The sequence below is a fragment of the Desmodus rotundus genome, chromosome 1 (assembly GCF_022682495.2).
Source record: "Desmodus rotundus isolate HL8 chromosome 1, HLdesRot8A.1, whole genome shotgun sequence".
Taxonomy (NCBI): Eukaryota; Metazoa; Chordata; class Mammalia; order Chiroptera; family Phyllostomidae; genus Desmodus; species Desmodus rotundus.
This window is the reverse complement of record NC_071387.1, coordinates 29,326,542-29,379,347: the sequence shown is the minus strand read 5'-3', so window position 1 is coordinate 29,379,347 and position 52,806 is coordinate 29,326,542. Positions and strand designations below refer to the sequence as shown.

The 52,806-nt window shown below is 51.9% G+C and overlaps 1 protein-coding gene across 4 annotated transcripts; it reads left to right on the top strand.

Annotated features, from left to right (window-relative positions):
• The first annotated feature begins 1,583 nt into the window (after positions 1–1,583).
• On the top strand, positions 1,584–52,146 carry CCDC180 (coiled-coil domain containing 180). 4 transcript variants are annotated; one of them, XM_045195131.2, is made up of 38 exons: positions 1,584–1,659; positions 2,313–2,403; positions 3,665–3,855; positions 6,667–6,755; positions 8,090–8,193; positions 9,258–9,383; positions 9,480–9,590; positions 9,709–9,804; positions 11,642–11,805; positions 13,110–13,229; positions 15,728–15,807; positions 16,181–16,269; positions 17,960–18,082; positions 19,255–19,428; positions 20,184–20,299; positions 21,421–21,547; positions 23,198–23,237; positions 23,367–23,863; positions 25,116–25,351; positions 28,904–29,079; positions 30,636–30,816; positions 31,651–31,797; positions 32,428–32,572; positions 32,748–32,864; positions 33,814–33,912; positions 36,244–36,363; positions 37,990–38,162; positions 38,458–38,513; positions 38,632–38,707; positions 40,415–40,492; positions 43,152–43,218; positions 44,007–44,148; positions 46,668–46,828; positions 47,409–47,546; positions 48,042–48,153; positions 49,764–49,869; positions 50,592–50,727; positions 51,666–52,146. In XM_045195131.2, exons 2-38 carry the CDS (start codon positions 2,335–2,337, stop codon positions 51,795–51,797), a joined length of 4,914 nt encoding a protein of 1,637 aa, XP_045051066.2. In that variant the 5' UTR covers positions 1,584–1,659; positions 2,313–2,334; the 3' UTR covers positions 51,798–52,146. The 4 variants fall into 4 exon arrangements, with proteins under 4 accessions (XP_045051066.2, XP_045051065.2, XP_045051067.2 ...); XM_045195130.2 differs by having other exon boundaries at positions 40,382–40,492; XM_045195132.2 differs by lacking the exons at positions 38,458–38,513; positions 38,632–38,707.
• Positions 52,147–52,806: the final 660 nt, after the last annotated feature.

Genomic DNA, 52,806 nt, shown 5'->3' with positions numbered 1-52,806 from the left:
CGGCCCGCCTCTGACCTCTGGGCTCTCAGTGTGTGTCCAGGCCCCCAGCGGGGCTGAGCCAGGAATGGAAAGGGGTGGGTGTCTCAGGAGCCTGGTTGAGCCCCATCGGGGCCTCTGACCCCCAGGCTGGGCCCGAGGCCATGCCAAAGGCTTCACCTCCTCAGGATGTCCCCCTGCCCAGCAGTCTTTCTTGTCCATCAGGAAGGGGACTGCAGAGGTGCCATCTCTGACCGACAGGGTAGGGAATGACCAGGGCCCAGGGTGGTAACACTTTATTTCCTCTTTTCCATGCAGCTTCTGACTTCTACTCGGAAAGAGTCCACTGAGAATCCCATCAGCTCCCCAGACTCCGCAAGGCCGTCTGGAGATCACGTCATTGCCAGCTAGACGCCCAGGCAAAAATCCTGTGATTGATCCGCAGTGACTGCTACAGGGGCCGAGGGGGCAGTCAGAGAATGCACACACAGCTGTCCCTGGTCCAGCCGCTGAGACCCAAGGCTAGGCAGCCCATTTGCCCACCTGGCCAGTGGGCCGCCCCTGCAGTTCCCACCACTGGTGCAGGCAGGTGCCCTTCCGCATGGAGACGCCCTGAAGACAGAAGGAGTAGCAGAGGCTTCACTTCCTGAGGACAGGCTCCTGCTGAGGGTGATCCCAGCTGAATGTGAGTTAGTAAGGCACACCTGCCCTTCCGGGCACACCTTCAACAGGTGCTCCGAACTCCTGCATTCAGCAGCAGCCAGTGTGCAAGCACACCCAGAGACAGGAGAAGTGATGGGGTGAGGAGGGTGACACGGGGGGGTCAGGCTGAGTGGATGGAGCACTTGTCACCGGGAGTGGACTGGAAGTGTGGGCGGGTTTGAGTGTGCAGAGGCAGGCAGAGGAGCAGAATGAGGAAGGGCGGGGGCAGGGGCACACAGGGAGAGCGAGGATTGGGCTGAAGCAGGGACAGTCAAGGTGGGAGCCAGAGGGGGGGCCCTGCAGTCACCTAGGGGCTGGGGTTGGATTCCGTAGGAGCTGCAGAGCTGGGGAGGGCCTGTGAGCAGGACAGTGGGTAGGTCGGAGCTGTATTCAGGGGGTTATGTGGCAGTGGTGAGCTGGGTGAATGGAACTCAAAGAACCATCGCAGTTAGCCTTTTTCTTATCAATCCATTCAAGGCCTGAGGCCTAAATGTTGAGCCCTTCAGCCTCTTCTGAAGAGAAGAAGGAGGTGATGTCTTTTAGAGATGCTTTCCTCCTCTCACAGCCAAGCACTGCTTCGTGCGACTTTGCGACTTCCCAGCGGAGGTGGGCTTTCACCAAGCTGAAGAAGACAGGACGTATTTTCTTGACTATAGTTAAGGGCTTAGAGCTACATCTCCGGTCTCCCACTAATTTTCAGAACATTTGGTGTGCTGCCCTGGGCCTTCCAGTCAGCTATGGGGTACCCCCTGTGGAGAGGAGAAACTAGCTTGGAGCAAAGGGGTTGGCTAAGAGTTTTGCTACTCCACTCGGGGTGCTGCGGTTGCTAAGGGCAACCTCCCGCTCTGAAGAGAGGAAGTGAAGAGGGCAGGGCCGGCGGGGCCGTCCCTCCGCGTTGCCTTGGAGACCGAGTGTGTCCAGTAGCTGCAGGCTGGGCAGGCCCTAGCTGACTTGAGTGGTGCTTTCTGAAGTTGAGGTGAGGTGAGGCTGCTCCCCTGGGCTCTGGGTCCCCCTCCACTTGGCCGGGCTCAGAAGGGGTGGTGTCCAGGGCCTGCTCCTGCTCCTCGGAGGGCTGGGGGAGGGGTGGGTGGGATGGGGCATGAGAGGAGCCCGCTGGGTCTTCTCAGCACACAGTAAGCACCTAATTAGCATGGCTAGAGTCCGGCTGCTCCCTCCCTTAACCCCCTCCTTGTGTCCACTGGGGTGGGGTGACCGTGTTCAACGCCGGGTAGGGGGTTCAAGGTCGGGTTGAAATCCCAGCTGACACCTTGAGGGCGCTGACTTTTCCCAAAAGAGCTTGGGAGAATGGAGAAGGAAACAACAATCATTTCTTATTCTTAACCCCAGAGTCCCTCTGGGATTTTCGTCCAGCACGCCTGGGAGAGCCAGCTGTCCCTGCCAGTTCAGTTCTTGCCTGAAGTTTATCTTCCTGCGTCCTCGCCCCCTCCTGTTTGTTTAAAAAAGCTGAGGATGGAGAAGGGCCCACGCTTTCTCCCAGAGCAGAGGAGTGGAGGCTCAGTCCTGCCCCACCTGTGGGGTCAGGTCCCCTGGAGGGAACTTGCCCTATCTCTCAACATCCGGTCTTAACCAGAGCAAATCCCTGAAATGATTCTCCAACTCCTGCTTCCTGGCAGGGACGTCCAGCCAGCTGCCAAGATGTCCACAGTGGGGAAGGTGACCCGGGTTCCCAGCGGGAAAGTCTACCAGCAGATCTTCGATGCTGAGGTAGACCTGTCCTTATGTGCCCCCCGCCTCCTGCTCCCCAAACTTCCCTCTGTTCCCTCTTCTCCTCCCCTCCAAACTTCCCTCCATCTGAATGAAGTCTTCCTTGCCTGGGAATTTAATGAAATAAGGACTTGGAAAATAGCTTTCATTTTAAAAATAACTCTTACTTGTTCTTAAAATGTAGGAATATAAAATTAGAATGTCTATTGTTGAAAATTAGAAAATTTAAATTAAAAGCTTTAAATTACTCAGAAATAGCCAGAATTAACCATTGGATGTCCTGGGCCTTTTTCCTATGCATGAAAGCATTCCTGATTTTTCTGTTCAAAACCTGGGTTTGATTCTATCCTCATGTTTTGAAACCTGCTTTTCCCTATTAACAGTACCTCAGAGACCTTTCCCATGTCAGGGGCCATTGGTGTCCTTCATGACATTCGGTGACTGCCTGGTTGATCTAGGACTTCCTGTAATGCATTCAAAAGGGGACACCCTTTTGACAACCATCTAGGTGTTGGAATTGTCTTGTCATCTATTAAAAACTACACAAAGTGGTATCTTAAAAGAAATACACAGACCGGGGCATGTCCTTTGAGGTTCCGTACTGCTTATCTGCTTATTTGAAAGGCATTTGAAGTCCTGCTTTGCACCCGAGAGGGGGCTCGCTGCAGAAGCCTGGGAGATGATGAAAGGGTAGAGAGACCCTGTTCCCGGGAGTGGCGCCGCCTTCTTGAAGTCGGGCCTGGTTTCTGTGCATCTCGGAGAGCTCTCCTGACTCCTGCCGCACCAGAATGTTGGGTCGCTTTTCTCTGCATTTAAAATTTTGAGGTCACAGTTTAAAAATAATTTTTAATGTATGTTTTTCATCGATATGTTTTATGGTATATCCTAAGCATTTTCCCATGTCACAAACACTTCTTTCAAGTCTCATTTTTAACAAATGCCTGACGTTCCATTGAAGGGACCTGTGATGTCCCCTCAACCAATCCCCTGCTATGGGACAGTTCCATTTTTCCAGGTCCTCGTGATTATGCGGAAGGCTGGGGTGGACATCTTGGCCTTCATTACAATCTCTGGAGAGATGTCTTCCTGGATGTGGTTGAACGGCTGTAAGGGGCAGTGGAGAGCCCTTCTGGACGAGGTGTGCCCTGCAAAGCACCTTCCTGCTGGCAGGTTTCCACTTGACCTTCTGAGACTGCACAGTCAGCCTGAGGGTGCTGGGGGGGGGGGTCTGTGCTCTGACCCCTCCCCTCAACTGGATCAGGTGCAGCTGGTCCGCTCCCTGACGGCCTCCAGGAAGCAGAATGCGGAGCTTTCCATGATCCCGAAGGATGGCGGCAAGCCCTTGATGAAGAAGGGGGATATTCCTGAAGGGGAGATGTTGTCTCCTCGTCAGCAGAAGTGGGTGCACAGCCTGCCCAATGACTGGGTCACAGAAAACCCTGTCCTCTACAGGTAGGTCCTGCTATCCAGGCCACACCGCCACACATGGGCAGGAGTTGGGGAGGCGGGGGAGCGGCGCATCAGAGCCTTTAAAACTCAAAAAGAGCTCACATAAGATGAGTGCGAAGTAGGAATAAAGTCCCAGGGAGTTAACAACACCTACTTTGGAGGATAGTTTGCTTCTCCTTCCCTTCTTCCAAGGGCCAGGCACCAGGGACTGGGATCCCACCCTCCTGGAATTTCAGGCCTCTACAGTAAATAAATAAGCTGTTCTCCCCAAGGATGGGAAGGCTGTGGCACAGAGGATGGGGTGGTGGGACAGGTGTCCAGAAAGCTCTCTGAGAAGGGGCCTCGGCTGAGACCAGAGGATAAGGGAAAGGAAGCATGGGGCAAGGCTCTGAGGCAGGATGGGCTGGGTCCACTCCAGAAGGCTGAAGAAGCCAGTGGGCCTGGGGAGAAGAAGATGAGGCTAGGAGAGGCGTTCAGGCCACAGTCGGTGTTTTGGACATCACTAAAGTGAACCGCTGATTCGCATTTCTAAGGTTTTCAGGGCGCTGTATGCAGAATCTGAGGAGCTGCACGGAGAGGCAGGGAGGAGGCCACAGCAGTCTGTGTTAGCTTGGTGGGACTGTGAGGGGAGAGTGGGGCAATTTCAGGTATACTTTGGAGGCAGAGCCCATGGGCCAGGTGATGGACTGCACTGGAGGAGAGATGCCCTGTGGGTCCTAGGTCTCTGGCCTGAGTGCTTGGATGGATGGCAGAGGTGCCATTTCCTGAGATGGGGACAGATGCAGGCGGAGCAGGGAGATCAGGAGTTCCTTCTGAACTTCCAAGTTTAGAAGCTGAACTTGAGATTCCTGAGCATGCCATTTTAGCTCCCTGAGCTCCGACTCCTCAAGTCGGAAAAAAGGAAAGGAAAGGAAAGCCAAGATTTCATCTTCCTCACGGGGCATTTGGAGAATGTAGCAGAAGCTGGGCTTCCCTTTGCCCTTCAAGCTCTGTGCAAACCCTCTCTGGCCTGGGACTCTGGGACAGGAACTCAGTCCTTCAGTACTGAGCCATTGTTTTCCCTTTCACCCCCTTTGGAGCAGGGGTTGACCCAATTCTGGGTAAAGATCTCTGCCCTGATCTGACCTTCAACTTTTCCCAGGGAAGGCTCCCGACCCTCAGCACCCTTAACTACCTACAGATGGGCAAACCCACTGGGGACTTAAGCCCAGATTGGAGGTTGGCATTCTCCAGCCCATGTGCTGATGCCCGATGCAGAGATCCAGAGGCACAGGTGGCTGGGGCCTGTCCATGCTCCCTTCACCCCTGCTGCACGTGCCCCCCCCCCCACTAGAAGTTGGCCTCGCAGCCTGGCTGTGACTCTGGCTCCTGCAAGGATCCCAGGCCCCTCTCCGCTGACCTGTTCTCATCCAGGTCCGGGGTCTACCAATATCTCTCTGTGCCTCTTGAGGGTCCTCCCTCCCCCAGGGTTTAGCTTAGGAACACCCGTCATTCTGATAACCAGATACAGCATCAGCCAGGAGGTCTTGGCGCCCACAGGACAGCATTTTGGAAGGCACACCTCACGGAGGTCTCTGGTGTTGTGCTGTGCTCTGCTGGCCTCTGCGACAAATAGACAAAGCCACCTCTGCCCTAAACAGGGACCCAGGGCACAGCCCCCTGTGGCCCATGGCAGGAACAGAGCTACAGTTGTAACCTGTTAGACCTTGCCACCCTCAAAATAACTGGGGCCACTGACTCAGCACTGGCATCTCTCTGGGGTGCCTTGTCCCCTTTTTGAAAGTGTAGCCAGTCAAACCCAGTTGCCTTACGTGTTCATTCTGGCAGGGTGGGGCCTCTGGGTGGGTAGAGAGCAGCTCAAGGGAAAGAGAAATCACCACCAGTGTAAACAAAGTCCCCACGTCCCCTGGCAAGTGGCAGTGAAGCCACAGCCATCAGCAGCTGCCAGAGTCAGGGCCCTCGGACTCCTGTGAGGCCACCATAGTCCAGAGGCCTTTGGTTGACAAGACCGAAAGACCTGCCTCTGGAGGGCCAGCCTGGGCCCTGTGCCCTGCAGCCTGGGCCCTGCAGCCTCCCTCACTGGGAGGCCGGTAGTGAGGGCTACGCGGGAAAGGCACAGGAAGTGCTGCACTCGTGGGCGCCCTGAGGAACGGCAGGCATCTCTAAGAACTGCTGCACTTCTGCGGTACTTGCACGGTGACAGGCATATGTATTCCTGAGCGAAGGTCATGCTCTCCTACCCCGGTCCTCCCTGCTGAGATAGCTGTCCTAGGATCCCGACTCTCTCCTCCTTCACCCAAACCCCAAGCACCACGGACTTAGGTGTTGGCGTGCATGGGTCTGGGGGGTCTCAGCTCTGCTTCACACAGGGACTTCCCTAAGACCCTTCCCCCACCCTGGACACCGTGGTTGCCCCCACCGCCTCATAGCACGGGCTGCTAGAGGAGCCAATGAGGGATATGCCGAACGCTTAGCGTGGGTCTGGCTTTCCCCTGGTGGGTTGTGCCCCTTCTGGTCTTCAATCTCCACGCGTAGACAGTGGTTCCTGCCCGCCACCCACGTGTGGTTGGCAGGCATATCAGAAGCGGACTCTGGCGGGCAGGCCCCACACCCTCGTCCCAGGATGCATGGCGCGCCCTGGCAGCAGGTGCCCAGGCAGGTTGTAGGGAGACTGGCCCAGCCTCGGGACACTCTGGAGTCGGTGGGCCCAGGCTACTGACAAAGTCCAGGGACTACCTGGAGACTCCCCAGTGTCCAGCTTCCCTGAGGGTGAGGGGGTTGGGGTTTTATTGTTCTTATCTGCTGCTGCCTCAGGGAACAGAAAATTATCAAGAAGGAAAAAACCCAAGCGAGTGAGAGCACCATCGCTGCCCTGGAAGTCCGGAGCCTCATGGACACCATCGGTGACCTCCCCTAGGCCTGTCTCTGGGCGCTCTCCCCTGGGCCCTCTCTCCTGAGCCCCCTCCCCTGACTCCTATTCCCTGGGCTCTCTCTCCTGGGCCTGAGCTTACCTAGGCCTTCTTCTGTGGTCCTTCTTGCCTGGGCCTTCTCCCCTGCTCTTTCTTTATGGGATCTCTCCCCTGTGCTTCTCCTCTGAGCCCTCTCCCCAAAGCCTTCTGCCCTGGGCCTTCTCCCCTGCTCACTCCCTCTCCCCTGGATCCTCTCCCCCGGGTTCTCTTTCCAGGGTCCTCTCTCCTGGGTCCTCTTCCCTGGGCCTTCTCCCAGTGCAGGAAGCTGGCAGAGGAGGGAGTGACTGCCCACACTCTAAGTATTTTCTGATAAAAACAGTTCATAAAGGATATTGCTGGCTTTACTGTGATTCCTCAATGGAATTTCTGAATCCACCTTTTCTTCCTTCATACCACAATGTCTTAGCCCATTATGGAGGCTTGTTTTCTTTATGATTGAACAAATAATACATGCTCACTATAGAAAAACAAAGGAAGGAGGTAGTCATGAAGTAAAAACTCCCCCTCTACAACAGCACCCATTCTCCTCCCTAGAGTGTCTGCCCCCCATGAAATCACACATGTGGTGTCCAGCTTCCCACCTGGGTTCCGGGGACAGAAGAGTGGATGGAGATGTCTGACACTAAAGCAGGGGCTGCACATCCAAGTCCCTGCTCAGCCGCCGACGGCCTTTGTTCTTTAACTTCCACGCCAGAGTGCTGCCACTTGCAAAATAAGACCAATGAGTCACTGCGTTAGAACAATACCCGGGACTCGTGAAGTGCCCTGCAAATGTTGCTTGTTCTTGTTTGTGCATTTCCTTCTATAAACCCTTTTATAAAACATAAATGGTCCCATTAAATACATGCCATTTTGGAACTTCGTTATTTTAAAGCTCTATTCACTTTTAGAGAGAGGGGAGGGAGGGAGGGCAACATCCACGTGTGCGAGAGAAACATCCATCGGTTGCCTCTTGCACGCCCCCAACCCGGCCCTGACCCCAGGAATGGAACCGGTGACCTTTCGGTCTGTGGGATGACACCCAACCCGCTGAGGGCCCATTTTGGAACTTTTTGCCAGCATTTAACGGGATAGGTGAGACATCATTTCCTACTTACGGGTCACCTTCATCTCGTCTCTCTTCTTCCATGAGACCGACACTGCTGGCCGGGCTTCGGGACCCGTCTCCTGAACCAGGGCCCTTTCTGCCCTGCTGCCTTTTCTTGGGTGCTGTGCCCCGGCCTTGGGGCTCTGAGTGCAGCCTCATCACCTCTTTTATTCTCCTCCAGTTCCTGAGAGGGTCAGCACCATCAGCCTTCAAGGAGACTACAAGAGGAAGGCCTTCGAGAGCGCTCTGGGGAGTTTTAAGGAGGAGATTGCTGAGATCGGGATGGTGAGAGCCCTTGCTTTTGCTCCCCTTCTGTCCCTGGAATACCAGAGGCAGGTTTGTCACTGCCCCACCCGTGCTTCCCCCAGCTCAGAGGTTCTCCATGGAGCCGCTGACAGAACCCCTGTGTTTGGGTGGCTCGTTACAAGAGCTCATTATAACACAGTGCTGTAAGTCAGGTTCTGCTGCTACTTCCCTTTCACAGGGGAGCGAGGAAGTCTTATCTGACTTGGCCGTAAGGGGCCAAGTAGGAACTGCGCCCCAGGTCTGACGTCAAAGCCCAGCCTCTGGTGTCTCTGCCCAGTCCCACTCACGAGGGGCCAAACGGCCTGACCCTCCACATCCTGATGCTGCCTGGCCCTTAGGTGCTGCCCTCGCTCGGCTCCCTGTTCCTCTCCAGAGACCTCACCCCTAGCCACACGGGTCCCAGAAGACTCCCTAAACAACGCCCTTCTTGGCCCTTCTGGGTCCTCTCTGAGCCACAGATCTCGGTCACCACTTTCTTCCCGAGTCTCCTCTGAGTCATGTCATTCCCCCAGAGCCGTGGAGCTGGCTCTGCACCCGAAGTATCGATAAGGTGCTCCCCCAGCCCGCTCATCACTCTCCTAATATGTCCCACCTGGACAAGAGCTCTGCTTCACCCAGGAGCTTGTGGCTTTGGTCAGCTTCGGCCGCACAACATAACTGAGCCTTAGTCTCCTCATCTGCACTTGACTCGGAATTCCTTGTCAGCCACTTCTTTAATGAGTATTTGTTGAGTCCCAACCATGGGCCTCGCCAAATGCCAGCACCTACCTCCCAGGCTGTGATGAGGACCCAGTGTGTCCGAGGACAAGGGCTCAGCTCAGCACAGAGCAGAGTGTCTGGCAGGTGGCACAAGGCCCGCATAGCGGCTACCCCTGAGCTCTAGCTGTGAGCTGATTGGTAAATCTTGACTCCTCAGGTCTAGGGAATGATTATGACTTTTGAGACAGGACCACAGCTGACACTTCTGCATTATGCGGGGGAGGGGCTCCCTGGGGCCCCAAGGCTGTGGATACCATCACCATCGCCCTCCTGGCCTGCTCTAGGAAATAGAACCTCTTGTCTTGGAGCCAGGAGCGCTTCTTTTAAAAAAGCTGGCTGAGTTCAAGGAAGATATCAACTATCTCTTCAAAAAGATGGAAAATGACAACCTCGAAGAATGCGATATCCAAGTAGGGGTCCCCTTGTGGGTTGGCCCACCCCACCCTGGTCCTCCTCCTTCCCACCCTGCCCTCTGTTCTCCCAGCCTGACCCAAACTTCTCGGCAGACTCTGTTGGACCTGTGGGACCAGGTGGCCGAGAAGTTCCTGCTCCAGAAGCAGGGGATTAAGGAGCTGGATGAGACGCTCTACTCGGTCGAGTTCTCCCGGGCAGATAGAGTGAGTTGGCATCCCGATGGGCTCGTGGTGGTTTCCACTTGGGTGAGGCGCCTTCTGTTTCCTTTTAGTTCTCCAGGAGAAAAGAGAGTCACTAACTATAGTGTCTGGTCATTTCTAGCTGAAAAATGTGTTGAAGAAGTATGTGGAAATCATACAGAAAACGTCCTACCTCATGCAGCCCGACGTGTACAGGCTGATGAACAAAGAAGCCATGGTGAGTGGTTTTCATGTGCAGGGGACCAGCCCACGGAGCAGGGAGCCAGGAACCAGGGGCCCCAGAGCCTGGAGTCTCAGGAATGAAGGGCTTCTCACAGGTGGCATTTCCAAGTGACTCAGGTTGGCCAGTTAGGTTCAGAACCAGAGCCTTAGTTAAGTGTTTTCAATAGCAGTCTGTCCAAAGTACATTGCATACTTCCCTGCCATCTTAACCCTGGCGCACCTAATGCGGTGTCATTGTTGTGAGCACTGACAATTTTGCCAGCACCTGCTGGGCCCTGTCTCAGCCACCAGGTGCGGTGGTACAACAGGTGCAGCACCGGGAGGCATCGCCTGGAAGCGTCACTGTCTCAGAGTGGTTTGTTCCCTCATGGGTGACCCCAGCCTACTTTGTTGGTCTAATTTTTCTGCTGGTTCTTGCCTTTTCTCCTGCTGGCCATCAGTGCCCGCGGCTGAACCCTGCCTGCCCCGAGCTCTGTCCCCAGTGCTTTCCTGTCCACGTCCCAGCCTTCCCAGCTGCTGCTGTTCTTGATGCCTCCCAAGTCAGTTAAGTCTGACGCCTCCGCTGCATGACAGGGCGCTTCTCTTGGCTACTCAGAGGCACATTTTGCTTGCACGAGTTTCCGGCTCCTGAGCAGAGAGCTGGGCAGCCAGATGATGAGGAAGGGGGCACAGCGTTCAGAATCACACAGGGGCTCCAGCCCAAGTCTGTGCCTCGGGGTCCCGCACGAAGCACAGACAGGGAGCAAGCACAGCCACCCCTCTCCCCTGCCCAGACATGGAAGCTCCTGAAACAACTCAGCCCCTCTCCCTGGAACTCCCTGTCCACAAAATGGGGGTAATAGCACTAACCCCCCGGAGCTTGTTAGAAAGATGATAAAACAGGGCTCAGCCACGGGGGTCTCATTTTGAGACAAGCAAGAGTTCCTAACTTGTATCCATTTGATCCATTAGGGGAGTCAGAGTTAGCAGGGTCCCGGTTTGTTCCACTGACTGACTTTCCAGTGTTTATTTCACGCATGGCAACAACTGGCAAATTCTGCTTGCTGTCCGCACATTTATCTCATTAGTTTCACAAATTCCCTATGCTGTAAATATCTTCGTATTACGGCCGCAGAATGGGAGGTTCAGGAGGTACTTACCAGTGTCGGGAAGGACAGCTGCTTCAAACCTCAGGTTCCAATGACAAGTGTCCCAGGACGTTCTGCCCACTGTGCTTGGCAGGTTCTCACCCCTGCCCCAGGGAAGTGCCTCAAGGGTTTTGGGACATGTAGAGACCTGGGCGGGTAGGAGAGGCCACTCTCATTGAAGGGAGCTGGATGCTAAGTGGCACAACAGTGACGCACAATGAAGAATTCCCCCCGCCTCTGCCGCTGCCCTGCTGAGGGTGCCCAGGAGTTTCCTGGCTCCGGCCTGCTCTGGGTCTCGTCTCTACTGTGTGCAGCTTGTCCCTGATGGCGTGAGCACTCTGCTTTTGGACAAGTTTATTTAAAACAAAACAACATAAAAACCAGTTAAAACACTGAGATCCCACTGGAGTGCTTAACTCCCCTGAACCAAAATCGGTGTCTGTACCAAAGAATCTGAGGTGCCTTTGGAGCTGGGTTGAAGCTCACATGGTCACCATCCATGGCCATGGAGCCCCAGCCACCTTCTCTGAGTGCCCAGTGGCCCTCAATACTCCTCAGACCCTGCACCACCTGTGTGGCCACGGCCACCCCCGGCCCCATGACCTCCTCCCTCTCCAGTCTCCCACCACCCCTGCCCAACTGGGCCTTGCTCTGACCTTTGAGAGCCTGCCCGCCTGTCTAGAGCCTGCCTGCCTGTGACCACAGGATATAAACCACGCCCTGCTGGGCAACCGGAGGGCCATCGCGCAGCTGTCCGTCAACCTGATGGAGGCCACGCTAAAGCAGGAGCTTGACAGCCGCCACCGCTGGCAGGGCCTGATCAATGCCTGGAAGGCTCTCAAGAAGAACATCCTGGTGCAGAGCTTCAGGTCCGTGGCCGCCCGCACCATCCACAGCCCTTCCCCCAGCTCACCTGGCTGGCCAGTGGGCAGCAGGGTGGCATTCCCCTCCCTCCGTGTCGTCACTTTAAAGTGCTGTTGTTTTTCTGGTGGTAAAAGTAATATGTGCCCATTTTTTAAAAAAGTACGAATAGAGCAAAAAAATACAGAAGCAATTTAAAATCACCACAGTGAGAAGCACAGCTGATATTTTGGTGTATTTTCTCCCAGGCTTTTTTAGACCCACACGGCATGTGTAGATTTCTGAGAACAGTGCAAGCAGTTTGGACACGCTGGTCTGGTTGTCTGCCCCATTACCTCTCTTACCATTACCCATAGCCCCGCGTCACTGGGCCCAAAACAAAGGCTGTTCCTCGGCTTCGATACCTCCCACCCTGCGGCCGGAAATTTCCCCCGCGGGAGGGCAGGTGAAGAGAGGGCCATTTCTGCGCTTCTCTGCCAGGTGGCGCCTTGTTAACACGGACACGAGGGACCTGGAGCTTTTGGCCAACAAGCAAGGCTTTCTTTTGCAAAGAACGGGACACCTTGGGCCACGATGCCTGAGGACACCAAAGAGTGTCTGCCCGTCTGCCCGTCTGTGCTGTGGGTCTGGGGGTAGGAGGCCCGTCTCCGACACGGAGGGTGAAGGAAAGTGTACTGAGATCTGGCTCTGCCTGTACTTTCCTTGTGACCTTGATCTAACACTTGAACATATGGAGCCTTTCTCTCCTTGTGCAAAGCGGGCACCATGGTGGACCAGTGGTAGGGTTTCAGCGACAGTCAGTATGATTGATGCTGCATGACAAGTGTCAGGTCTAGGCCTGGGAGGTTGTTACAAATGCCGATCACCACCAACAGTGATGGCAGGAGCTGACGTTTCCTGGGCATTTCCCATGAGTCAGGCACAGTGCTAGGGGTGCTTGGCTTGCAATACCTTGCTGGGTCTCTGTCATCATTTGCTCCACTGCAGAAGAGGAAACTGAGATTCAGGGTGGGCGGAGTAACTCGCCCAAGGCCCCAGAGCTGGCAGGTGGCAGTCAGGACCCTCACCTGGATCTGCACCTGCTGACCCCACGCTCTCAGTGCCAGAGCCTCGCTGTCGGTCCCTCGGTTCTTCTCCCCCACACCTTCCCTTCTTTTCTCCATGTCCCAGAGTCCCAAGGTGGGAGGAAGGGGCTGGGCGTGTGTAAGCATGCTGGGGTTCTAGATGTTCTTACCACCGGCCTCATCTCCTCTCTCCCGCCCACCTTGCTCCCCCTCTTTTCTTCATGGTACCAACACGTCTGGACACCCAGTGAGTTCATGGCCAGTGAGAGGATCCAGGCTCCTGCAACCGTGAAGAACGAGCTGGAGATCCTGCTGAAGAACCAGAAAGCCCTGCAGAAAAAGCGGCTGAAACATGTCTGCACCATCTGGTACAGCGGGACGGGTCCCCGGGGAGGGGTACCTCTGGAGGTCTGCAGGAGAGTCAGGCTGTCCCCATCCCCAGCACTGACGTTTTTCCTGTGGCATCCTCCAGACCAGGCCATCGTCTCCTGGTTCTCTGGCCCTGGGCTGGCTGCCTGGTCCTACGTGCTGGGCTGTTCCAGCCCCCGTAGCAATAAGAAAGAAGTTTAGTGTGCCTGTGCCAGAGAGCATGGAAGGAGTCCATGGCAAGGGGTGAGGTGAGAGGACAGTGGCAGGAGATGGGGGCAGGTTAAATGGTCCTAAGGGCAGTGGGGAGCAGTGTGGCTCCATCATCTTGGTGGTCTGGAGGGTCAACTGGAGGGTCTGAGGCTGCAGGCCTCGAGGTCCGTGAGGAGACGCTGCCATCAGACAGGGAGCCTGTGAGAGGCTGTGCAACTGCCCCCCGACCTGGGTCTGGCCGGCCCTGACCCCACAAGGAGCTGTGTGGTGGGAGGAGCCCTGAGTGTTCTAGACCCTGGGAGCCCACTGCCCGGCGAGCCTGTAGCGTCCACGCTCAGCAGCAGGATGGAGCCTATGTGATCCCGCAGCCTGGAGACACTTAATGTCTTCCCCAGTCCCTCCCACCCTGGTGATCCTGGGACTCCCCAGCACAGAGCCTAAGTTATGCTAGGATGTAAATGATGATTAGAGCCCCACATGGCCACGCCCTTGGCTGGTGCCTCCTGCTCCACATGCAGCCACATTTTCGTGCAGGTGTAACATTAACAAGGTGGATAAAAATCTCAGTGCAAGGAAAAGTGCTTTTGTTGTTTTCCATAACTCCACTTATTTCTGACCCCAGGCCCCTGTTTGTCATACTAAGCCAATGCCAGGCACCCATGCCCCTGCTCTGTCTGCACCTTCCCCATCCCTGTGCCTACTCGCAGGCCCTCTGCAGGCTTGTGGGCAGTGAGGTGGGGGGTGAGGTGGGGAGTGTTGCTAAGGCCCCCACGGCCCCAAGAGGGAGCTACCCTAAGTCCAGGAGGAACCCCCATGGATTTTCTCAGAACCAATACACATATGTGCATACAATTTAAAAATAATTTTTCAATTACATTTGCACTTTAGAGTAATGTGAGGTTTACAGAAAAGTTCCAAAGACAGCCCACGAAATTCCTGTGTGCCCCTCTCCAGCCCCCCTGTTGTGTTACCCCTGGACGGGCATGTGTCCCAGCTAAGGAATCACTTTGATGCCTCCCCGTTAGCTAAACCCCAGACTTCTTCAGATTTACCAGTTTTTCCACTGATGCCCGTTTTCTGCTCCAGGACCCAGCCCGGGGCACCTCATGGCACGCGGTGTGATGCGGAGGCTTGAGGTTATGCAGAGTACACACTCATACCTTCCTTTTGCTCTTTACTGCCACGACTGTCCTGGGTTTACACGTCCTGCCCTGGGATCATCATTAATAGCATCCCCCCTTCACTGTCAAAAATGTCCTGGTTTGGACAATAATAAGTTATATGGTCCCTTTAGCCATATGCATCTTTTTATATTATTAAAATTTAGTGGCTGAAAACTACAGCCATTTCTTGTTTCTCATGACACAGTGGGTCTGTTAGGCGGTTCCTCTGGTCTGGGCTGGCTGGGCTGGGGACGGATTGTCTAGGATGGCCTTACTCCCACATCCAGAGCCTCAGCTGGGACAGCTGAGACCTCCCTGTACTTGCTCTCTTAGCCTCCAGGAGGCTTAGCTGGCCTCATAGGCATGGTGAGGGTGGCACAGGAGCTCCCTGCAACTAGAGAGGGCAGGGAAGTGCTTTCACAGCCTCTCTCTGCTGTGTCTGCTTTGCTAATGTCCCATTGCCTGAGCCCAGCAGAGAAGCAGACTCCGCCTCCTCATGGGAGGAGCTAGTGATGTTTGGCCCCTTCTCCATCTGCCACACTTTTTAAATGACTTCACAAGAGGATTCACTGTCCTTTATTTATGTTTTTAAAATATATCTTATTGATTATGCTATTACAGTTGTCCCGTTGCCCCCCTTCCCTCCCCACCTCCCTGCACACCCCCTCCCACCCACATTCCTCCCCCCTTTAGTTCATTTCATGTCCATGGGTCATACAGGATTCACTGAACTTTATTTAGACAATTCTCTGTTGTTGGATAAGGTAGTTTGCACTTTTTTTTGTTTATAAACAGTAATGTTAAGCAAACATCTAACGCATAACGTTGTATACGTTTTATATTGTTATCTGAGATTAGGTTCCTAGAAGTGGCTTCTTCGGTCAAGCGATGTAAACTTGACCAAGTGATGTTTTTTCCCATTAGGAAAATTCGGTTTTACTAAGTCACAGACCCGTTACTGTGAACAGACCTTCCCATGGGGTGTGTGCTCGGCGCTTTGCTTCTTCAGTATTTACACAGACAGCAGCTCCGCCTCTGGAGCTTGCGCCTGGAGGATGGAGCTGATTGTGACAAGGGCACCTTTTATTCCAGCATGGCTTACTTGTCACACCTTCCTTCCCCAGCGACCTTCTGCCGCCCAACTACAGCCAAGATCAGCTGGCTGAATGGTATTCTGCTTTCAACTCCCTGAATAAGCAGCTTGGTGAGTGAGGTTTGGGGGATTTCACTTGGGTCTCCCCAGAACTCTGTTCCGGTAGCAGCTTTGTAGCAGCTTCAGCTGGTGGGTCGATCATCTGTCTGAGAGTTAGAAACTCAGGAGTGGGTGGCAAGTCCCTCCTGGGGGAGACGGGATGGGGGGTGGAGGGAAGCGTAAGTTCTGAGGGCTCATATCAGCCCGCTGAGACCTGGCCTGCAGAGCCAGGATAGCAAGGAAGATTTTGGTGAGCTCAGCCGCCCTGATTCAGGCATTTGATTGGGCAGAAGACACTTCCCTTTGTGAATGGGAAACTCGTCTTTCTAATCTCCCCTCTTCCTTCTGGAAGAGCAGCTGACATGTTTTGTTTCCACCCTTGGAGACACCTACCACACCGACTGCATGACGCAGCTCCGCGTACAGTACGAGAAGATCTGGCAGGAGTGCCTGGCCTACGTGCAGGAGTGCAAGGTGTGTGTCCCGCCCGCAAGCCTGAGGAGGGGAGCACAGGGCTCGGCCTGATGTCCCCTCCCTGCCCGCCCCTTCTCACACGTGCCCCAGGCCTTCACTGGCTGTGGGTATTCTGCAGCTCTTCCCTCTGCCTGTACCCCACCCCCACCTCCAGGAAGCCTTCCTGGTCTCACAGAGTTATATACTCTCTGACTGCCTCAGACCTCACCCTGGACACTTCGCATCACGCGCAACACTTGACATTGTTCATTCAGCGAGGTTGCTCGTATCCGGGGGTTCTTTCCGGTGCTTCGCTTACATGACTCATGCTGCCACAGCCGCCACCCCCTTTTCTCTTCACCCCGCGCACCTCCGTTAGAGGGGGAGCCAAGGGGCTCGCCCATAAAACCCCTCAATGAATGCCTGGCTTTCTGGGGTACAGGAAATATTCCGTCAAAATGCCCTCTCCCTGCCTCCATAGTAAAACTGTTCAGATGAAAAAAACAAACAAACAAAAAAGCCCAATCATTTTGAAGATGGTCTCACCTGCCGGCTGTGGCAGTAGGAGCCCCTGAGTGCCCCATCGGCTACCCCGAGAAGCTCCTGCTCTGCCACCCCTCGTGTGTCTTTCTAGCCTTTGCTCAGCCGCCGAGACCCTGAGGTGAGCAGAGTGCTTCTCAGTGCGATGCACGGTCCAGGTGCTGTCGCTTCCGCAGGCTGTGCCACCCCCTGCAGACACCGTCCTTGAGTCCCACAAGGTTCTGTAGAGGGTGTCGCCAGCCCCATCTGGAGATGAGAAGACCCAAGTCTGCAAAAGGCCCCGGGCACTACCCAAGGCCACAGGGCCCTGCCCATTTGCTCTGTGGCCATAGGGACAGCCACATGCCTCTCAGCCGGCTCATCAGGGACATCAGACTTCAGAAGTAAAGTAAAGCCTAGGGAGGGTTAGGAGAGAGGTAAACCTGTGTCCTCTGAGAGTTGCCCCACCCCACACCAGCACTCACCTCCCCTACCCTGCTGCTGCCCGGGACTCCCCCCACCCTGGAGCCCCAGGGCTCTTCAGCCCTGAGGGCTGAGGCCTGGAGCCATTCTCACTGCCCTTTGTCTGCCCGCAGGGGCTGCGTGCTTGCTGAAGTCCTCACGCACCCCTAGAGTGCATTAAGCCTGACAGAGGACACTTTGTATTCCCCTTCAGCAGCATTGGAAATACACAACTACAGACCAATTTTTAATTTGGGGGAAGCTTATTTTAGATTTTATGTATAAACCAAGGCTTTATTAACATAGAGAGCCCACTTGCCCCTGGCACAGCTCAGTTAATGGGAAGCGGGAGCCTGTCTGACTTGCAGCAACTCTGAGGCCACGTGGGGTGGTGGGCTGTGCCTGGGGGTCTGCAGTAGGGCAGGCCTCGGTTCAGACTCTGGCCCCACCCTGTGCCACGGGTGTGTTGCCAGCAAGTCCCTTCACTTCACTGGGCCTCTGTTTCCTCATCTGTCAAAATGGGGCTAATGAGAACAGCTGCAGGGGAGGTGGGGCATTCAGTGAGACAGGGAGGGGACAGCACACAGCACCGGGCCACAGTGACAACCATCTCCACTGCCGTGAAGGTTTCCCCTGAGGTTCTTGGGAGGGTGGAGCAGATCTCAGGGGCAGGACCAGGCAAGTGAGGCCCCCACCAGCCCTCAGCCAGGCTCTGCCTTGACCCCTCCAGATGCAGCTGCTGGACTGGAAAGCCTTCACTGAGGAGGAAGCAGAGAGCGTGGTGAGCCCGGCCTTCTTCCAGATGGTGGGAGCGCTCCAGAGCAAGGTGGAGGAGGAGCTGGAGTCCCTGAACGTGCGTAGATGGGGACTGTGCAGCTGGGGAGCAGGGTGGGGCCACCTGGGGTGCAGGGCTGTAAGAAGAACCGGATTCCAGGGTCCTCCAACTTTCCCGTCATGAGGGAGTCCTTTTCCCTCACCACGGCCAGCCCCTCAGAGCTGTCCCGATGTGCCAGGCACTCCAGGGTCTGCCTCTGCCTCCCAGCCACCCCCCTACCCTGGCACCAACACCCGACTCCACGGGACCAGTCTCCAGCAGCGAGTGTGCCCCAGCCCCTGTTCAATTTGGGTGCAGAAGGGTCACAGGAGCAATAAGCCCCTGCCCCAAGATGCTTCGGATCTGGAGTGGGGTCCACTAACGTTTCTGCAAGGGACCGGATAGTAAGTATTTCAGGCCCTGTGGGCTGTCAGGTGTCTGTGACAAATTCTCACCCTGCTCGTCACACACAGGCAGCCCGAGGCAACGCAGAAACAAATGGGTGTGGCTGTGTCTCAATACAACTTCCTTTGTAAACACTGACTTTGGATTGTATATAGTTTTCACATCATTAAATATCTCCTTTTTATTTTTTTATTATTATTATTATTTTTGCCCCAGCCATTTAACAACATAAACTCTGTGCTTAGCTCCCAGGGCCAAACCGAAAGAGATGGAGGGCCACTTTAGCCCACAGGCCAAGGTTGCTGACCCCTAATGCTGATGAGAGCATAAGACACATATTATTTAAAGGGGGAGAGGTGAGGATTAGCAGAGTGTGGCTTTGGCCCAGATGCTGAGAGTCAGGGAGCTTCACAGAAGGAAAGATGCCCCAGGGCCGAGAGGGGTGCAGCCACCTGAAGGCCCAGGCGGTTTCGAGGGTGGTTCCTCTTTCTTCTAAACCCAAACTCCATCTTCTTCCTGTCAGGGACTTCAGTGGACATGAGACAGGTCTAGACATGAGACTTCAGGGAAAGCCAGACCAAGGGTATGACCTTGGGCTGACTGGAAATACTGTCCCAGAGAAAGGAGGGCCTTGAGCCAAGGTGAGGCCCAGATGACCTTGAAGGATGGTGTCCAGGCAGTAATGGCCAGTCCTCAGAGACATGAGTGCTCCACTGTTCAGTGAGGGAGCCCAGTAAGTGGGGCCTTGCCCCTCGCCCTGGGGCACTTGGCACTCAGGGCTCCTTCTCTGGGCTCTGCCACTGCAGAAATCCTTTGAGGCCCTAGCGAAGCGGGCAGAGTGGCAGAGCTTGGACCTCTTAAGCTACTTCCAGGAGGCCGTGCAGCTGTGGAAGGCACACCAGGGCGTGCTGTCCGTGCAGGAGACGGAGCTTGAGAAGCGGATGGAGGAGCAACGCCAGAAGCACAGCCTGGAGAACCAGGTGTGGCTCCCAGCCCCAAGGGCAGCCCCCACAGCAGGGGAGGGAAGAGCCACGCCCCAATTGTTAGCTGCCCAAAGGCTCTGCTTGGTGACCTATGAACTCAGCCAGCATTCAGGTGCAAAAACAAACAAACAAACAACTTGACCCGTGCTTCACACCATCAACAAAAATTAATCTTAAATGTAAAACCTCAAGCTAGCTATAAAACTTGAGCCGATGGGGAAATTGAGGTTCACCTTGGTTGTGGGACTCAATGGGAATAGAAGAAATTCACCTGAGTCAGGTCTGGGCTGTGCAATGGGTCCCTGGATCCAAATGTGTCTGCAAGGGAGTGTGTATGAGAGACAGGCAGACCGAGGACATAGAGCCTCTACCTTTGGCAGTGAGCTGGCTCCCACCCCGCCTGCCTTCACACCCTCTAGGAAGTGTGCTCAGCATCCAATGTCAGTACGACTGGTGAGAGCGAGGGGCAGGTGGCCTGGCAGGGTGTGACGGGCCACGCCACGTGGGTGTGAGAGATGTGTCCCTGAGGAGTCCTATCTGAGCGGGGTCTCCAGGGATGTAAGGTAGACAGGGAAGAACATTCCAGGCAGAGACGAGAGCCCAGAGGCCTGGAGCAGTGCCCTTGTTGCAGAAAAAAGAGTCCTGGGCCTGCCCTGGGCGCCTGGCCCCCAATTCCAGCGGCAGGGTCTCTGCGTGTCACTGGAGACCTGGTAGCTCCCAACTGCTTTCTCCTGTTTGGGGTTGGCTGCCAGGCCCAGGAGGCCCTCCTTGATGAGCTGTTGGACCAATTGAGGCAGCAAAGCAGTGAGGCAACCCTGAAGTGTCACCTGGAAAAGGCCAAAGATTTTCTGAAGAATATAAAATGCAGGTAGGCAGACCAGAGCCCAGAAGACAGTGGGGGATGAGCTGGGATTCATCATATTCAAGGTCAGAGGCTGCCTGCTTGGGAGCCCAGGGGTGCACCCAACAAACTCCAGATTAAATGTTGCCTCCAGCTTGAGAATGTCACAGTCCTTTACAGTGCTGCTGTCAGTCAACACGGAAGCTTCCAGGGAGAACTTTCATCTGAAAAGTTTATGGAAGGAGGTTTCAAGGCCCTGTAGTTTAAAGGTCAAGAGGATGGGCCCTCCTCTACCCTTAAAATATATGCTCTTTGTTAAAGAAGAAAAAGTTAACCAATACAAACATGTAGAAAATTTCCCCTCATTCCTGCCCGACTCCTTCTTTGTATGGGCATGTACCATATATAGGGATATATACACATATATAGCGTTTTTTAAACAAAGGTTGGATCATACTCTGCAAATATGTTTTATAACTACAAATATGTTTCCACTTTAAATTACCATGTGGAATATATTAATATGGTTGCTTCATAATGATTTAACCATCCCCCCCAGTTGATTAGCTTTTTAAGATTGGTTCTGGTTTTTCAATATTAGAAACAGTTCTCTGTGAACCAGCTTGTATCTCTGCTCCTTCGTACACCCAAGTCTGTGAGGACCACTCACGGGACAGAAATTGCACTGCCGGTTGTTCGCAGTACTTAGGTTCAGAATTCTGTCTCGAGGCAGAGAGTAACCCTCTGAGCCTTGGTCTCCTGACCTGGCCAACAGATAGACATCTGGGTCTTGAGGCATTAGAGGGTTTGATGGGATAATATCGGGGAAGTTCAAGAACAGGGTCAGGACTGTGGGCAGGAAGTGGGAACCCATGTTACAACAAGCAGAGAACACTCTCTTGTGTGCTTTCTAAATAATGTCCTACAAAGTACCATTCCTTGTATGGTCAGAAAAGCAAACCAAGGGCTGTTGTTGTAAAAAGAAACCTACACAGCAGCTCTGCGCAGAAGTAAATGCCAAATTGCAGTCCACCTGTGGGGGCAGGGGCTGGGCTTTTGGCTGGGGTCCCCCACGCTCAGCCAAGCCCTTCTTAGATGATGGTCTCCCCTACCTACCTTCTGCTCTCACCTGCTTACCTACCTTCCAGTTACGAATATTTTCATGTCCTCTTGACACAAGAAGTGACGGAGTACTCGGCGATCATACTGAAAGAGCTCAACTCCTACAGCTCCAGCCTCAGCCGGCACTTCTACGTTCGTGAAGTCTTTGAACAGGTATGGAGAGGGAGGGGCACGAGAAGCCCAGGCCCTCACCAGGAAGCGAAGGATGACTTCTAGTTTCTGTTTGCTTTGACTTTGAACTACTTCCCTGACCCATGTGGAGTTAGGGTCTATGTCAGGACATCAAGGAATAAGAAGCTGAAAGCGTTTCTGAAAGAGACCACCTCTTTCTCAGATTAAAAGAGGTTGAAGCGCTCAGAACTTAGGCCTCCCATTAGAAAGGAGTTCTAATAAAAAGATTAATTTAGATGATTCTTTGGGTTCTATTCACCCAGCCCACCACTGCCACATAACCCCCTGAATACAGCTCTGACCTACCCACTGTCCTGCTCACAGGCCCTCCCCAGCTCTGCAGCCCCTACGGAATCCAACCCCAGCCCCTAGGTGACCACAGGGCCCCCCACCTGGCTCCCACCTTGACTGTCCCTGCCTCAGCCCACTCCTTGCTCTCCCTGTGTGCCCCTGCCCCCGCCCTTCCTCATTCTGCTCCTCTGCCTGCCTCCGCACATTCAAACCCACCCACACTTCCAGTCCACTCCCGGTGACAAGTGCCCCATCCACTCAGCCTGACCCCCCGTGTCACCCGCCTCACCCCATCGCTTCTCCTGTCTCTGGGTGTGCTTGCACACTGGCTGCTGCTGAACGCAGGAGTTCGGAGCACCTGTTGAAGGTGTGCCCTGAAGAGCAGGTGTGCCTTACTAACTTGTATTCAGCTTGGATCGCCCTCAGCACAGTGTCTTGCACAAAATTCAGACGCAGCGAATGGCCCTGGGTAAAGCACGAGTACCCGGCCTGTCCTGGTCCGACTCTGCCAGAGGCGGGCGCTTTCCCACATACCCAGCCAGAGTCCTGCGTGGCCAGAGCTGAAAATACATGTGGTTGACACTGAACCTGGCCAAGGCTTTCCCGAATACACGGGCTCCCTGCCTCCTCAGAGAATCCCTCCTCTAGGCAGGGGTCACTGTTCCGATTGCTCAGGAGCGCTCCCTGTGGCACCCGCGGTGAGGTGAAGCTCAAGCTGCAGGAGGGTGAGCTCATCATCCGTCCTGTGAGGCTGGTCTGGCTGCCTGGCTGAAAGGACAGGCACTGTCATAGTCCTCGTGGTACAAGGGAGGATGCTGAGCCCCACAGGGTTTCAGGAGCTTGCCCAAGGTGGCCCAACTTATAAGGAGCTGGGATTCGAGTCCAGACCCGCAAACTACGCAGTGCTCACCGTTGTCTGTGGCACACTGTGTTGATAGCTTCATCCAGGGAATGGGTAGCGTCGACCAGAGGGCTCCCAGATCTCATAGGTCATGTTCACTCTGTGTGCTTGTGAACCCAGGTGAGCTGGGCACAGCAGATTCCTGCCCCTTGGTTTGAATCCTTCAATTTATGCTTTCTAGCTCTTTGCCCCGGATCATGACTGAAAATGTGTCAGAGTGAGATGTGAAGGCCCACTGTGCACTGATGCCCACTGTGTGCTGAAAGGGCTTGCTTGTATGCCTGGGCTTAGGGAAAACAGTCCCCTGGATTGAGGACACCCTGCATTGGGTATTGGGGGGAAGTAGGTCTTTTTACGTAAAAGAAAAGAGGTACCCTTGGAAGTGGCGCCCAGAGGATGGCAGCACTGCTCGCTCAGGGTCCTGTGTTTTTTCTTTGCAGAACTTGGATGGGGACGTCATCCTCAAACTCCGGGAGCCAGGTAAACCTGTCACACGTCAAGTGTGATCCTCCCCGACTCCACTCTTGGGTATTCTGGGACTGGGGACACCCACTTCAGGCTCCATTGGTAACCTGTCTTTCCTCTTGCTTTGGGGTCGGTCCTCAACAGAAGCACGTGAAAAGCATTTCCAGGACAAAATGAGAAAATTGAGGAGGGAACAAAGGGCTGATGTGGAAATGAGCAAAAGTGAGGAAAGCATGAGTGGAAGCCCAGGGAACCCCAGGCCAGCAGAAGAGATGCAGGAAGGAGAATCTCAAGACATTGAGTCATTCCCAACGGAAGAGGTGGGAGTGAGCCAGCAGGAGAAGTCCGTACTCAGTGAAGAGATGGATGAATCTGGAAAAGATTCTATTCAGGAATTAGAAGAAATGCAGGTTGAAAGAGACAGCTCCTTAAAACCATCCCTGAACCAGGAAGGTGTCAAGGTTCAAGAAGAGGAGGGGGAGAGGAAGGAGAAGGAAGAAGAGGAGGAAAAGAAAGAAGAGAAGGAGAAGGAAGAAGAGGAGGAGAAGGAAGAAGAGAAGGAGAAGGAAGAAGAGAAGGAAGAGGAAGAAGACAAGGGGGAGGAAGAGGAGGAGGAACGTGAGAGTTTATCTATGGTTGAGGTAGGTCAGCAATGGATTTATCCTTTGGCAAAGGGAAAGTGTGTTATATTCACTATGTGCCTCATTAATACAAGTTTGAGTCCTCAATGGCTCAGTCTCCCTTGGGGTACATATGAAGAATGACAACGGTATGCACCCCTTTTATTTGTGTCAACAGGGACCCAATTGTTACCACACAGCAATGCTTTTTAAAACTCACCTTCCTCTCCTCACATCCCACCCTACAACCTTCTCTGAAGTCCTGTGGCTTTCCTCGTTCTTTCCCTGTCTTCTCTCTTTCCTGCTCCTCTTTATTGTACAGATCAACTTAGCCTCTCTAGCCCTTCTCTCTTCCCGTCCCCTGGTTGTGTAAAACAAATGCTCTGCCTCCTGGTTGGCAGACAGGGCTGTCCTGAGAGGGCAGGGAAGTAACTCTCACGTTACTAAACCTGTCCGACACATTCAAACTCACAGAATAGTAACTTGAATTTCCTAGTCATGAAACTGCAGAAGACTCTTCTCCTGAGCTGCTGTGGAAGAACTGTCCCATGAGACTTCTTTCTGAGCAGAGAGCTCACACTCAAATGCCCACAGGCGGGTAACAGGAGAGAGAGCTGGAGACCAAGTGTAAAATGATGACAAGTGGTAATGAGTATTGTCTTGGTCCATTTGGGCTGCTGTAAGAGAACAGTGTAGACTGGGTAGCTTATGAATGACGGAAATTTTTTTCTCATGGTCTGGAGACTGGTAAGTCCAAGATCAAGGCACCAGCAGATTCGGTGTCTGGTGAGGGCCCACTCCCTGGTTTATAGACGGCCTTCTTCTCACTGTGTCCTCACATGGAGGAAGGGACAGGGGGAGCTCTCTGGGGACTATTTTGTAAGGACACTAGTCCCATTCGCGAGGGCTCTGCCTTTGTAACCTAATCACCTTCTGAAGGCCCACCTCCAAATACCAATACTGCAACGATACAAATTTTGGAAAGATACTCAGCATTCAGCCTGTGGCAGCTGTGCAGTTGTTACTCAGCTGTAGCCAACAATGCCACGAAGGAATGTAGGCCCAGAATTGCCAGACTTTCTGATTTTTAAGAGAAATCCAAAATCCAGACTCTATGTGGAATTTCCTGATTTTAAAAGCACTATGTGGGCAAAAACACAACTGCAGGCAAGATTCAGCTCACAGCTTTACAGCCTCAGGTGTCCAGGAGCCTGTGGTTGGGTCCCCAAGTCTGTTTGATGCTACCACGTCTAAGGTCTTGTTTTCTGCTCAGTCTGAAGCCCAGGAAGAGAGTCTGGACGCTGGGTCCCTTGAGGACATGGACATGGAGTCCTTCACAGTCTCCAGTGGGAACACGTACTTTGTCTTCCTGCCCCTGGACCAAGAAGAAGAGGATGGCGAGAGGCCCTGTTCCAGCCTTTCTGCCACTCTCATCGATGACACTGTCAACGCCAAGTTCCTAGAACAAGTAATAATTCCATCCGCACTGGTTTCAGAAATTAAGAAACAGTGAGTAGGAAACCCTTTTAGTCTCGTTCTCTTCTCCTGAATTTTATTAACAATGTGAAATATTTTAACACAAAGTGGACTAATTTCAACTGGTAAAAGGAAATGTACAGCCCAGGCTGGCGTGGCTCCGTTGGTTAGAGCATCGTCCAGTAACCGAAGGGTTGTGGGTTTGATTCCTGGTCATGGAACATACCCGGGCTGTGGGTTCAATCCCTGGTCTGGGTGCAAACAATCCCTGGTCCTGGCGTGTATGATCCTCAGTCTGGATATGTCCGGGAGGCAGTCAATCGATGCTTCTCTCCCGCATCAATGTTTCTCTTCTTTCCTCTCTCTCTTTAAAAAAAAAAAAACAAGCAATGAATAAAAAATGTCCTCAAATGAGGATAAAATTCTTTTTTAAAAAAGGAAATATATAACTGAGGGTAGAGATGAGACGCAGAATAAAAAGTAGCAACTGTCCAGAAACTATTTGCAGTCACAGATGCTCTCTGTGAAGATGACCCCTAGGCCTCTCCCAGGATGCCTTCCCTCCTGGGCCTGGTACCTGCAACATAGGGTTTTCTCCGCAAGATGCTTCTGGGTTCTAGACCATGCCCCATCAGTAATCTGAGCACTTCCAACTTAAAAAAAGACTTCTATAGACTAGGCCATAGGTGTGAGTATATCAGTATGATATTGGGCTCTGATTATATGACATATTTATTGCAGGAAATTAGAAAATTGACAAAAGTGCAATGAAGAATATAGAAATGATCCATAATCTTACCACTGAGAATTTACCTCCCCTAACTCCCAAGTGTCTCAGCCTTCATGTTTGAATTTGGGCCAAATGTGGCAATCTGCCTCTGACTTTAGGACAGCATATCCATTGCCCTCCTGACCCTACAATGTCATAGCTAAGACTGACCAGCTAGAGGTCACCTGGTGAGTCCACCTCCCTTGTTTACACATGCGCAGGAAATACAAGGAGTAAAGTCAGGCCTTCGTACTCTCTCCTCCTTTACCTCAGCATCTCCTTACCTTGGAAATGTCTCCTGATTTGAACCTCACCCTCTCCTTCCTCTGTCATAGGACTTTGTCCTCTCCGCAGCCCATAGAACAAAGGAAAGCAAGGACCACTGCAAGAGCGGGTAGTAATTGAAAGGATTTAATACTTTCAGTAATTATAAGAGGGGTACAATAACTAGCCCATGTTACACATCAAGAAACTAAACCTCAGAGAGTTAGTAACTTGAATTAGATCTTGGAGGTAGGAAGTGGTTGGTTCCATGATAGGAATTTAGACCCTGTGAATTCCAGAGTGTCCAACCAAACACCATGCCATCTGACCTTGGGGCTAACCATAAAAATAGTCATATGTTTGAATGACTGGAGTTGCACGTTGCAGGGTAACATATATACCAAAACGTACAGAAGTCGCGAGTGCACAGCTCAATGAATTATCCAGAGGGGACACACCTGCTAACCAGTACCCACAAGACGCGGAACATGACCAACTCTCCAGGAGTCCCCCTCGTGACCTGTCTCAGGTCACTGCCCTCTCTTCCCCAAGCATGACAAATATTCTAACTTCTGAACTAGGTTTGCTTGTGTTTGAACTTTATCGAAATGGAATCATACAGAAGGTACTGTTTTATGTCAGGCTTTTTCATTATGTTTGTAAGATTCGTATATATTTTTTCATGTGGCTGTAGCTTATTTTTTACTTCTGTATGGTATTTCATTTATCCTTCTACTACCGATGCACACGTGGGCTGTTTCCCGTGTGGAGATGCACCAACAGTGCCCTGTGAACACTCTGTTATGTACGAGTCTGTTGGCGAACATATATGCCCATTTCTGTTAGGCATGTAACTAAGGGCAGCATTGTCGGGACATAGAGCTGTGTGTGTGTGTCTGTCTTGAGAGGACACAACCAACAGACACTACCAAGACTTTTCAGAGGTGGTCTAGCGGCTCACAGCAGTGTGTGAGCGAGTTCCACTTGCTCCACAGCCTCACCGGTACTCAGTGTCGTCTGCGGTTTTATTTAGCCATTCCGGTATCTGTGTAGTGGTGTTTGATTGTTTCATTGTGACTTCATTTTGAATTTTGCTGATGAATAATGGTGCTGTGAACCTTTTCAAATACTTATTGACCAGTTGGTTACTTTCTCTTCAAATCTTTTGCCCACTTTTTTCTGGTGGATTGTCTATCTTTTTCCTCATTGATTCATATGAGCTAGTTACCTCCCCTAGATATGAGGGGGGTTTTCAGGTAGATACATGGCAAATATTCATTCATTCCCTCTCTGTACTTACCTTTTTAACTCTCTTAAAGGAGTCTTTTGATGAACAGAAATTCTAATTTGTAGAAAGGTTCTAATCATCATTTTTTTATAAGGATTAGTGTCCTTTGTGTTCTAAGAAACCTCTGCTTGCCTCAGAGCCATGAAAATATTGCCCTACGTCATCTGTCGCAAATATTTTTGTTTTAGACTTCCACGTTTAGATGTGAAATCCACGTGGAGCTGATTTTGTGGGTGGCGTAGGGTAGGGGTCCCCATTCATTTCTCCCCACATGGACAACCGGTGCACCCCAGGCTGTTTGAGAAATGCCCCCCCCCCGCTGTGCCTCTCCCTGGTGCCCTGCTGTCTGTCCTTGCACCACCTGCTCATCTTGCTTGATGACTGTTTCTTTATACTGAGCTTTAATATCTCAAAGAGTGAGTCTTCCAAATCTGGTCTTCTCCAAGATTGTCCTGACTGTCCTTGACCTTTGGTGTTTCTATGTAAATTTGAAATCAGCTCATCAGTTTCTATAAGACGTCTGCTGAAATTTTTTTGTTATCTCATTGAATCTAGAGACAGATTTGGGGAGGACTGACATGTTGACAATGCATACGTTTTAAAAGGGAGGAAATGATAAGCTGAGAAAAATGTTTGCAACTCACATCACTGTCAAAGGACCTCCTGTTCCTAATATATACAGAGCTCTTATACAAAGAGATTGCTAAGAAAAAAGCAGCTACACAGAAGAGAAATGGTCAAAAGACATGAAAGGATAGTATGAAGAAAGAGAAATTAAATAATCTTAAGTACATGGAAACACACTCAACCTCAGTCATAGCATGACAAAATTGTCAAATTTAAAGGCTTAACAATACACTCTGAGGCTGTGGAGACATAGGAACTATCCCTCACTGCTCGTGGGAGTTCAAGTTCCTTGCAAGGGAAGCACTTTGGTTGCATCTTCAAGAATCACACGGGTATTTTAGCCTTTGATTGGACACTTCCAGTTCAGGGAATTTATCCTACAGAAATGCTTCTACACTTGACATATGTACAGTGTTATTCATTATAGCCTTCTTTGTAAGAACAAATGGTGGAAAACTGCCCAGTGTCTTCCAGCAGGGGTATGGTTAAAGAATGGTGGTCCACCCAGGCCAAAAAATACAGTGTAGACAAGTAAACCGAGGAAGAAGGAGAGAAAGGGTGAAGCGCTTTATCAGTATGGAAAGATCTCTCCCGGCACGATTGCTGGCAGGCTCACCCTCGCTGGTTTCTCCCCCAGACTTCGAGCTGGCTTTTTTGAGCACTTAGAGGAGTGGTTTGACCAATGTGCTCTCAGTGCCCGGGACGTCGTGGCCAACAAGATCGATGTGCTGGAGTCAGAACTGGAGCTGCGTCTGCACCTGCACGAGCCAAGAGCCGGTCACATTGAAAAGGACATCCACAACGTCAGGGCAGGTACAGACCCTGCCTGGGGAGGCTGCTCCGCCCCAGACCCTGGTGTCCGAGCCCCCACAGCTCCACATTCATTAGCTGCCCCTGTGTGCATCACACGACGTTTATCTCATCGTTACTGCACCACAGGAGATGTTTGCACCGCCCCAGCTGGTAGAGAAGGTAGCACTCAGGGTACTCATTCAAGATTTTTTTAATTGATTTTTTGAAAGGGCATTAGATACTGAGATGACAAGTATTGTGCTTTTGTAGCTGTGTGGACCCCAGCTCTGTTCCTGTACCTGTCAGATGCACACCTGCGTGGCAGATGCTTGAGAGGCAAACCTGTTGCTCAGGAATCAGAGTTGTCAGGCTCAGCCACTGTAGCTGTGTGACTCTGGGCAGATTACCTGACTTCTCTGATGCATCTCTCCTCTGCAGAAGGGGCTGTTGGTGGTGGTAGGGGTACAGTCAGGAGTCATGAGCACCTCGTACAAGACACAACTTCCAAAAGTAGTCGCCATTAATTTCAGCATACAATTTATAACACTTAAAAAGAGATGCTTTTCTTTCTTAAGCAGAGGGCTCCATTAGTGGGCGGGGGCACACTTTTAGTTGGATTCTGCAATGACCCCTGTTAGGTTTTCACTTGGGTTACACTTCCAGCTCCCTCGTAGACCTTTAGAGCTCGCAGATAGCCCCCACATGACCCCACCAGGCTCCTCTTGCTGGGGGCTGCGAAATGGTTGTGGAATCAGGCAACCTGGCCTGGAGTCCCAGTGTCTGTGGCCTAAGGAGACCTGGTTGACTTTTAGAACCTCATTATCTTCATCTGAAAATGTGCATTAACTGTAAATATAAATAAAGATGCTTTCAGAAGCCTGGTCTCCTTCCCCTGCCCTGGCTCCGTGGCCCAATGTACAACGTGGAAGTCAAGGCCAGGGAAGCAACGTCCCTGAGTCACGGTGCTCCATTTGGATAGAGCTGAGGTCACACAATACTTTCACCACGCCGGCAGGAGGGACCAGAAAGGGTGATCTGGGGCTGTCTGCTAGCTCTGAAGGCCCATGATGGAGCTTTTGGAGCCAAATCCTGGTTCTTTTTATTGTACCTTAGAAGCCCGTGGGAATTCAGGCTCATTGGAAATGAGTAGCCACTGACTTAAAGAAACAACCCCCAGCTGCCCAGCTGTGGGCTGAGTGTTTTCTCCCAGACCCTCTCCAAAGATCGCTGCCCTCCCCAACACCTTGCCCCTATCCCACCTGCTCCCAGGTTGCTCCCCTGGGACTGTCCCTCTCTCGGACGTTGTTCCCTTCAGCTGCAGGCAGGGTGTCTCCACCAGCAGAGACCTCCCCGCCTGCTGCTGAGCAGAGCCTCCTCTGCAGTTAGAGACCCTGGGGCAGTCTCAGGCTGGCCTCCCTGAGATCGGAGCCCATCCCTAGGCCGAGCCCTCGTGAGGGCAGCAGAACAGAATGAGGAACCTTGGCCTGAGCGATCCCTGCTCTGCAGCTGGCCCAGGAAGGGACTGTCCTGAGGTGACTCTGGATCCAGAGGACCACAGCTCCTCTCCTCCTTTTCAGCCGAGCTCTTGCTTCATCAAGAGCGTTTGGCCAGCCACTGTGCTGGGGTGATGGAGGCGCTGAGGAAGGAGAAACTGATGTTCTCCCAGTTCCAAGAGGAGCAAAACACGAAATCCGAAAACTTCCGCCACAAGATTCACGACATGGAACACGTCTTCCTGAACGCCACCAAGAGCCAGAAGTAAGGACCCTGGAGTCTGGAGTCCCCCACCCTGGGCTTGTGCTCCCGGAACCCCGCCGGGTGGCTGCTGTCAGAGGAGCAGTCCCTCCCCGAACCCAGAGCGACCTTCTCTTCAATTCACCTCTTCACAAGACTCAGAGTCCGCCTGTGTGAAACATCTCCCTGGGGGCTGGGGGTGGGTGAACAGCCAGAGAGAAAAAAGGATGCTCGTGGTCAGAGTGCAGGGATGCAAATGACGTGCCCCAAAATGTCCATGGTGGGAAAGACCACTTCTGTCCGGGGTGATCAGGAAGAGTTTTCCTGCAGGACGCCCCTGGGCCTGGGATAGAAGAAGTTGGGGGCAGGGGACAGAATCCTCCCATCAGGAGGGGGCAGTGGCCCATCTCGGGGTAAGGATGTGAGCAGGGCAGAGCAAGGGGTTCCAGGAAGGTCATTCAGAGATCTGTGCGGGAGGCTCTTGTGTGCTCAGGGAGGCCTCAGGGAACAGGGGAGGAGCTCTTTGAGGAGAGCACCAGGGAGCAGGAGCCACGTTGCTGTGAGTTAGAGAGGGCGTGCTGGAGGGGGGATGAGATCCAGCAGGACCTGGGGTTTCTCCTGCCAGTTTGGTGGCAGGAGCCTGAGAGAAGTGCCCTCTGACCCAGCACCCTGAGAGCTCCACACTGCCCTGCACACACTGGCATTGTGAACTTCCTTCTAATGCCTCTTCTTCTACCCAGAGAAGACGGGCAGTGGTTCCGGTGGCCTCACAGCTGGGTATGGCGGTGGAGCTCAAGCAGCCTTCCAGGTTGCCCTGCCCTGCCCAGGTCACCACCCTGCCCCTCCCGTGTTCCCCAGGCTGGTCATTCTCAGCAGCACAGTGCACCAGGAGCTGCTTAGCTATGTTGACGTCATCCAGGTGTCCCTGCGCAGCTTCCGCCAGTACCTGGAGGAGAGCCTGGGCAAGCTTCGCTACACCAACATTGAGTACATCAAGCACTGCAGGTGGGAACCAGCATCCGGGGCGTCTGTGGGCCACCAGGCGTTCTCTGTTGAGAGGTGGTCATGTTCCCCTGAATTTTTTATTGTGACAAGATGTACGGGACATACAATCCACTTGGACCATTTTCGGCGGCAGTAATTCACGGTGTTGCGCCATCCTCACCACCATCCACAGTCAGAGCATTTTCGTCTTTGCAAACTGAAACTCAGAACCCATTAAACCCTGACTCCCATCCCCTCTCCTCCCGCCCCTGGCAACTGCCATTCTATCTTCCACCTCTCTAAGTCTGACCACTCTAGGTACCTCACTATAAGTGGAATCACACGTTTGTCCTTCGTGCGTCTGGCTTATTTCACTTAGCATGATGTCATCAACCTTCACCCACGTGTCAGAGTTCATTCCTTCTTAAGGCTGAATACGATTCCACTGTGCACATACACTATGCTTTGTTTATCCATTCACCTCTTGATGGACGTTTGGGTGGTTTTCCTGATTCTGTCCTTGACCTACCTGCATTCATTTTACCTGGATCTTGTGCTTTTAATCTAAAGCCTTATCAACCACAGTATTCGGGATGAATGGAAAGTTTCAGGTCTGATCAGTGGCTTCTATTTCTCCCAAATTATTTCCAGATTGTTTTCAGAGGGAGGCAACTTTTCTTCTGAAGAAATTGAGTTACTATGTAATCGACTAGAGAAGGAAGCTGCCCGGATAGAGTATGTTGAAAGCTCCATCATGCTCAACATGGAGAAGATGGAGAGCGAGTACCTGGACCAGGTGGGTGAGCCTCACCTTTGACCTTTAGCCAGGATCTCAGGGCACCTGGTTACAAGGTCAACAGAGCCAGTCTAGCCCCCTTTCCAACCACTAGTTGAGCCTGTACCCCTCTGCTTCCGAAGCTCAAAGATTCCCAATGAAGTCCCCCTCCTTTACTTCTTATGTTTCTTTATAGGCCAATGATTTCATCAACAAGTTTGAAAGTAAATTCCATAACCTGTCTGTGGATCTCATCTTCATAGAGAAAATCCAGCGGCTGCTGACAAATCTGCAGGTGAAAATCAAGTGTGAGGTAGGTCAGATTAATTCTTCATCTGGTGCTTATTTGTCACACGCAGCTGCATGCCAGCACTGTCCTAGAAGCTGGGGATTCCAGTGTGGTCTCTGCCCGGCGGGACCTGCACTCCAGCCAGGAAGGCAGATTAACATGTCGTGGCTTCTAATGTTCGCTGTGTTCTTATGCACCATGCACCCGGCAGACCGACTTATTTTGATCAGCTGTGTGAGTCCTCACAGGAACTGTGTAAAGCAAGTACGTTTTTTAACCCACATTTTTCCGAGAGACTCATGCAGAGAGTGACTTAGTCAAGAACACAGAGCTCCTAAATGGTGTAGCTGAAATGTGAATCCAAGTCAAAGATGTCAAATAAACAACCTAGCTGTACACCTCAAGGAACTAGAGAAAGAACCAACTATACCCAAAGTTAGCAGAATGAAGGAAATAAAGGCCAGATCAAAAATAAATAAAATAGAGACTAGAAAACACAATAGGAAAGATGAGTGAAGCTCAGCGCTGATGTTTGGAGATAAACAAAATTGACAAACCTTTAGCTAGACTGAGGAAAAAAAAGAGACGATACTGAAATAAAATCAGAAATAAACGAGAAGACATTGCAACTGATGCCACAGAAGGGCAAAGGCTCTTAAGAGACCACTCTGACCCATTATATGCCAACCAGCTGGATAACCTACAAGAAATGGACAAATTCCTAGAAACGTACCTACCCCTCAACCAGTTCTGTGAGTCACCAATTTTATTTTGAACCCTTATCTACTTGATAATTTTTTTAAATCCCTTAAATTTACACTGCCCAGGTTTTTGATAAGATTGTGCATTTTCCCCTCCTGGTTTCATTTTTTTCCGTATTTAATTCATCTCTCAGACAATATGTTTTGCTGAACATTTTCCTGATCAAAGCAGGTATTCTAGAAACAAATCTTGGAACCTCTGGTTTTTCTAGGTGGCAAAGTCCAATTCGCAAGCAGATGGATTAAATTCTTGTCTGGAACAGCTTCAAAGCAAAGTAGAAATGTATCGAAACTCAAGGGGGGATAAAAAGGTACGTGCTCAGGAAGCGCTAAGCTATGAGTGGTGAAGATGCTTCATGCTAGAATCATAAACGGGGAATAAACTCACATCCATGGGCAAGATTTCTCCAGCACCGGAGGGGCCTCTGAGCCTTCCTACTTAACCCCTGTTTCATTCCATGGAATTAAGGAGGAGATGAGAAACCAGGCACTCCCCCCAGCCCCCATTACCTCCCCGGCAGGCAGCTAAAGTCCAGTGAGAAAGTTTTTTCTCTTCCATTTCAGTGATTGAGTTAAGGTTCCATTGTTATTAGCAATAGAGGACATCTATTTTTCTATCCTTATTTTTTTTTTCTTGCATAGCAACACATGCTTCTTGGAAAAAGTTCCAACAGCCACAAAGCGCAGGGTGGAGAACACACGTCACTCATGTTGTCCTCATTTCCTGCAGGGCCCCTCATGACCTCTGCGTTTTCGTGCAGATGGTTCTACACATCCCCCGCAGAGCAGGGAAAACCGGTCCATCTGCTGTGACCCCTACAATGGGCCCTTTAGGGACAGCTCTGCCTTTCCAGAGCAGAAACATTTGCTCTCCCACATTTTCCCACCTCCCAACCTCCGCTCCCCTGGTGGTGTCATGGTGTTAGGCAGAGTGCCAGGGCTTTGCACAGCCTCCTGGCCACGTTGGGGAAGCATGAGCTTGGGTGAGCAGATGGCCCTGTGTTAATGGGAGACACCAGTTGGACGCTTGTGCAGACCAGTGATCAGGAGACGAGACAGAGGCATCGGATGCGCGGTGAAGGCAGAGGGGACCAGGGTGGGTACTGTCTGGGACGCAAGCTCAGGGCCATTTTGAGGAGGGCTGTCTGGCTTCTGGGAACAGAAAGGCAGGAGGTAGGTCAGAGAGAGGCAGGGTACTGGGACAGAGGCAGAGAGAATATATGTTTACTCATTATTTGATGGACACAGGAGCTGAATGAGTGACTTTTTCAGCTATCAAATGCTGGCATGTGCATATTTATGAATGCACATTAAATGTCCTAATGATAGGAACCCATATTAGTCATTCCTCATTCAAATAGTAGCTGGCAATCTTCCTGATTCTGGATCTACTAGCTTGCTTTTATTGGACAAACTAGAACAAAAGAGTAAAAGGATGGGTCCTGAAAGAAAGGGAGGATATGGAGCAAATGGAATCAAGGATCATGCACAAGAAAGAACCACAGAAAAGGCGGGGTTGAGAGTGGGATTCAGAATTGGGTATAACTGACCTCATCACAAGTCCATGTGCTGCAGAATTAGGCAAAGAAAGAAAGAACAACTTGTTGTCTTCATGGAGTGAAGTTTTGAGCAACTTTATGGATTGAAGTGGCCTTTTATGTCTAAATCATATGTGGCCTGGACAAGGTGCCAGCAGAGACATGTTCCAACTCCAGAGCTGAGTGGAGGGGAGAATGGGCAGGCCTCAGATTGTATTGGAAACGAAGGAAGTGAGAGAGGCCAAGGCGCTTCCTGGCCTGGGTCACCTAATAGGTCAGTGGATGATTCAGGGAGCCACGCGTGAGCACTGCTGAGGGAGGCATGGGAAGTGGTAAAGGTGAACATCCTCACAGTGCTTTCCTGCACACCTGTGGGGCGTGGTCAGCGGGATTGCTGCTCCGGGGCACGTGTGCTTGACCTTGTCATTAGAACCCCTCTGGAAAAGCCGTGGTCATTTCATTCCTGCGTGCCCTTGCCATCTTGGGCCGAACATTTCCTCCGGAATGTAGAGTGTTAGAGCCAGCAGAAATCCTAGGGGGCGTTCTTTGTCCCCCGCACACAGATGAGGAGGCTGAGTCAAGCATGTTCATTTTTTTTAAACTTTATAAAAAAGGTTTATTTATTTACTTTTAGAGAGAGGGAAAGGGAGGGCAAAAGAGAGAGAGAAACGTTAATGGGCTAGAGATATGACTATTGGTTGCCTCTTGCAAGTCCTGAACTAGGGACCTGGCCCACAACCCACGCATGTGCCCAGATTGGGAATTGAACTGGTGACCTTTTGGTTAGCAGACTGGTGCTCAGTCCACTGAGCCACACCAGCCAAGGCAAGTCAAGCATGCTTAAATCGTTTGCCTAGAACACACCTGTAGAACCAGGAATAGAACTCGCGGTGCCAATCAACTGAAGGATCCACTGTCCCAGTGGAGCAGCCTAACAGTCAGCACAGTGTTCCCACTCCCCCGGGCCCTCCCTGCAAGTGAGGGGCGCCCATCACACCAAGAGGCATCCTCAGCAGCCAGCCCCCATTCCTGAGATTTGGATGGAATCAGCTCACCCTCCTGCAGCCTGCTTCCTGTGGTTTTCTTCTTCCATGTTCTCACTAGGTAGTGACCACAGAAGATGTCCGCGGCTCTGTCCAAGCTTGGAAAGAAAAACTGAACCAGAGGATTCAATACCTCAACTGTGGGATGGACAGAGTGTCCACAACTCAAGTGGATTTTGCTGTAAGGAACAGAATGGGCTGGCGGCAATGGGTGAGGGACACCTGCAGGGCTCAGCAGGCCCAAGGGAAGAGGGCCTCCCAGATCCCTACTGGCAGCAGGCCTACTGGGGAGCCTTGTAAAGACCGCAGGCTGTGGGTCAGATCTGGGTTCAAATCCAAAATGGGCCACTTCCATACTTTGGTTTCTTAGGAGACCCCTCACCTGCTAGCACCACCTCCTTTCCCCCATCAGGGCCCTCGGCCCACCTCGCCCACCAGCTCTCAGGGCAGCCTCACCTCTTGGCCTCTCCCTTCCCACCCTCACCCATGAGCACCCACCAGCTTCTCCTCACCTACCCCTACCACCTCATCCAACCCTGGTCTCTTGCCCACCTGGTTGCCCTTATCCTCCTACCACCCTCCATGATCCGCTCCCTGAGCCGCAGCCCGACCAAACCCTAGGAAAGGCCAGTCTGATTGTGTCACTCTCCTGCCCTCTGGGCAAAACCCAGACCCTTTCATTGGACCTGCGCAGCAGCCTCTGCAGTCCACCCTCCACGACCTCCTCATTTCTCTGGTCTCCCTGAGGTGTCCCTTTGCCCTGAGCCACCCCCCCACCCCTGGACTGGTCGGGGTGTCCTGGCCCCAGAGGCACCTCAGCTTTCCCCAGGAGGCCAGTGAGGTCTCCATCTTAGGGACCATCTCCCCTCAACCATATGCCCAAGAGGGCGGAAGAACCTTATCCCCCTGACCCCACAGCCCCCACACCTGGGTTTGAACACCAGAGGCTCTCAGCCGACTTCAGGTGGTATGGGGGGGCTCACAGAACCCACGGCAACATAAACGGCACCTCTGAGCACTGCCCTGGTCACCCTCAGGCCCTACCTCCTTCCACTGCCACGTTTTCAAACAGCCCTTCCTTCCGTGGGAGGCTCTTCCCACCGTGCCACCAACACTAACCTCCAATGCACCACCCCTACCATGCCTGACAAGATGGGGTTCAGGAGCCCAGCTGGGGCACTTCCCTCTTACAGTCCACTGCTGAGTCACGATGCAGAATAAAATAGGGAACGCCTGACCAAGCACTCCCTGTGGGCCGCCACTTTGGCCCCTTCTCTAAGGTCCACCGCGAGGAGGAACGGGCCACTCGCTTATGCACGCATGCTTTCATTCACTTGTCGGTTGGTCACAGGCCAGTCTTACAGGTCTGTGACCCTCCGTCTCATAGAGGACACTGGAAGTTTCCCTTTACAGTACTGGTCCCCATTGTGACCAAGTGTTTATTCGTAGATGTGCATATTAAATGTCCGTCTCTCTGACTGGACTTTAAGGTCCATGAGGACAAGGGTCATGTGTGGACTCCTCACCCCATGTCCCGGGACCAGGCAGAGCCCTGCAGAGAACAGGAATTCAGGAAACATTTTTGAAGGTTGGCACGCACGCACACCATGCATGCATGAATGGCCCTCTAAAAGAGATAGGAGCATTACTGTTTTATAGAAGGGAAAGTAGAGGCTCAGAGAGGTCAGGCAGCTGGCCTTCAGCCACAGCACCTGAGCAAAGTGGTGCCAGAGTGTGGACCCACCCTGTCTGACTCCTGGCACCTAGACTGGGCCTGTGCACTTGGGCCCTTCTCTCTGGCCTGCAGGACAATGTGTTCACCGACCTGGAGATAGAGAGTGACATCCTAGTGTCTTCAGAAGCCCTGGAAGAGGAGGGCAAGACACATGGGGTCACCCCCGAGTCCTTTGCCCATCCGAGCCGCATGGGGAAGCCCATGATTGAAGACCCAGCTATAGAGGTGGTGAAGAAGATCCTTCAGTGAGTCGCCCTGGGGTGCACAATGGGGCCCTGCCTCCATGGCCCATGCCCTGAGCCTTCGGGAACTGGCTTTGGGGCCCCACACCTTGGGTTCCCATGGGAGCCCACTCCTGAAAGCCTGTGATCTCGAGCAAGGGACGTCTCCTCTCAGAACCTCAGTTTCCCCCTCTAAAATGGGGCTCAGGATAGGGTGGAGTTACGTGGTGGTATGTGCTAACTGGGGGTGGTGCCCAGCGCCTGGCTTGAGCTGTCCTCACGGCCCCTGGGTAAGCCTCATCCCTTCCTTTGGTTTCAGACTTCAGGACTTAAAATTCTCAGTTCCCTCCTCTGAGAAAATTCGATCGCAGACAGGTAGAGGCCAGCAGGCCTGGGGGTCTCGGGGCAGTGGCGGTGGGGAAGCCAACGGTGCTGCCCGGCCCATCCTCATCTGGGGTCCTCTGCTCTTGTTCTGGGCAATTGTCACCCAAAGGCTTGAAGCGACAGCGGAACCAGGGAGAACACTCTGCGAAGGCTTTGCCCAGTGGCAATGTCACCTCTTCAGGGAGGTAGGGATGCTGGGCTGCCCAGGATCTCCCCTTCCCTGACCCTACCCTGTCTCCCTAAAAGGAGGCTGGAGATCACCCTGTTGCTTTACCAGAGTCCGTCATCAGAATGTGCTGCCTGTGCCCACAGCTCCGAGACTCCAAGGGGCCCAGCGAGGGCCCGGCTCTGCCTCTGGCTTTGGTCATATCTGCAGTCATTCTTGCAGAGTGACCTGGCTCACACCGGCCTCCCAGCCAGAGAACCTGTCTGGGAGCTCAGAGGTTCCATGGAGATGGCTGGTGGACCCAAGCCCCACTACCTTCCCACACACATCGTGTTGATCAGACCAAGGAACCCTAGAGATGGGTCTCCTCAGATGGCATCACAGAGCCATAGGAGGGATCCTGGGCCTCTGCATTCCAGCCACATGCTCTGCCCACTGTGCCCCGCTGGGGTGACCAGACTCGGGGCCCCGTGAACATGAGCCCTGGCTACCACTCAACGTGGATTTTGATAACAGAAGCCACATGGCTGAGCCAACTTTCCTGGGCTTCTGTGAGCCTTCGTTGATGTGGTTTAATTCTTGGGTTCGAGGAAGTAGCAGTGAGGAAGCTACTGCTTTGCATCCCTCGTAAGGTCATATGCAACATGGAAATAAGCAAAGACCAACCAAAGGACAACAGCAAAGGCTATTTATTCAGAGCTCACTCCAGCATGGGGGACAACTACGTCACTTGCATTTTAGTGGAGACTCAAAGGCAGGCAGAGGAGTAGGAAAGCTTTATAGTGGAGAAGAGGGAGGGCTTTGGGCATGCCTGATTGGACGCTGTTGGCACAGGAAGGGGGTGGGGCAGGCCAGCAGTGGGGCATCCTGTGTGATTGGTTAGGGGAACGTATTTGGGTTTGTCTGGTCAGTCCTAAGTGGGAAGCAGGGACAAAACTTGGGAAAGCTGTCACTTACTAATCAATTCCTGGTCATTTGGGGGCCAGTTATTACAGACATTATTGTTTAGCTTTCTGAATTGTCCCTGGGACAGCCACTGGCTTCCTGCAAGTCGGACGACAGGCTGGCTGCCCGAGTTGTTTGTTGTAATGAGGAGCTGGCCCCACAGCAGGTCGCTGCAGGTCGTGGGGTCAGGCTTCTGTGTTCATATGTGGTCTAGCCATTGTCTATTTGTGTATTCAGTCTCAGAGGCTGCAAAACGAAATCCATGTTGCTAGGGCTGCCAGACTAAAATTCAGGATGCCCAGTTAAATGTGAATTAAATATACTAATATTTTTAGCATAAGTATGTACCAAATATGCCATGAGACATACTTACATTAAAACAAATTACTTGTTGCCGATACAAAATTCAAGTTTCACTGGGCACATTGTATTTGTATTTGAAAATCTGGCAACCCTACGTGTGGCTCAACCTGTTTTTTTTTTGGGGGGGGGGGTGCTCACCAGAGGGTAGCAAGGATACAAACTTTTAGGCCTGAGCCCTGCCCCCCCGTGCCCCCTTCTCCGTGGCCCTGGGTGGGTTTAGCAGCAGAGGTTCATCCCCCCAGTACGGTTGTCTCCAGAACTGATGAGGAGCAGGGAGGTGTCTCAAAGGATTCAGCCCCAAACGGGGAATCAGGTTGCCCGCAGGCAGGTCTCCCAACTCAGGTGGGACTCCCTCAGGCTCAGACATGCCTGTGTCTGTCCCCAGCCTCCAGAGCACTGACCCACCTTTGTCCCACAGCAACACACGGTTCGCCAAACCCAACAAAATGGACAGAAAGTACCAGGTGTTCTGGGACAAGCCACCTCCTCAGGCCGAGTAAGTGACTGTGCCTGTTCCTTTAACTCCATTTTAACCTGCCGTCTGGGGCACTAAACCTGATTCGGTTGAGGGGCAAATAAGGAGGGGGTCAGAGCCAGTGGGGTTGGTGAAAGGGGGAGTGCATCTTATAGTCTGAAAAATACGGTAACCATCACCACAGGGCAAAAAATGGACCGTTCAGTCACCACCAAGGCCTTCCCCCTGATGCTCCTTATAGCCACATCCACGCCCCCCACCCCCGTCCCTAGCCCTGAGCAGCAACTACTCTGTTTCCATCCCTACAATGTTGTCACTTTGGGAATGCCATATAAATGTTCTCAAACAGTAAGTGACCTTTCGGAGTGGCTTTTTGCAGTCACCACAGTGCTCTTGAGGCTCCTCTGAGAAAATTCACTCAAGTTGTTGTGGGTGTCAGTGGTTCATTCTTCCGTGGGACTCAGTGGGATGGATGATGTCCGTGGTGTGGAGGCACGACAGCTCTTCAGCAATTAAAACAATCGCTGAAGGCTACACAGAAAAAAATAAGTTGAGAATTGCTTGAATCTCTGAAAGGGGGGAGACTCCCCTGGTGTAACACAGTGGTTAATTGCTCAGAAAATAGAATCAGACCCACCATGCTTTTACCCCGGAAGTTGGGACCCGGCCGAGTGCCTTCTCCCCAACTTCAGTCTTCCCCTCGGCACAGTGGGTGGGAGAGAACCCTCCTCTTGGAGCTGTGGAGAAGACCCAGGGAGTTCCTGAGTGTCGCACACAGGCCTCCCTTTAGAAATACAGGACCACCACACTGAGAAGCAAGCACTAGAGGAAATCACAATGAAAAAGACGGAAAATTTTGGCAAATAAATTTTGAAATTCCTGTGGGTTAAAATGCAGTTAAGTGTTATCAATAATAGCCGCCAGCCAAGACACCATGACGGTAAACAAGGAGAACAAAGAAAAAGATGTTTAAAAATTGGGCCCCTCTGGCCCCACCCCAGCAAATTGCTAGGGAAACCTTGAGCACTTAGCAGGGTAAGAGAATTTGACGAGACCACTCCCAAAGGAGGAAATAAACTCAGGAACAAACACGGGGAGAAAACACGCTCCCTGGAATGCAAAGAAGTGAAAGTTCACTCCGTATTTGCCTGAGATGAACCAGTATGGATAGAATTCAGTGGACGTGCCCGGTTTATCTGGGGAGAGTGGGGGTGGTCCCTCCCGGGCACCGCAGGTGGGAGGTGTTCCAGAAAAAATTATTCTGACGATTTTATCCCGGACTATTGCTTGAGGTGTCGAGACTGTCGCATTAGGGGAGAGACAGGGCTCAACTCTGAATATAACAAGGATGGCGGGGAGGGAGAGCCCATGTGCAGAGTGAGGGGGGTCAGTGGATGGAAAATTCAAGAGTATTGGGGTTCTTGCTTAACCTACTTAACAGGATTCTTGCTGATGGCAGGCCAGGGTGATCAAGGGTAGGGGGCTGTCTCTCGGCTGACTTAGCAGGATTCTTGCTGAAACAGAACCCGGCAGACCAACAACCATGCCCACGGGTGAGCCCTAGTTGAAGAGAGCTCGGAAGGGCTGAGCCCGACTGAAGTTTGATCAAGGACAGAGTCTTTGTCAGTCCCTCTTCTGGTTCAAGGGAAGTTGAGCAGCCTGGGAAATACACATGCACCTAATTCCAAACCCATTTTAAAAGCAGCAAAAGGAAATGCAATAACACGTTGGCACTCATTTTTCCGTCTTGTTTTTACGTATATTTTCAGTTTAACTTAATGATGATGAAAGAATTATAAAACGAAGGATTATGTGACCTATATACATATATTTCAGGAACTGGCCAACAATGCCGTGTTTATGACAGTCACTGTGACGTTTTGTAGAAATCATGAAAACGTTGTGTCCTGCGGCTCTACGCAGCTCTACCACACCTGTCCCTCCCTTCCCTCTATTGAGACGGCTGGTGTAACTGGACAGGAGTGTCCACGGGATCTGGGCAAATTTGTCTAGTCAAGCCCTGGTGTGTTCACAGCCACCTAAAGGCCAGAGGTATTAGAAGGACAATGTTTGGTCCTACAAGAAGTCCTGCTCATTTGATTAATATTTATAAGAAAGCATTATTTCTTCTTTCAGCCAATACGGAGGCACGGGTAGGGCTGGGCACTGGGGCTGGGGGTTCCATGGTGAAGAAAAATAGACACACAATCCAAAACTTCCATCTGCTGCAAGAGATGGAGGTTAATCAGCTAGTCGCATAAATCAATCCCAAATCCCTCTCTGAGGAGTGCCGTAGGGTCGAGGGCCACTCTGGGAGCTTTGGAATGAGGCAGTTGGAAATTGCCGCCGAGCCGGGATTGGGGGAAGAGCAGGAACAGGTGAGACCGAGAGGAAATTAGCAGTGCTCTCAGGAGAAGAATCAGTCTGTACAAAGGTCCCGGGGCAGCAGTGCGTAATTAAAAGGGGGCCAAAAGAAAGCAGAGACCCTTGGAAGGGGCCAAAGCCAGCTTGTCACACGCAAGAGGCGTTGAACTTGACAAAAGTATTAGGTGGGCATGTGCTTGGGCATCACGTGAATGTCCGACTCCAGTCCTCAGAAGGTTCTGTCCTTTGGTTTTGTCCGTATTGTTTGGTGTGACTAGGCCAGGCCTCTCAGGGCTCCGTCTCGTGTGTGTTGCAGGGACTTTAAAGGGGTCATCCTGACCCTCCTCTGGGAGAGCAGCGAACACCTGGTGAATGTCATGGAGGTGAGAGCTGCAGCCCAAGCCCTCTGCCTGCCCCTCCGCCAGCCACTGGCCAGTGTCCCCTGAGGCCTCTGCCTCCTGCCTTCCACGGAGAATGGTCCTGCGGGTGAAACTGAGGAAAAAGGATTCCCCTCTTGGCCCCCATGGCCATGGCTACCCAGCTAAACCTCATTCATTCCTTTATCCATTTATTCAGCCACCAAACATTTCGTGGATACTACCTGTATGTCAGATACTGCACGTGCCCAGAGGAACAAGCCCATCTCTGTCCCTGAGGCCAGCGCCCAGCTGGAGGGTGACAGGCATGGCAGCACCGTGGGGAGGCAGGTGGGACGGTGCGAGCAGGCCCCTGGGGAGTCCTCCAGTATGAGCTGCTCAGTACCCTGTTCCAGCACATGCCACACAGGGATGTCTACGCATTTTTCTGCCTGCCTCCCACTGAGCTGCAAATCCTTTAGAACAGGAGCTTCAGATCATTCATACTAGTGGCCCCAGCCTAGTAACCAGCTTGGCACTTCATAGTAAGTTCTCAATCTGGTCATTGAAAGGAGGTTCCTTTTTGGTATTGAAGGATAAATAGAATTTTGCCATTCACTCACGTGTGCCTTTCAAAGCCCTGGGACACCGGCAGTGGTGAAAAGGACTGACAAGCAGGAAGAGGGTCACCAGTTTAGGAGACAGCAGGAGAGAAGGCCAGGAAGTCTTGAGGGCAGGGTGGAGGATGCCAGGAGCCTGGACCAGAATCCCACAGTGAACGTCCTTGCCCAGACTCTGTCAACCCTCTCTCACAGGAGTTCAACCGCAAAGAGAAGCGCTCCATCACCAGGCCTGACTGCATGTGCGACACCTTCGAACAGTGTGTGGAGAACATCAGCAAGAAGATGCTGGAGTACCAGGCACAGATGGACGAGTACCACAACTCCTGCCTCATCGGTGGGTGCTGGCAGCCGGGGGCAGGCCCCAGGTGTGGCACAGGCCCACTGACTGAGCTAGACCTGGGCCTTACGGCCTGGATGTTACCCTTCAGACCTAAAGGTCGCCAGGTGAAGCAGAGGAGCCTCTTAATGAAAAGTCGACATCTTAGAATTGGGAGAAAACCTTGATCAGATTTAACTGGGGGAAGTGACAATGGCCCCTCCAAAAGGTCTCTTTTGCATGAGAAATATGGCGATTTGTATTACTAAAACTGTTTTGTTCATTGCACAGGTATCTTTGACAGCTTTACTGAGATAGTCACATACATGGAATTCACTCACTTGAAGTGAACAATTCAGTGGGTTCGGTACCTTCACAGAGCTGTGCGACCATCCCACTGTCGGGTTTAGAACACCCTGTGCCCCCACCACTTCCCCAGCCCTACGTAACCATGAATCTACTTTCTGCTTCTCTAGAGCTGCCTGGTCTGGACTTCTGCGTGAATGGAATCATTTAGCATGTGGTGTTCTGTCACTGGGCTCTCTCCTTTTGCGTAGTTCTTAATGGTTCATCCGTGTTGTACCGTGTATCTGAACTTCATTCCTTCTCATGGCTGACTCATACTCCATTGTCTGCGTGTACCTCATTTTGTTCATTCATTCATTGCTGAACACTTGACTATTTCAAATGCTGTGAATACTGCTGCTAAAAACATTCACGTACACATTTTTGTGTGGGCACGTGTTAATTTCTCCGGGGTGTGTAACTGGGAATGGAATTGCTGTGTCGGTGGTAACTGTGCTGCCTGCTGTACGCCTGGCTTCTGCTGGGGTGATGAACTGGATAGACACAGCCTCCTGGAGAACAGGGGCCTGAAAACAGGCAGGTAGGATACATCTTGCCATTGACATTCATTATTATGACATTAAAAGAGTTGCAGAAACTTGACCCTTGCCCCGCTTTTGTCCATTTCTCCACGTTCCTCTTCACCTGTGTCCACAGCCGTGTGTGTCTCGTGCCGTGGTAAGTCCTAATTGTTCCTCCTGTAAGTCAGGGAGCCTGAGGGCCCATTGTCGGCCTGCCGTGTTGGTGCAGGGGCAGCGTGGACAGAAGAGGGAGAGGATGAGGGGGCAGTCAGACCTGGGGTCCAGACCCAGCGCTGCCATCTTCCCGCTGGATGACCTTGACCAAGTCACCTCACCTCTGTGGGCCTCAGTTTCCTTGTCTGTAAACTGGAAAGGAAGACAAAACCCACTAGGCAAGGCTTTTCTGAGGACTAAACCGCTCGCACAGACCTGCCTTGTACAGGGCGAGCAGCCCGCCACGGCTGGTGTTACTGTGACTGTGCAGTGACTGGAATTGGAACTACAGACAGCGTCTTGTTCCTCTAGCTTGGTATTTCCCCAGGTGAATTAGAGTTAGGAGAGGAAATTGGAAAAATGAGCAAGGAGCAAGAGACTATTAAAATGACCAAGTATATATGAAAGAGAACCAAACAGAACTCCTATATTGGAAAAACAAATATTTGAAATTTAAAAATTATAAATGGCTTGGCCTGGCTGGTGTGCTCAGGTGGTTGGAGCATCGTCCTGTGCACCAAAAGGCTGCAGGTTCTATTCCCGGGCAGGGCGCACACCTGGTTGGGGGTTTGGTCCCTGGTCCGGCACATATGGGAGGCGACCGATGGCTGTTTCTCTCACATCGATGTTTCTCTCTCTGTCTCTGTCTCTCCCCCTTCCTCTCTCTCTAGAATCAATAAATATATCCTTGGATGAGGATTTTAAAAAATTATAAATGGCTTTACAACCAGATTATTCACTGGTGAAGGTGAAATCCATAAACTACAAGGTAGATCCACAGAAAATATCCAAAATGCAACGCAGCAAAACAGATGAAGGTTGGGAAGAAAGGTGAAGAGACCTGGAGGGAAGAGCAGGTCTAACATGCAGCTAGTTAGCGTCAGCCCAAAGGGGGAGGGGAGACTAGAGTCGAGGCAATATTCCACAAGATAATGGGCGAGACAACGGCTTAAAGGCACGATGTATTTTAAATGAACTGAGCCCTGGCCCAGTGACTCAGTTGGCTGGACCGCAGTCCTGTACACCAAAAAGAAAAAAGAAAAAAAGAAAAAAAAGTGATTGCAGGTTTGATTCCCGGTCAGGGCACGCACCTAGGTTGAGGGCTGCATCTCTGGTCGAGGCGCCTGTGGCAGGCAGCTGATCGATGTTTGTCTCACATTGATGTTTCTCTCTCTCTCTCTCTTTCCGAAATCAGCAAACATACCCGAGGGTGAGGATTTAAAGCGCTGAAATGTCCTACAGAGTATAGAAGAGAAGTCCTTTGAACTTGTTTAAGTCAGTATTTTCTATGCTAGTTTGACCACAGGACCCCTTTTGATGAAATAGCTATTACCACATTGAACACCAAGTGTTTCTTTTTCTCTTTCTCATTCGGAAACCGTTTTGGGCCTTTGTTGGAGAGATCACCACAGCAGTTTGGCTCTGCTTGATCCTCTCCCCCAACCCCAATGTCTACAGAATTACGAGCCCAGATGAGGAGATTTGAGGAGCTGTTGCCCCAGGTGTGTTGGCTGGTGATGGAAAATTTCAAGGAGCAAAACTGGAAAAAATTTTGCACCTCCACCAAAGAGATCCGGGAACACTTCTGGGATCGTCAGAAGCAACTGGAGAAAAAGAAGGTGGGGGTCCTAGGATCAGTCCTTCCTCCCCAGGCCCAGGGGCCCTGGGAGTTCAGAAATGGGTGCAGGGCATAGAAAGAGCTGAGTCCCAGGGAGGGCAATGGACTAGGCTTGGGAGTGTTGGATGGGGACTAAGGGACACAAGGCAGTGGAGAAATGGGAGTGGAGCCAACAGCTTCTTCATAGGAGTCACTCAGTAAAAGCCTTGTTGGGCTTATAGGGGCGGGGGGGGGGGGGTCAGTTGGGTTCTGTGTGGCCATTGTCACTGAGATCAACAGTGATTGTCTGCCTGGTCCTTGCAGCTGTGGGATGTGGATGCTGTTTATTTCCTTGGACCAAAGCCCTGATTATGCTGGACAGATGCTCAGCCCACCCTCGCCCTGCCCTCAGAGTCGGCTGCAGCCACACCCCTCTCTTGCCTTCTCTGCCCCCTATGGCTCGTCCCCCACACGGGTCCGAGCACACGTCAGTCTGGCCATTGCTGCGATTTGCAGAGGACAGAGGCCAGTGACTTTTTCGTCTTGGCTTCAAGACAGTGTGGTCAAAATTCCTGCTGACTTCTGGATTTTTTTGATTGAAGGATAAAAATGCCCAGAGTCTCCATCTTAATCTTGGACACCCCGCCCATTTCCAAGAAATGGAGTCTCTATGTCTGGTGGAAGACAAAAGGCAGGAAGATTTGGACACCATGAGTACGGCAACCAGGGACAAGCTGGAGGTCAGTGGTGCCGTTGACTCCCCAGTCCAGGGCTGAGGGCTGCAGAGCCCCCAAGGGACTCCCCCAGCTGACAGCCCACCATCACCAGCACTGAGTGCAGCTTTGTACCAGCACTCTGGCCAGATCGGGGGATGAAAGCAGGCAGGTTTTATAGGTGGAGATGGCCATTGTTGGCTGTCTTAACTTGCGTTTTTTGATTTCTAAATTAATTAATTACAAAATGACTAATGAGAACTTTTTTCCAAGATCCATGTCTAGTTGCATTTCTTCTTTTGTGAGTTGTCCCTTGGCCATTTCTGAATCATTTCCTCTCTTCAAGCCAAGTCACCTGTTGGGAGAGGCCTCCTGGCTAAGGACCAGGTGCCAGTTCACTTGTATACGGCGGGCACACAGCTCTGGCCCTGCGCTACTCGCTGGCTCCCCAAGTCCTCTCTCAGCCTCTTTCAGAGGCAAGTTCCTTTGCCGCCAGCACCGTGCTCCCCCTGTTTCCCCCAGGAATGTGCCAGGAAGTGCGGCCGGTTATTCATAGCCAGCTTGGCCACCTTCACCGAGAAGTTCCTGCTGCAGCTGGATGAAGTGGTCACCATCGATGACGTCCAGGTTGCAAGTAAGGGGCACCGACGCCTGGTGTCCTGGCCCCGGGGGTTGGCAAGGCATAGGCTGATGGGCCTGGGGCGGGGGGAGGGGATCTGCTCCCCGCCAATTCCACCAGAATGAAAACAGATTCTCCCCTGAAGGGGCTGATGCATTTTTGTTTGTTTTCATTAAAAGTAACTTTTTTTAAATTAAAAAAGCAAATCCCAAATGGGCCAAAGATTACATGTTAAAAATGAATATTTTTATCATTTTGGGGCAGGGACAGTTTTCCTAAGTATGAGATGACAGCCAGAAACCATAACGGAAATGGCTGGCACTTCTCTGCAGCCAGAACAAAAATAAGGAAAAATGTCAAAGGATGAAAAGACAAATCACAAATCAGAAAAATATTCCTAACATCCTAAAGGTCAGGGAAAGGCCTAACATCCCTGTGGTACAAAAAACTCCACCAGGTCAAATTTGTAAAGAGAGACCAAAGACAAACGTGCAGCCTAAAAGAGAAGTCATTCCCATGGCCAGGAAGTGCAAAAGAGGCTTGACTTGATCGATGATGAAAAATGCAAATGTGGACATTATTAGGATATCGGTTTTCCCCAACAGCCTCGCAAGGCTTTCAAGTTTAGCGGCAACCAACCCTGGTGAGAATGTGAGGAAGCCCAAGGCCACAGAGACCCTTGGAGAAGTGCGACATTGATGCCACTCTCTTAGAGAACGCTCGTCGCTACCCGTCCAAATTCTTAATGTGCACACCTTTGACCTTGCAGTTTTTACCTTAGGGATTTATCCACCAGAAGTAGTTGCATGATTTTTCAAGGATATAGTTTAAAACATATTCATCCCAGCATTAAAATCACAACGAATTGGAAACAATGCTCATATCTAGGTATCGGGGGTGGATGGATAAATTATGGCTGAAACGTGCAATGAATACTGTTCAGCTATTAAAGTGGGTTTAGTGGGCCTGTGTGTGCTCACGTGGGAAGGCGGCAAGGAATACTGTTATGTGGAAACACAAGTTGACAGTACTTATGTATGGTACCGTGAAAAAACCCACACACAAAAACACGCATGCTCACATATATGCAAATGAATCTGTGTGAAAGAGATGGAGAGAGATGGAGAGGATGAGAGGCAGTGCCTGGGAGATGGGTACCAGACTGCTGAGAATGACCACCGCTGGTGGCTGGGGCCATGAGAGACTTACCAAACCTTTTCTCTTTCCAGGTTAGGTGATGGTTCAAGTTTTTATGCTGCGCATATTACTTTTATAGCTATAGAAAGACTCAAGTCATATTTTAAATGTTATCCATTTATCACTAACCCATTAAGTAATTAAAATATATTATTTTTACTCAAATTTTTTCTTACAAAGACAATAAGTATTTATTACAGTAAAATGAGAAATTCAGCATGAATTACAAGGAAAGTTAAAACTACAGCCTGCATATCTGGTGCATTCCGTTGGCTTTTCTGTGGGAGGGGCTCTGCCTCCCATAGGAGATTCCACGTGGGGAGGAGGGAGTGAGCCCTCATTTCTCTAAACGTAATGTCAGGCGGTGGGCCCCTTGGTCTCAGGCTGTGGGTGAGGCCACAGTCAGCAACCTGTTTCTTGCCTGCCAGGGATGGAGCCCCCAAAACAGAAAACATCAATCCTCATACGGAGGAAACTCGCCGGGCTCTCTCTGGAAGAAGAGAGTGAGAAGCCCCTGATTGAACGGGGGAGCAGGTGAGAGCAAAGAACAGGAGCAATACCACAAATGGCTGTATTTGCTGGGGGCGGTGCAGTGGAAAAACAGACCTGGTACCCTGGGAAAAGCAGCCCCCTTACACAGTATCATGAAGAGAAAGTTAAATGAGGTCTGAGTGCCCGGCACGTACTGAGAACTCAGTGGCTGGTGGGCCCCGCACAGGGGCCACAAAGAAAAGGCGGCCTGTCCGAGTGTGAGACACGTTCCTGGGTTGCTGATGGCACTATGAACGTGTGACAAGAGCCATCAGAGCACTTGTCCCTGGGTCCCAAGAATGTGACTCTGGAAGAAGTAAGGCCGTGATCTGCCCAGCTGCATTCCTAGCAGTGGCTCTTACAGCACAGTAGAAACAGTGGACCGGGAACCAGAGACCGCGCCTGGCTGGCCGACGGGTGAGGAAACTAAGGCCCAGAAATAGGGAAGAACTAGAGGTGTGGCATTCCCCTTCCCCACACAGAACCCAGGACTGTCTGTTCGCATGGATTTAAACAGTAGGAAAATACAAAAAAGAACTTGAAGAAATGCTTTTTCTTTTAATTAAGACAGTTAAAGAAATGCTAACCTCATAAAGACAAATAAATTTTACTGTGACACCCAGCAAAAAAAAAAAGAAATGCTAACCTTTTCCACCAGGGTTAGTGGGTGCTCTGTGGATGGGGAAGCCAAGCCTGCGGGGCTGTGACAGGCGTGTTTGTTCCAGGAAGTGGCCTGGAATCAAACCCACTGAAGTCACCATCCAAAACAAGATTCTGCTCCGGAAAACGGCATCGATCACCACCACCAAGACAACCCTGGGCCACCTGGCCACCGTGGAAGCCCGAGATGCTGTCTACCTGGTGAGCGGAGAGATGGGTCAGGATAGGCATGTTGGAGAGAGTGCAGAGCAGCTCAGTTTGGCTGGCTGGGGAAGGAGAGAGCTTCCCATCACACATGCCTGACATCTGGCCACGGAGCAGATGACACAGGTCAGGGTGCCCCAGAGCACAGTGTCAACCCTCAGGACAGTAGACGTTCCCATACACAAGGACAAGAGCTGCTGGTTAGGTCCGGTCCCAGTGGTGGCGTGGGTCTGATGGCGTGGGCCCCGGTGCTGCTGTGGGAGCCCAGCAGAGGGACACCCTGCACAGGCAGGGGGGCTGTGGAAAGGATGGCTTCCCAGAGGAACAGTGAGTCAAAGCAAGGGGACGGGGTTAGTCAGAGGCATGGAGGCCCTGGCAGCGGTGGGTGGACTAGTTGACAGTTTCTGTTCTCAATGTGAGTGTCACACTGAGTCCTTGTAACAAGCCCACGAGGAAGGTAGAGTTGTCCTTATGTTACCGATGAAGACGCTGAGACTTAAAGCAAGTGCCCCCGGTAGGCCACTACAGAATGGCAGAGGTAGGGTGGGAAGCCAAGTGCCTCTTAGACACCCGTGGGGCCTGTGTGAAGAAGAGGCTATACCCAGCTGCCACCTACGGGGCCTGTCAGCTCTACAGATGTGTGGACCTTTGGTCCAGAGAGAAACCTTTTTCTGCCCGGAGGTAGGCTGACCCTGGTATTGGTAAGGCTCAGTCTGAGTCTCAGTTTCCCCATCTATAAAACAAGGAAAACAATCACACCTGCCTGATGGTTGTTGAGCAAATATATAAGAAATGACTTCTGAAATCTTGCCAGTGCCTGGGGGTGGAGGGGTGGGTGGGTTAAGAGGTGCCTGCCGTCAGGTTATAGTGTTCTCTAGTGCACGGAATCCAGGAGTCCCTCCTTACGTAGCCTCCTCCTGCTGCCTTGCTCCTAGAAATATCTAGCATTGTTTGAAGAGGAGTTGAAGAAGATCCAGGATGACAACTCGGCGCAGATGAAGGAGGCTCGGCGCTGGAAGGACAGCTGGAAGAGCTCTGTGCACACCATCCGCAGCCTGTACTCGTGACGCCCTCAACTCACCCCAAATAAAGGCTCCTTTTGTGTGGACGCCTTCTCTATCTCTCCCTCTGTCTCTCTGTCCATCCACCCACCCATCCGCCCTTCCCTGCTCTCGCCCAGCACTGTAGCTTCAGGACCGGGCACATCATCAGACAGCAGTTCCAATGAGGAAGACCGAGGTGGAAGGAGGAGCCCCACGTGGTTCACAAGGATGGGGGTAACAGGAATACATCACTTAAAACAGAAGTACTTCAAAGGAAGTAACTTCCAAAAGTCATGCGTGGTGCTTCCTGTTGGAAAATGAAATAATTAGATCTTCTGGAAAAGGGTCTATTTTACAAGTAACAAAATGTGGGTTATAAGTGCAACCATGCACCGATTCCTAGAACCAACAAAAAAATTCTCCCAGTGCCAATTGGGTATTTGCCTGGCAACTTGCCTGACCAAATGATAGTGTTTTGGAAAAAAATCTTCTAGGCCTCCTTCATTCTCCCAGGGGCCTCTGTAATCCCATGAGACTCAGATCGTTCTCCCCGGAATCCTCCACCCTGCCGTCTTCCTCCTCGACGTTCTCCTCTTCCATTGCTATGTGGCCCCGCCGCGCCAGGTCTCACTTGTCAGCAGCTTTCCAAGTCCTCAGACAGGCTGCTCACGTTCCTTCCTCGAGGTCACACACCCCTGTTTCTTTTACGTAGTTGCCATTTTGACTGCAGTCATTCACATTTTCACGTGCTTTCTCTCTTGCAGTGACTCATGAGGCAGGCTCCTGTACGTCTCACCAACTAGTGTGGTCTCTTCCCACTGCCTTTGCCTTTCCTCACTCCAGCACCTAGTGCAGTGTAAAGTACCAGCTGGCTGATAACTATTACAGAATCAGTCATCTCGTTGTTGGTTGCTTTGCTTAAAGTGTTAGTTACTGAGTCCTTAACCAGCTAACAACTCAGTATCTGCATCCTTGGAATCAGCCAAATACCTGGGCCTTGTCCAAGGCTGAGCTGTGTAGATGGCCCCCAAAG

Excerpts from the sequence above, each read along its gene's own strand:
- CCDC180 (XM_045195130.2), top strand. The coding sequence starts at position 2,335 with ATGTCCACAGTGGGGAAGGTGACCCGGGTTCCCAGCGGGAAAGTCTAC. Across the intron at positions 20,300-21,420 it reads CTGAAGAATATAAAATGCAG|TTACGAATATTTTCATGTCC; the intron begins GTAGGCAGACCA and ends CCTACCTTCCAG. Across the intron at positions 38,708-40,381 it reads AATGTCACCTCTTCAGGGAG|CCTCCAGAGCACTGACCCAC; the intron begins GTAGGGATGCTG and ends GTCTGTCCCCAG.